Source organism: Leptonychotes weddellii, chromosome 4, assembly GCF_054177405.1.
Source record: "Leptonychotes weddellii isolate Sample4059 chromosome 4, ASM5417740v2, whole genome shotgun sequence".
NCBI lineage: Eukaryota > Metazoa > Chordata > Mammalia > Carnivora > Phocidae > Leptonychotes > Leptonychotes weddellii.
The window spans coordinates 22,857,996-22,924,314 of record NC_138372.1 but is presented as its reverse complement, the minus strand read 5'-3'; the positions used below and the strand labels follow the sequence as shown (position 1 = coordinate 22,924,314).

The window sequence follows — 66,319 nt, the reverse complement described above, 5'->3', positions numbered from 1 at the left end:
TTTTTTTTTTTTTTTTAAAGATTTTATTTATTTATTTGAGAGAGCGAGAATGAGAGAGAGAGAGAGCACATGAGAGGGGGAAGGTCAGAGGGAGAAGCAGACTCCCTGCTGAGCAGGGAGCCTGACGTGGGACTCGATCCCGGGACTCCAGGATCATGACCTGAGCTGAAGGCAGTCGCTTAACCAACTGAGCCACCCAGGCACCCAAGACAAGATTTCTTGTTTATGCCTGGGGCCCTCTCCGTTTTCTGGACTGATGTGGTGAGGCTTCGGGGGCAGTGGTCCTAGAATCGGCTCTGAGGCTGGCTTGCTATGGTGACCTTGGGCCAGGCACTTCTCTCTGGGTCTTGATTTGTCCATCTGTAAAGTGGGGACTGGGGGCAGGTTGAGCCCTTCCAGCTCTGACACAGTCCCTCTGGGACTGGAGGAATAGCGCCCTATCATGGTTTGAACCCACAGACCATGGCATCAGCTTTGAGTGTGAGTCCTGACTCCATCATTTACTGGGACCTTGGGCAAGTCATTTCACCTCTCTGAAGCTCCATTTCCTCATCTGTAAAACACGGGCCTGCGTTCCCATCCCTCTGGATTGTATGAGGATTAAAGGAGATCACGGACACAAAGCACGTGTCGCAGGGCCGAGCCCAGCAAATGGCAACCCCTGTCATTTTTTGTAGTGGCTGTGAAATGGAACGTGTTAACTCGGCTGACGGCTGCACAACACACCACCCTCAGGGTTTACCATCAGTGAGGTCTCTGCAAACAGCGTCAGAAGGGCCTCTGATGGGTGTTCAGGGAAACACCCAGGGCTGGGTAGCTTCCTTTTGGTGGGAACTCAGGAAAGCCCCCCATGCCAGGTAGGAGGTAGCTGCACTAAGTCTGCCAAACTTGTGGGTCCAAAGATGGTTCCCAGACTGAGCTGCCAAAGTGGGCCTGGGATGGAGCCTGGGTGGACTGAATTAGCTTGGGGTGAGAAAGGCAATGTCCCTTACCCTCAGCTGGTAACCAGGGCCAGGGCAGGCTAGCGCAGGACAGACAGAAGGAGGACCGAGTCTGCTCTCACCCATGACCGGCCCCTGAGGCTCTGGCCCTGCCCTACCATCACTCTGATTCCAACTATCTAGTGTCTACTCATCTTGTTGCTTACACGGTCCGACCGCTCTTTAAACAAGGAGGGGGGGTAGGACTGAGTCCCAGAAAGGGGCAAGGACTTGCCCAAGATCACATTGCAAGTCAGAACCAGAATCAAGGTCTCCGGGCATCAGTTCCAATCTCTGACAGCATCGGCAGCCTCCTTGACTCTTTCTAGTGAGTGAGGAGCTGGGTGTTGCTTGGCAACTGCAGCAGCCCCAGATGTTTCCCATCTCCACATTTCCACAGGAATCGGGCCACCCGGTGACAGTTGGGCTCAGACTTCAGAGCAAAAATGTCTCTGGCTTACAGGGCAATGGGGAGGAGGGCTTCTCGCGTTGAAGTACTGAGCCAGGCAAGGAGCAGTCATGTCCCCTCCCAGTGCCGGAGCTCCTCCCAGGCAGCCCGGGCCTGTCTATCTTTCTGGCTGAGGGACACACTCCGATGATTTCTTCCTTCTAGGCAGAGCTGAGCTGTGGGCTGTCTTCCCAGACAGTGCTGGAGGAGAAAATCCTGCCAGAGCAATGTGGAGAGAGAGCAATGGGGAGCTGCACGAGAGCTCGAACGCTGGCTCTGCCACTCATTGGCTGGGCGTCCTTAGTCAAGTCACTTCACCTCTCTGAGTTGGTTCTCTCATCTGCAAAAGAGGATTATTAATAACTACCTCTCAGGTCTGTATAAGGAGTGAATGAAATGATAAACGTAAAGTACCGGGCATAGAAGTAGGTACTCAGTATTGATGTCTTTACCAGTTAACGTGCTCAACTGTAAACAAGAGTCCACTCTAGAGTGTCTAGCAGGAAAGGGCCAGAGAATCAGTCTGGGAGGCTGTACAGCAAGGAAACATCTCCCCAGAATGCTACTCCAGTAGAGATGCTAGAGCCCCCCAGCTGCTAGCACACAGGCAGCCCGGATGCTCTGCAGGCACCCCTTGCCTTTCGCGGGTTCGTTCCTTTGGGGATCTGGCACGGGAGGAAAGGGGTTATAGGTCTGGCTCCCAGGGCTGGCCTGCATAGGGGAAAACACCAGCAGCCAACACATGTAAAAGCACTATCCACCTGGCATGACTTCAAATGCTTACAAGTCTCGGAGAGAGATACTATTACGATGCCAGTTTCCAGGTTTGGAAACTGAGGCACAGAGAGGTTCTTTTTCCTAACTTACCTGAGATCACACAGCTAGTAAGTAGTGAAACCTGGACCGGCCATGCAGTCTGGCCCCAGAGCCTACGTTCTTATCTACTACCTCTGTTCCTAATATTGTGAACTAGAACTCCGAATGAGGTGCCCTGAGGAATAGTGTTATACGTGATGGGGAGCTTCCATCATAAATATGACTAGATGGATGGAGGACTGGATTTAATTCATTGATTCAACTAGTATTAAGCGCTTCCTAGGTTCTCGGTGACGAGCACTGAACAAGACTAACACGACCTCCGCTTATGAGGAGCCTAGCGCTGTGAGGAAACAAACGAGAAATAGGCAAACACCCAAATAAATAAAACAATCACAAATATGAGAAGAGAGGTGAAGGACGCACAAACGTGGTATGAGAAAGCACGACTGGAGCGTTGTTGGGGTTATGAGGACTCTCTCCCAGGCTCCTTCTGTTCCAGCCATACTGGCCTTCGTGCTGCTCTCTGAACCCACCAGGCACACTGAGAGCTTTTGCCCTGGCTGTTGTTCCTTCTTGGAAAAGACTTCCTCCAGTTATCCACGTGGCTAACTCCCTCAATTCCTTGAGGCTTTACATAAATATCGCGTTCTCGGTGAGGCTTTCCCTGCCACCACTGTTTAACCTTGGACCCCCTCTCCACCCCTCCACACCTCAGCACTCCTTATCCTTACCCTGCTTAGCCTTTATACCTTCTAACAAAACCTACTGTGTTTTCAGTTCGTCTGCTTCCCCTTGTAGAATCTCAGCACTAGGAGAGCAGGGATCCTTGTTCTCTTCACAGAAAGGTGTGTGGCACATAGTGTGTGGTGAGTGTAGGTGCTCAAAAATATCTGTTGAGGGCGCCTGGGTGGCTCAGTTGGTTAAGCGACTGCCTTCGGCTCAGGTCATGATCCTGGAGTCCCTGGATCTAGTCCCACATCAGGCTCCCTGCTCGGCAGGGAGTCTGCTTCTCCCTCCGACCCTCCCCCCTTTCATGCTCTCTCTCTCTCAGTCTCTCTCTCTCAAATAAATAAATAAAATCTTTAAAAAAAAAATATTTGTTGAATGAATATAAATAACTTCCCCAAGGTCACACGGCTGGGCAGCAGCATGGTTGTGATTTGAATCCAATTTTTTTTTTTTTTTGGCTCCAAAGCTATAGAATCTTCTTTCTAGGGCTGTTATGAGGCTCAAATGAATTTGCGTGTATCAGCCACTTAGCAGAGTGCCTGGTACAAAGGTTAATGTGCCATAAATGTGAGCTATCATCATCATCACCATTATTATTATTATTATTATTGTTGTTGTTGTTGTTGAGCCTCCCCCCATCCTGGGCTCATTTTTCTAAATTCCATAATAGTTAAGTCAGCTTTTTGGGATGGAACTTCGGGCAGACTCTGGCGGACACACTCACATGACCCTCAGGAAAAACGGGGGCATCTCTTGCCAGCCCAGGCAGCAGGGAGCCCTGCCCCTGCAGGACCCGATCCTCTATGTGGCCCCACCCACTTAGTAACAGACCTGAAATTGTTCTCCCACAATTACAAACAACACAGACTTCCTGTGTTTTCTGAAAGGGGAAGTCCAGTCAGCAATTTACCTTGAGTCATTTGTTTCGAGAAGGAAGCCTCTGCAATTGGTAGAAGGTAGCAGAAGAAGGAGGACTGCCAGAAAAGGGAAAGGAGACCTGGATTCTAGGAGTGCCCCCACTTCTCAGCTGACTGCACTGAACAAGTCCCCTCTCTGGCCTTGATTTTCTCACATGGAAAACGGGGCAATGATTTCACCTCACCTGCTTCTCTGCACAGTACTAGTGCGGATGTGTGTGTGTGTGTGTGTGTGTGTGTGTGTGTGTGTGTGTGAAGAGCTGGGAATACAAAAGCTCTGTGCCACTGGGAGGGTTCTATAAAATGGATCCTTGGTTTCCTCAGCTGTGAAATATTAGCTTATCTCCTAATCTGGCTTTGAGGGTTAAATTAGATACACACATCAAGGTCTGGGAAGAAGCTAGGCTCTGGAACAGTGGCTCTTGTTTTTAATCCTCGATGACCTCTCACTTCCTCCCCTCTCCCTTCCGTGATGTCCTGTCCAGTCCCAGCTGTGCTCAGGGCAAAGCCCCTTGTGAGATTGCTTCTAATAGACCCCCTCCCACACCTGTGAGGCCACACATAATTGTTAAAATAGAGGATAATTTCATTTATATTTTTACTGATTACAAAAATAGCAAGTCCATGGTAAAAAATATTTTTTTAATATTTTATTTATTTATTTATTTATTTATTTATTTGAGAGAGTGCTAGCTGGGGGAGGAGCAGAGTGAGAGGGACAAGCAGACTGGGCTGAGCAGGACCCTGAGATCATGACCTGAGCTGAAATCAAGAGTGGGACACTCAACCAACTGAGCCACCCAGGTGCCCTGTAAACAAACAAACAAATAATAAAATAAATAAATAAAATAAGTAAAAAGAAGAAAATAGAGATTACATGTAACTTTACCCCAGAGATAATCACTATTGATGGTTGGGTGACTTTCCTTCCTGATTTTTTTTTGAGTAGGCTCCCCAGCATGGAGCCCAGCGTGGGGCTTGAACTCACGACCCCGAGATCAAGACCTGAGCTAAAATCAAGAGTTGGATGCTTAACCGACAGAGCCACCTAGGTGTCCCTTCCTGATTTCTTTTTAATGCATGTGTTCCAGGGTGTTAAATGCAAGTGTCCTGTCACTTTGCCTTTAGAGTAGAGGCAACAAACACCGAGGACCACCCAGGCAGGGCATGCCTAAGGCTGGAGAAACTGGTTGAACCCATCACCCACCTCTTGTCATCACGGAGTGTGTGTGTGTGTTAGGCAAACACAGACAGAGACACAGAGACAGAGGAGAGGCTGCTTGGGAGGGATTTCTTTTGGAGAGGATTGTTGATTATTGTCTGTTCCTACTGCAACAATCCCCTTCACCCAGAGAGGAGGGATGAAGGTGTGTCTCCTCCTCACTTTAGAGCAGGGGGCTTGGAGACAGCTTGGCAAGTTTGAGATGTGCGTCAGGGGTCCATGGGCCAAAGAGAAAGGCAAATCTAAGGCAACAGCCCCTCTTCTCTCCCCCTGGCAGAGAGCTTGTCATGCTGAACTGTGAGTGTCCACTGAGTTGTCTACCTCCCCAACTTGACCTGGAAACTTCTTTCAGACTGTCTGGGTCTTGTATCCCCTGCCCCTGCAGAAGGCCTAGCACTTGGTTGATGCTTGATAAATGTTCTGGCGAATGGAGGAAAGACTGACTAGAAAGCAGAAAGAACAAGGTTTGGGAGCCACCCAGGTCCAAGTTCAAATCCTGCCTCTGCCACTTTCCAGCTGTGTTCTCTTTGGGGAAGTCACATCATCTCTCTAACCTCATTTTCTCACTTGTAAAATGAAATTAATTGAGTATCTGTTCATATCGAAACAGAGCTTCTTCCCTGCCCTGAACCCTCATCTTATTCTGACACAGATCAGAGGTGCCCCCCCAACATGCTGCACAGCGAGCAGGACCCTCGTACCTTCCCTCAGCCATGGGCCCACTGGCAGGGGTGCAGGGGTGCTAGGCAGCCCAGTGGGCACGGGCTCTCAGTAGCCAGAGCCAGGGACCTGGGCCAGGCCTGTCACAGCTCCTTCTTGCAGGAACAGAACCCCAGCTGCTCCTCTGGGAAGGAGATCTACTCACTCAGGGAGTCGATGCTCTCCAGCTGCTGGAAGGAGTGAGCCAGGAGGCTGTCGGGGTCAGGCAGCCTGTATTCCAGGGCCCTCGAGGCCCGGCTGTGCGGTGGGGCCAGCACCAGCTGCAGCTTCTGCTCCAGCACATCCAGTCTTGACCGAAGCCTCCGCACTGTCCATTCCTGTCGTGGGGTTCGGGGCTACCATGGGAGGCCTTCACTTGGGCAGGCAGAGCACACCATCTGCAGATGGGCTGTGCCCTTCCCGGCACTGGCACGAGTACCTACCCACGGTGTTGACACAGTGCGGGGGACAGGTGCCCCCTGCATCACTGCATTCGTCCACGTTTGTCTGGCAGGTGTCGCCCTGCCATCCTGCAGGGTGGTGACAGCAGCCTGGCGGTACATCGCTCTGTCCATTCTGGCATGGTGGCTGACATATTGTTGCTCCACAGGCCCTGGGGAGCCTGCCGGTCCTCTTCCAGCCAGGGCAGCAGGCGGAGCGAAGCCCGGTGGAGGCCAGCCCAGGGCTGGGGCGGTAGGCAGTCCTGTAGATGGTGCGGTGGGTGCCGCAGGCTTGGTGCCGTCACAGATGGTGAGGGAGGGTTGGTACATCTGCTGCACGAAAGACTCAACTCGGGGCCCCTGGGAGCCCCGATTGCGCACACCCTGCGGCCAGGCCGGTAGACGTGCTCAGTGCCATCCACTGCCAGCGCCGGAACCACACCAGAAGTAGTTCCCGGGACTCACACATGGCCCGTGTGTGCGGGTGAGGATGGCCTTGTCCTCAGCACGGCCACCCGAGCTGGGAGCACACTGAGACAGGGTTTTTAATGAAATGAGATCAAGCACTGGCACATAGTAGGTGTTCCAGCAATGACGAACGAATGAAGACACAGTCGTCTTAGCAACTGGCAGGGCCTCCTGAGAATTTCGCGTCTGAGTTGATACAGGGCTCGTACTTCCAGATCCTGGTTTCCTTCCCTGCTCCTTCCTCTGTCCCCACCACCATCATCATCTTTAGCAGCAACAACAGCTGCTGGTCGTATGGCAAGTTACAGAAGTTCTATGACTTGGTCTCATGTAAATCCCACAATAGTCCTGAGGTCTGTATTATAATTCCCATTCCACAGATGGAACCTAGGCTTAGAGAGGGTGTATGACTTGCCCGAGGGCACAGAGATCTGAGACGTGAGGGCACTGCTTTTGGCCTTCCTTAGATGAATTGATTTAACATGTACTCAGCAGCCACCATGTGCATGGTTAAGTGCCGACACGATGACAATTTCTTTTGCGGGGAGCGATCGGCTGGAGAGCAGGTCCAGTCCACTTTTTCTATCTCTGTGACTTTGGGCAAGTCCCTTCACTTCTCTGGGCCTTAATTTCTTCATCTGTAAAATGGGCACTATGATGACAGTCTCGTAGGAGAGAGTATGACCCTCTCACGCAATCACTGCGGGGAAAACAGAGACAATGTATTTACGTAGCATAGTGGCTGGCACAAGCAAGCACTCAGTAAATTGTAGCTCGTTCTTCGTTGTCACCTAGATGTCAGCCAGGGGCCTCCTTGATACCTTCACAGGATGAGCTCAAGTAACCACTACAAAGCCCTCTCCAAGATTACTGCAAATTCCTGGGTGATCTGATTTCTCCAGATCCAGCTCTGGCTTCAGCCTATACTCTCTTTGGTCAACACTATACCAAAATAGATGTAAAACTTGGCCCCTTCTACTAGTTCCACAAACACCCCAGTCAAGGCAGCCTCAGTGAGTATTGGAGACTTTTTTTTTTTAAAGGTTTCCAGGTATGGGAGACAGAGAAGCGGATCACATCATAGCTACAAAAAAAACCTCATGGTGAACTAAGAGTAACCTGGTTCCCAAGATGGCCTCAGCCTGCTCTTCTGCTTCCCTCCCCATTGTCCTCAGACCCTCAGCCTTGGGACAGTTGCCATAGTTTGGCTATTGTTTCCAATTCTCTCTTCCTAAGGAGCTCTCCAATTTCCATTCCAGGCATTATCCCACTGTGTGAAGCCTTAGAGGTTGGGGGTGGGGGGCGGGGTGGTGGTGGTGTGCTTCCCCTCCTATCTCCCCCTCACCCACCCACCCCACCCCCACAAGTGAAACTCTGCAGAGTGCTTCTCAGGCCTTCAGGAAGTCCCCACAAGGATGAGAAGAAATGTTTGCTATCATTCACAGTAGTTGATGCTGGTGGGTGGGTGACCCTGCCTGGCTGCTGGCTGCCACAGGGCTCTCCCATACTCCCCACCCTTGGTTCCTGCCCATTTCCCAAACCCAGTCCTCCAGTTTCCGGTAGATTCTCTTGGGCGCTCGATAGCTTAAAACATCCCGTGTCGTTTTAGGAACAAATTCAAATCCTAGTCCACTTCCTTGTTGCCTCCACAGCAGCTGCCTCTCAGAGCTTCAAGAGCAAACCTTCACTCTCAACAGTTTTTCAAAGTATTTTTCCAACGAAAGCCATTCTCTTCCCTAGGACAGGAAGTCACGCGCTGAGGATCTACAAGCCGTATCTGGTCCACAGGGATTTTTTTTTTTAAATCAAATGAACATTTAAAAATTGAGAGATTACACATGAAAATCTGGATTTGTGCCTTTTCTTGTAAACTCATAATATCTGGCATCATAGGACTCACATTTCCCCCCAAGGAGCATGTTGGCCTGAATGGAGAGCAGGGTTCCTACCCTTTAGACAGGTTTTTCTTATGCTCTCACCCACTGGCCTTATTTCTCCTGCTTGATCCCTGTAGGCTTTCTTTGTGACCTTTGCTAAAGGGCATTTCGGGACCGGTTTCCGCCCTCCACTGCATTATTGCAATCAGATTGGGTCCACGAATTTGCTGGGTTCGCAAAGGGCACCGTAGGCAGAAGATACAGCAACAGTGGTCACTTAAGCACGCGAGCGGTGACTGTTCCTGGAAGGGCAAAGGGTCCGGAGGGACTGGGTCTCTGGTGCGAGGGGGCGGTGGGGCTGGAAAGGGTTAACCTGGGGCTTGGTTCTGAAGGGCCTTAACGCTCTCTTACAGGACACTGGGAGCCAGTGCGGGGTTGAAAGCAGGGCCACAGCATGAGGTGTGCGTATGACAAAAGAAGCTGGGAAGCTCGTGGGCAGGATGGATTGAAACCCCTCCATCCCCCCGCCCCCCGCCCCGCTATCCCCGCAGCAAGCCCAGCGAGAAGCTGAGGCAGTGGTCCAGGAGGGCCAGGGATGCTGCGGCCAGGCTCGTGGCAGCGGCGGTGGGAACGGTTCGGAGGATGGCAAGGGAGGGAGTCCAGAGACTGGGCTGCCCAGGAATGGATACGCTTGACCTTGACGGAAGACACTGCGGGCGCTGCGGCGGCAAAGCGCTCGCCTCCCCCCTTTCCCCACCCCCGCGCCGCAGCAGACTGCGGCGGAATCCCGGCCCTCGCCTCTGCGCCCTCCCGCGCCGCTGCGGTACGCGAGGGGCGGGGGCGGCAGGGTGGCGGGGATGCCCGTCTTCCCTGGAAGGCCGGAGAAGGGGGTGGGGAAGGAGGTGGGGGGGGGCGGGGAAGGAGGCCGGTCACGTGGCGCCGCCACCAGGCGCAGCCGGATTGGCGGTCCCGCAGCCGATCCTGCCCGGCTGCTCGGGTTTCCAGGCAAGCAGCAGCCCCTCCCGCGTTCCCGCTTGCAGGGGGTGCTCTGGCCCAGCGCAGAACAGGGTAGGGCGGGGGCCGCACTCTCCCTGCCCTGTTAAACGCTGCCAGGTCCCTGGCTTCGCGCCGGGATCCTCACTGCAGCTTGGGAGGTCTGATTATTGTCTCCGTGAACACATCCCTTCTCTGCTTCTCTTCTGCCTTCTCCCATCTGTCCCTCTTCCTACTGTGCTACCTGAAGGCCAGCTTTGTTAGGACTGGCTGAAGCAGGTTTCTGTTACTCGCCAAGATTTTGTAGCTTTGGGCAAATCAGTTAACCTGCGTGGAGGTGGGGAAGATTCAAATAGATATCTCACAGACACCTCAAGCACCACACATCCAAACCAACCACAGTTTCTCCCCAAACTGTTTCTTCTTTGTGTCCCCATCTCTGTTTTAAGCAAAAACCTGATAGCCATGTCCATCTTGCTGTCCCCCATCAAATCTATGACCGAAACCTATCAAATTCACCTCCAAAATAGTTCTTAAACCTCAATATCCAGTATTTTGCCTTAGCATTTACCCCAATTTGTACCTGTATGTTTATTTGTGATCTTTTCTGTACAGTAAGCTCCATGAGAACAAGGACCTTGTCTTTTTGCTCATCATTGTATCACCAACACAGTACTGTCACACAGTAGGTGTTTGATACAATTTTATTAAATGAATAGATGCATGGCTAGTCCTGTGCTAGGTACTAGGTGTGGAGGTGGACACGGATTTTAAGATGAGACACACAGTTCTATCCTCATGAAGTCATCTATGTAACAAACATGCACCGAGGCCTTCTAGGCTAGCCCCTCAGCAGGACCGGTGCACAAGATGAACAAGACACCTTTTCTCCCTTCCTCCTTCATCTGGAGGGACCACACATGACAATAAGACAATAAGACTCTGGCGTTGGAGGGGTCAGGTGTAGTGGTATATAATGACCTCTAGAGTCAGAAGAGTCCAGGGCTTAGAATCTAATGATCTGGCTTCCCAGGCCAGCTTTGCCTACTTCTGGCTGTGTGACCACAAGTCTCTTCTCTCTCTGAAGCTCCATCCTTCCATCTTAAAAAATGGGAAATAACAGTACTGTCTAAAAGGGCTGAGAGATACGAACAAGGTAAATGGAAACACTAAGTGCCAGGTTTTACAACAATGCGGGGTGTAGGTGGCTGACCATGCCTCCTCCTTAGCCTGGAAGAGACCGGCTGACACCCGCTGAACCAGGGCAATTAATCATAGCATTCCCTTTCATTCTCAGAAGCGTCCTGGGTTTGCACCATAAACTATGTGGTCATCCTAGCAATAAGTGTGACACTAGAGTTATCTCCCCTGTGCCCTGGAGACACAAAGGTGGGAGGGTGGCGGGGCTGACTGGAGGAAGAGATGCTGTGACCATGGAAATGAGTCTGGAAGTATGCATGTGATTACACCAAATGAAGAGAGATAGGAAAGGCATGACAGGCAGAGGGACCAGCATTTGCAAAGGAAACAAAACTTGGTAATTTGGGGCATGTTTAGATAACATCAAGAAGGCCCAATGGCACTCTCTTTGGCAGCACATACACTAAAAATGGAATGATACAGGGCCACCTGGGTGGCTCAGTTTGTTGAGCATCTGCCTTCGGCTCGGGTCATGATCCCGGGACCCTGGGATCGAGTCCCGCGTCAGGCTCCCTGCTCAGCGGGGAGCCTGCTTCTCCCTCTGCCTGCCTACTTGTGATCTCTCTCTCTGTCAAATAAATAAATAAATAAAATCTTAAAAAAATAAAAAAATAAAAATGGAATGATACAGAGAAGATTAGCATGCCCCCTATGCAAAGATGACATGCAAACCTGCGAAGTGTCCCATATTTTTAAGGGGCACCTGGCTGGCTCAGTTGGTAGAGCATGTGACTTTTGATCTCGGGGTCATGAATTCGAGCCCCACGTTGGGTGTAGAGATAACTTAAAAAAAAAAGGCCAAATGGGTCTATTCTAAGAGGCATGGAAGGAGATGGGGCTGGCAATGGGAACTGTAGAAGGGATTGACATGAGCTGGTGGCTTCACAAAAGAGACCAATTGAGGAATTGGGGCCAAAGTCCAGGCAAGAGAAATAATGAGGCCTGTAGCCAGGTCAGGTTCTCTAAGCACTTTAGAAGTAAACTGGACTTGGATGTGGGGGTTGGAGGACAGGTCAGGGCAGGAGAACTTCCAGGTGAATGGGGAGGTCATTCACTGAAGCAGGTGGGGAGAAGGGAGGGCCAAGAAACCTGGAGACAGGAGGCGACCCAGGTTGGACTTGTGGCATTCACCACTCTTGATCCAGAGACTGTCTCATCTCTCTGATGAGGAAGCTAGGAGCGTGAGCTGGGGATTGCTGTTGGGCACAGTTCCAGCCTGGAGAGGCAAGTGGTCTGAAAACATCAAAGTAGGGAGAAGATTGTTTCATAGGTACAGGGTTTCAATCTGAGAGATAAAAAAGTTCTGGAGATGGATGGTGGTGAAAGTTGCACAAACAATGTGAATATAATTAATGTCACTGAATCCTACACTTAAAATTGGTTACAGTGGTATTTCATGTAATGTACACTTTACCACAATTCAAAGAAGAGGGAGGAGGAGAAGGTGGAGGAAGAGTTGCCGGCAGACAAGCAAAGTTGAAAGCTAGAGGAGGGCAGGTAGCTCCCGGGTGTGATTGGTCCTTGGGCCCAGTTGCTGTAGTACTTGTCTCAAAGAGTTCCATGAGCCAAGAAACATACTCTTTTGGCATAGGTTAGTTCACGTTGGGCTTCTTTTCCTTGCATCTGATGGAGTCCTAACACAGGAACTTTCCATTCTCTCTTCTCTCTCACATCCTTTCAGACATTCTCTACTCCTGTCACACCCTGCTGCCCACATTTCCTCAGACCAAAACTGTGCCTCTCCTCCAGGCTCCCTCTGCCCTTTCCCCTACTTTCGAGTGTCAACTCCTACTCATCCTTGGAAACCCAGCTCAAAGGGCTCTTCCTCGGAAAAAGCCATTCCTGACCACAAGGCTTACCATGCCTTCCTCTATATATGCCTTCCTTTTTGTACATGTCTTTGTCACCTAGTATCCCAGTGACCTGCTTTCTTGTCTGTAACCCTCATCAGGCTACGTTGTTCATCTCCATGACCCTCGCGCCTGACAAACAGCCTAGCACAAAGTATCCTAAATGTTTACTGAACGGGTAAATAGATGAGTAAGAATCCTTCTTTCTCTCATTCCATCTCCCTGAGTCACTACTCAGTTTCTACCAAGTGGGGACATAGAAAAAAAAAAAAAAAAACGTGGGAGGAATTACTTTAGTCCCTCAATTCAAGGGTGAATGGATCCAGAAGGGAAGAAAACCCAGTAGAAATGGGGCCATTGCAAAGTTCAATGGCATTTATGAGAGGTCAGCTTTCTGCCAAAGTCATTGATGGTGGCAGCTTTGAGCTGAGGCAGTTTGTTTGGGTGCCAGTGCCAAGACAAGCGAACATTCAGTGTGCTGAGCTTTTCAGCAAGCTTGGATCCTGACAGCTGCCCCGGGAGAAGCACCTAAAAGCCATCTGGGTCTGCCGGGAATCAGGGGATCCCCATCTCCTTCAACACAATCTGACCCAAGGAACAAGGCAGCCCTCTCCCCCACCCTTTGTCTCCCCACCACAGGCACACACCTCCTCGAAGGGGGCCCTGCAGCTGATCAGGACATTTGGCACTAAGGACAGAATAAAAAATAACTACAGGGAACCGTGGCTTTGATAATACTGCATACTTACTAGTCCATGGCTCCCCCCTACAATTCCCAGCCTCCCTTGCACTTAGATTAGGCTCGTATGACAAGTTCCATTTCCAGGCTGGAGTATTTAATTGCCAGTGCACAACCCTCCAGCAATCTTTCCCTCATTGAGGCAATCCTGAAAGCCTTGTGTGCAGGTTGTGGAGGCGAGGATGGAAAAGCCTGGATCTCTGAGTTATCCAATGGAGTAGAGGATATGTAACTCGGAAAGTGCCTTGACCCATATCAGGCATTGCTTGAGTGAGAAAAAATAGACCATTGTTAGGTTAAGCCATTGAGCTATTTGGGTTGTTTGTTACCATAGCAAAGCCTAGCCTATTCTGACCAATATATAGAAATTGTTTTAGCCATCCAGTATCAAACCTCCTTATTTGAAGAGAACTTTCCCCCTCCTTATGGTTTTTGCCAAATCCAGTGGTCGCTTCTCTATTCTTTCCTGATTTCTCAGCAGCATTTGTCACAACTGACCACTCCCCGCTGGAAACATTTTACCATGGCTTCTGTGACATCACACCTGCCTGGTTTTTCTCCTCTGACAACCCCTGTTTCTCAGCTTCCTTTGCTGGCTCCTCTTCCATTGTTTTACCTCAAAAGTTTGAAGTTTCTCAGGGCTTATTCCTGGGGACCTTTCTCATGGCTTTACATGAGAAAGACACCTGGTACCTTCCATTATTCACTCTACCCCTCTCTATTAATGACAGAGCCCCTATTTTTAGCTGGGCACGCTGTGTCCAGTTAAAAGACTACATTTCTCAATATAGCCATGGGACTAGTTTTGGCCAATGAGATGTAAGCAAAAATGTGTGGGACTTCCAATGCAGTATCTTAAAAAGAAAGGATGCACTTTTCCCCCTTTCTCCTCTCTGCTTCCAAAGGTGGAACATAACGAGGTGAACTTAAGATTGAAAAGCCAGTGCTGAGTGTAGCAGAGCAGCCCTGGACTGCCTACCCCTGGACTTCTTTTTTTGAAGAGAGAAATAAATCACCGGGTGCCTGGGTGGCTCAGTCGGTTAAGTGTCTGCCTTCAGCCAGGGTCATGATCCCAGGGTCCTGGGATCGAGCCCTGCAACCGCTTACCCTGCTTGTGCTCTCCTCTCTCTCTCTGTCAAATAAATAAAATCTTTTAAAATAAATAAATAAATTTCTATTGTAAGTTATTTTTTTTCTCCTCTCTCTCTCTGTCAAATAAATAAAATCTTTTAAAATAAATAAATAAATTTCTATTGTAAGTTATTTTTTTTTCTTTTGTTATGTGCAACTGAACCTAACCCTAACGGACCATTTCTGTTGCTGTCGTAGTTGCGTGTTTCCTCCCATCAGGAAGGCTGCCGAGAGCACAAGAGAGACACTTACAGGGGAAAAAAAGGTGCTAGGCCTCCTTCCACAAACTGTAAATAACCAAGCTACCCGGAGGATAGAGTGGGAGGTGGGCAATACAGCAATACAGTTTATTAGCTCACAGAGAGCACTGAATGCTAGATTAAGGAATTCGGGCTTTATTCTGTAAATCCCTTGCAGATAGGGGACCCTGTCTGTCTTATCTAGTAATGCCTCCACTTTGTAGATGCGTAACGAATGACTATATTCTTTATTAATTAATGCTGTTAACAAAAGAAGTGTCGGAAGGTGGACCAGTTGGGAATCACCATGTGATCTATCCTTGCCCATGTTTTACAGATGAAGTAACCTCAGAATCATTTGCTGTAAGGGGCAATCATCCTATCCGTGAGCAAAGGCAAACCGAAAACTCCACCTTGGGGATGAAGGCGGTCGGGGTGACGGAATTGGGGGAAGAGGGCCAAGAAAAGCAGTTGGGTTAGTGCCTCCACAAGATGGCTGCCCTGGAACCCCATGACCGGGAGGAGGCGGAGCTCCGCCCCAGCACGCCCGGCCCCACCCCTCTCGGCCCCGCCCAGCACCCCCTCCGCGCGGGGGGGGCGGTGCGGGTTGTGAGGTGTCTCAGCGAAGCGCCTGCGCAGTGGGTAGCGGCGCGCGGGGCGGAGGCTTTATAACCACTTCGACGCGCCCGCTCGGCTTCTAGCTCGGGGAGGGCGGCTGAGGCGGCGGCGCTCGCCGCGCCGGTTGAGGGGGCGCTGAGGCGGGAGCTGTGGCGGCGCTGGGCGCCCCTCGCTCCTCGGCCTCTGGGGGCCATGGGCTCTGAGAAGGACTCCGAGTCGCCGCGCTCTACATCTCTACACGCGGCCGCGCCCGACCCCAAGTGCCGCAGCGGCGGCCGGCGCCGGCGCCTCACCTTCCACGGAGTCTTCTCCGCCTCGGCCCGCGGTCGCCGCGCCCGGGCCAAGCCACAGGCCGAGCCACCGCCCCCGGCCGCGCCGCCGCCGCCCGCCCCGGTCCCGGCCGCGGCCCAGGCCCCGCCGCCCGAGGCGCTGCCCACCGAGCCGGCCGCCGAGGCGGAGGCGGAGGCCGCGGCGGCGGCCGGGCCCGGGTTCGACGATGAGGAGGCGGCGGAGGGCGGCGGCCCCGGCCCGGAGGAGGTGGAGTGCCCGCTGTGCCTGGTTCGGCTGCCGCCCGAGCGGGCCCCGCGCCTCCTCAGCTGTCCGCACCGCTCGTGCCGGGACTGCCTCCGCCACTACCTGCGCCTGGAGATCAGCGAGAGTCGGGTGCCCATCAGCTGCCCCGAGTGCAGCGAGCGACTCAACCCGCACGACATCCGCCTTCTGCTCGCCGACCCGCCGCTCATGCACAAGTACGAGGAGTTCATGCTGCGCCGCTACCTGGCCTCGGACCCCGACTGCCGCTGGTGCCCGGCCCCGGACTGCGGGTGAGCGCGGGGGCGTGGCCGCCGGGGCAGGGGCTGCGGCGGAGGGGACCCGGGTCGGGGGACTGGACCCCCACCCCGCGTGTGGCCGGCCCGGAGAGGCGGTCCTCGGTGCGGCGTGTGCGTGTGTGTGACCCAGCACCGAGGGAGAGGTGAGGGCTGAGCAGCGGGAGGGAGGAGAAGGCGGCAACTGCGGCGCGTTGGTAACCGGTCACTGTCCGCAAGCCCAGACGAGCGGGGGAAGGCACCCGCCACCCGCCACCCGCCCTGCCCGAGGGCTTGAGGTGGGGGCTGAGCAGTCGGGGAGGAGAGGGGAGCTGTCCATCAAGTCAGGAGGCAGGGAGAGGCTTTTAGGTGGGGTGCACGCCCCTCTGTCCAGAGGTAGGGGCCATGTCTTAATGACGGCGGGGAGGGGATAACGGGCAAAGGAAGGGATGAGAATATTCTGAGGGCCTCACAGCATTCGGAGGGGTGTGTCCCTTTGGCCAGGGGCAGACTTCGCAGCATTACGGGAGAAGGTGTGTTCTCACAGCTGCTAAAGTTGGGATGGAGGTGATGGAAATGGCACTAGGGGGAAAGGACAGCTCACTGACAGCTCTGGGGCTCTCTGGGCAGTGTGTGCCTTCTGTGCCGAGCTGTTGGAAGGCCCCCTGTGGTTCTTACACTGCTGCCTTGGGCAGGGTGAGGAGTGGACGGACCTTTTCTTTGTCCAGAGAAGCAACGGGGCACTGAGAAGAAGGATGCCCAGAGGCTGACATGGTAGGAGAAAATGTGTTACCCAGCCCCTCTGATCTTGAGTTCTTGACGACAGTCTTTTTAAGGCACCATGTAGCCTGAATTTTTAAGGTCAGTGAGAATATATGCAATATGTGCGGAGACAGAATACCACCAGATTTTACTAGCTAAAGTATTCAATGGAGACCACCCTCCCACCACTTAAAAAAAAATCTGTTACTGTCAGTACATCCCATGAATAGTTGCATGCAGCAAAGAAGAGCTTATCTAAGTGATTAGGAGTCAGACTGTGCCATTTACCAGTTCTGTGACCTTGGGCAGATCATTTTATTCTTGTGTGTTATGTTTTGGGGACAAAAAGATGCTAGGGACTCCTTGCAGTGTGTGAATGTAATGGTAGTAAAAAAGCTGCATGGGTCTTTGCTTCAAAGGAGTTAAGAAGGGCTTTTAATTGTAGCCTGTATACCAAGGCTGTTTTAAGATTTCTATGATGCTGGGGCACCCTGGGTGGTTCAGTTGGTTAAGCAGCTGCCTTCGGCTCAGGTCATGATCCCAGGGTCCTGGGATCAAGCCCTGCGTCGGGCTCTCTGCTCAGCGGAGAGCCTGCTTCTCCCTCTCCCTCTGCCTGCCACTCTGCCTACTTGTGCTATCTCTCTGTCAAATAAATAAAATCTTAAAAAAAAAAAAAAGATTTCTATGATGCTACTATTTGTCCCCTTGAAAAGAAGCTGTCTTAAGAGTGTCTAGGACAGTAAGAAGAGTTAACTTCTGGGGCGCCTGGGTGGCTCAGCCGTTAAGCATCTGCCTTCGACTCAGGTCATGATCCCAGAGTCCTGGGATCGATGAGCCCCACATCGGGCTCCCTGCTCTGCGGGAAGCCTGCTTCTCCCTCTCTCGCTCCCCCTGCTTGTGTTGCCTCTCTCGCTGTGTCTCTCTCTGTCAAATAAATAAATAAAATCTTTAAAAAAAAAAAAAAAAAAAGAAGAGTTCTTTCTATTCTGCCAGACTTGTTTAGAGATGGGTGTGTTATTTAACCTCACTGAGATGGGGTTTCTAAATTACTTTGAAGTGTTGTGGTCAAAGGTATGGTGTTTGTCTATGGTAGATCACTTTCACTTTGAATTACTAAGTGTTGGAAACAACCTTGTAGGCTCTTATATCTGGTGGCCTGGTGATCTCACTGGCCTTAGGAGGCTAATGTATATGATAGGTTTTATAAATACTATTGATCTATTTTCCGAACCAAAGGAATATTTACTTAAGAGAACACTGCATGGTTAATTTTGACATAGTATATTAACTCCTTTTTGAGATGTGTTTCCTTGAATTTTAACTGAGAAATGTGGCGTTGCTGATTATCTTTCTGGAAAGCTCCCTTTTTGTTTTTATTTCTCTAAAGTCAATGACTCTCTTTGCTCACAACATTAAAAATGGACAGGAATTAATTTATAATCTTTATGGTGACAACTGTAAACCATTACTAAAAGTTAATAAAGAATTAAGGCCATTTCTTATTTTAGCCAAGTATTGGTTTAGTATCATCTAGAGGGTTTTTTTATTAGTTAAAAGCATTATAATAATTTTATATATTTTTTTTAATGTGTTATCTGTGGGTTTAAAGAAGGTGAAGTCTGCAGAAAGAAAGCAAGCTGGCATCCAAGTATCCCAGGTGCCAGGCGTACATAATTTAATTTGATCCTTACAACATTGTAAGATAGATTTGATTTAGTTTTACAGATGAGAAAACTGAAATTTAAATAAATTGAGTGTTCAGGGTCATGTAGCTAGTGGGTGGTGGAACCAGGCTTGAAACACTGGTCTTAACTCCAACCAAGGCTAGTATTCTTTCCTCTCAACCTTTTCTTTTTTTTTTTTTTTTTTTCTTTTTTTTTTTAAAGATTTTATTTATTTATTTGAGACAGAATGAGAGACAGAGAGCATGAGAGGGAGGAGGGTCAGAGGGAGAAGCAGACTCCCCGCCGAGCAGGGAGCCCGATGCGGGACTCGATCCCGGGACTCCAGGATCATGACCTGAGCCGAAGGCAGTCGCTTAACCAACTGAGCCACCCAGGCGCCCCTCAACCTTTTCTTTTTAAAAAGCATGCACTTGTTGGCATTATTGGGGATGCTACTGTTTGTATCATTTTATCAAATGTGGCCTAAGGACAACTTTGAGAGAGCCATGGATCTGAAATCGTTTCTTTTCTGATTCTTTTTGTGAACAGCCTCTTATCTACTTTATTTTTCTTATCTGAAATAGGCCTAATCCTTTCCTGACTTGAGAAGCTTAATTAATGTTTGCAAAGTGTTTTGAGGTCTGCAATTGGAGGTGTTAGATAAACAGGGAGTAACTTTAAAATTCTGTCATTTCCCAAACAGGTATCTGAGTTCCCTGGGGATGTGGCCAATGGTTTTGCCACCTCTTGAATGCCAGGAGAAAAACAGCTTGTTTTGTTTTGTTTCAAACTGTTCTATTCTTCTGTGTCTGGTAAAAATCATGGATGAGCAGTAAGTGTAATCCCTAGTTCTCTTCTTCTTGTACCTCACCATCTTTACTTTACTTACAGATCAAGTTCTTGCAGCCAAATTTATCAAGTCCTCCCTACGCTCTGTGTGTGTATGTGTATGTATTTAATAGAGTAGGGCTCCCTGCTCAGTGGGGAGTCTGCTTCTCCCTCTGCCCCTCCCCATGCTCATGCTCCCTCTCCCTCTTTTTCTCTCTCTCAAATAAATAAAATCTTAAAAAAAAAAAAAAAGAATTACATTTGGCAGGGTGCAGGGGGCATGTAAGTGGTCTTACAGAGTTCTGGTCATTAGTTTCACTGTGATTATGTTAATGAGAACACTATATATTAAAAGATTTTTTGTTTACAAAATAATTTTAGAGCAGAGTCTTGAATTTTTCTTTTCCCATACTTGAATATGATTTTATTCATAAATAAGAACCAATTTCAGTGGGGCAACATTTACATTATTGTTTAATATTATTAAGTACGATATTACCAAGTATATTTAAAACATACTTTCAAATGAGATAAAATTAACTCAAAACACAAATAACTGACATTTTTATAGTTCTTTATAATCTTCAGATTATAAGCTCATTCAGGAATAATTTTAGTTTCATACAGGTGGATGGTGATGGTAAACTTATTTTATAAAGGAGAAACCAGTTCAGAGAAGTTTAAGCGTGGGCTTCAATGTCTCACAGCTAATAAATGGTGCAGTTGATACCCCTTAGAGTCTCTGCTTAAGCATGAGTCTTCTCAGAAACCCCCACATCATGTAAATATATAATGTTTTCCTCTCAAGTACCCTGTTACCAATCTTTAAACCCTTTCAGAATCTCTAGAAGACTGAGGGATGAGCAAAGGAGGCAACAGAAAATTTCCTGGTGTGTAGGGGCAGATCTTCTGTACAGATGAATAGGAGATAAGGCTGTCTTGACCTAAATTCTTTGTGCAGGTCCACAACTCCAGCCTCTCATTGCTGGCTCTCTCTCCTGCAGAGTCCCCCCTCCTACCTGACCCTAACAGGTAGTATCAGCTGTTGGCCTTCCTGGACAACTGACCTAGACCATCCCATAAATAGGAAGCTTCTGTTCATCTCTAGCATATTTATGAAGGAAGAACAAACTCCTTGAGCAAGACAAATTTCTCAGTTAGTGGGAAGGGATTTTTTTTTCCCTCTCTGAAGCCTTCCTACATCTTTTATCTCTCTCTCTCTTTCTCTCTGGTATGACATTTTAAAAATTGAGATATAGCTGATCTGGACGTCTTCTCTTAATTTAGCTTTGTACCTTCTATTTTCACAACTCTTCACTCTATCCCCCACCCCTCACCTGCCCATCTACATCCAGCTCCATACATCTTTCCCATATTTGCCAGTGTATCATTCTAAAGTGGAACATTTTATATCACTCCCCTGCTTCAGGCTGTTCATACTTGACCTATAAAATGACTTCTTATGGTCTTTAAGAACTGATTATTTATATGATCTACCCTTATAATTTAAGCCCCTTTACAGTCTACTACCATCTTTTCATCTTGTTTTCTTTTTTTCACTTACATCAATATTTTCCAATGTATATTTTGGTATTACTGGAAAGGTAAACATTTTGTGACTAAGTAAGCTTGGGGGGAGTATTGGATTGAACAAAATTTATTTCTGAGTTTTTTGTACCCTTTAAACATGCTAATATACACTATAAATTTTGCTAATGCTAATATACAGTGTAAATCTTCAATCTGGTGTAATTTTCCCAAACTTAAATCAACAGGAAACATGTTTTTGTTTTTTCTATGGCATCTTAAACTGACATTTTCCCTGATTATTTGCAGTTTTCTAAACTCCTTTAACAGTTACTCTGTACAGTTATTCTGTCTTCTGTTCGTGTCCTTATTTAACAATGAATCTTGTGCTCTGAATAGATTGAGAGTTCCTCTAGCCTAGGTTATCCATATTCCAACTTTTTCTACAACTCTATGAATAAAAATTTTCATTAGATCCCAGAAGAATGGGATAGTTGAATTTTGATGAGGTAGATAAAGAAAATGAACAGCCCAGTTTTTGAAAGAGACACAGATAATGGGGGTGGAGGGCAAGAAGAGGACAGACAGATGATCATTCAGTAGACACTTTTGAGAATTATGTAGTGTTGAACTTTCCTTAGGTGAATATTGGGTATTACAAAAAGGACTTAGGCGTTGTCCTCTTGACAGGGAGTTTGGCCTGTTAGAAGAGATTAGATAGATAGATATAGATAACAGATTATAAATTCAGTGTAATACATACTAAAGAAAACACAAATGCTCTTAGAGGGTAGATGAAAGATTTTGCATGATGGTGTCAAGAAAGACTTCACAGAGGAGGTAATATTTGATCTGGGCCTTGAAGAATGTAAGTAGGAATTCATACCAGGCAAACAATGGTGCGAGTAGAGAAAAAAGCATCTTAAACCAGAGTGTTTTGAGCAAGTGAAGTGCATAGAAGTATAAAAATACAGTAGTAAGTCTGGAATCTAGTTTGGTCAGCCTCTGGATGCACAATATAGAGAGCATGATCTGGAAAGTAACTAGAGATCAATCTGAAAAGGTAGACTGGACTCCAGTTGATAGACTTATCTAAGCCATGCAAAGAAGTTTAGGTTTGAAGGACTTTTTTTTTCTTTTTTGTTGAAGGACTTTAAGTAAAAGAGTTACGTAATGATAGATAACCTTCTGGAATTGGAACTTGGATTGGAGTGGGGAATAAGGAGACCAGATATTAGTCTCTTGCAGTTGTCTGGCCAAGAGGTGACATAAATTTAAACTAGGGCAAAAAAAAAAGAGGAAGATGGGCGCCTGGGTGGCTCAGTTGGTTGGGCGACTGCTTTCGGCTCAGGTCATGATCCTGGAGTCCCTGGATCGAGTCCCGCATCGGGCTCCCTGCTCGGCAGGGAGCCTGCTTCTCCCTCTGACCCTCCCCCCTCTCATGTGCTCTCTCTCTCTCATTCTCTCTGTCTCAAATAAATAAATAAAATCTTTTAAAAAAAAAGAGGAAGAGAGTAAGAGTACAACTCATGACAACTTGGCGCATTTCTACTACCCTTACACATGCTCAGGGTCCATTTGTAAATGAAGTTATGTGGCCTGGAGCTAGAAAGTTCAAACATAATATAGGAACACATTTCTTTAACTACTAGGGTCTGTTAGAGCATAATCAAATTCATAATAATGGGATTTTTTTCTCCAGGGCCGAAGTTAGGTAGTGCTGTGGTGTAGACTGTCACATATTATGATATTTCTGAAGACTTAGGAAATTAGTAAATTTATATAAACATAAGGGGAGGGGGAAGGATACATCTGTTTTCTTAGCAGCATGTAATTTCCGTCACCCTCTATTTAGCTTCTTCTTTCTCCCCTCTTATTTAGCTTCTAATTAGCAAACCTGAATGCTTGGTTAAGCCAAGAGCAGGGTAGGAGATAGGCTCCAGGGTAGGACATGGAAGAGAAGGAACAAGATTGTCAAGGTGGCTTTGGTCTCAAGGATGAAGTTTTTTTTCAACTACCTGGGGAAGATTACCCTATTCAGAATTTAGGAGTTTGCTCCTAAAATGGGCTTAGACAAAACTTTAGGTCTAAGTTCTAGTACCTGGCATATAGTAAACCAATAGATACATGGATAAGGTTTAAAGATTGCTTTAGGGTAAAGTAATAGCCCAGGAGAAGAGTAAGAATGGCCTGGGGAAGGTGAAAAACTAAACAGGAAAGGGTCTCAAACATTCATTCAACACAAGTATTTTGAGCATGAACCAGTATGCTAGACCGTGAAGATTAAAACATGGATGATACTTTTCCTTGAGTCTAGTCTGGTTGGGGAAGCACACATATAAACAGATAATTAATGTGATAAGTAGTATAAAGTAATTGTACATAGGCATAAAGTAGGCAGCCAGCTGCCTGGAGAGGTTAAGTATTAAGTAGATTTTATAGGGAAGATGACATTTGAGCTAGTTCTTAAGTGGATAAGTATTTGCCAGGGCAAGAAGAAGGGAAAGAACATTCTAGGCAGAAGGAGTAGATTATGCGAAGGCCAGGAAGTAGGATAAAATGTGCTATATTTTTATACCATACCTTTTAGGGCAAGATCTCAAATGCAGTTCTAGAATATGTTTGGTTACACTTGAAGGTGGCAAGCACCTATATCTCCATTTCTGGGATAGAGGTTAAGGCTTGGGGATTTAAATTAGCTCAGTGTCATGCAGTATGAGTCAGGGACAAGGAGCCCAGGCCAGGCGCCCAAAAACAGGAATGCCAAGTCTCGTGCCCTGACTAATTCTGTGTCATGGTAATAGATTGTGTGGGCTCATGAGTATTTGGGATTATTTTACTTCCTTGGAACCAAATTCCACACCCAAAAGTGACATTATCAATCTTGTCAAGTGTTCATCTTAAAAGAAAAAAAAATCTGTTAATAAATATTTATTTCCACCAGGTGAGGTAGGAATAGATCAGGAAATGATCAAGGCTTCTTGACTGTCTATGTAATTTGTATCATCAGAAGTTGATTTAAGGTACTGAGGTCATCCAGTACCTTTCCCATTTAACACAAAATAGCAAGCAGGTCACTTTCTTTAGGAGAAACATTGTTTATCTGTAGTAGCTATTTTGCAGCTAGGTTGGGTAAATTTGCTCAGAACTCCTACAGGATATGAATCATTTGCATTCACACATTGACCTGTTCTCCCTTTGCTCTTTCTGAGAAGAGTTTTAGTACAGACTGTATTATATAACACAAATGATATGTCATTGATATTTTCAGTGTCATTCTCAAATCAACTTGCAGAATCTATAATAAACCTGAGAACTTGAGTTGCTGTTATGAACGTCTAATGTACATTCAAAAAAACAAACAGTAGAGTAAATCCCAGAAAAAGTTATTAGCCTTTTTTATAAGTTACTTGAGGTCTTCGGCTATTGGAGGAGAAAGTGGAATAGGGGACAACAAAGCCCAATGGCAACACCTAAGCCTGCACTTACTGACCTGTTTAAAAATTGTTTGAACTTTCACAACTGCTATGTTCCCTTCTTTGTTTCTTTAAATTACTTTTTAAATTTTTTTATCTTAAGTCTTCATTTGTTAGGGTAATCTGAACATTTGGTTGACATATTTTGAACTAGTCAGAAGGGCTAATGGTTGTAAATATATTGGATTGTTTGTGAGAGAGTAATTCTTGGAAAATAAGTGTGAATTATAAGAAACAATTGATGTTGGTGCAGATGGATTCTGAGTTGTGCATCTTTACTAAGAATATGTGTCAGAAGAGAAAAGGAAGGGGAGGGAGATAATAGCCTTATTATGTATTAATTAGTAAGGTAGATGAGTGGTATTCTTGGATTCTGGAGCCTGTCAAGGAAGTAGATATTTCAAGGTATAGATGTGAGCTAAAAAAAAAAAAAATTGAAAGATAAAATGAGCTTTCATTAGGAGAAGTTGATCATGAATCCATCTGTGGCTATTGTCTCAGGCTGTGTGTGCTCAGACCAGCTTCACTGTGGAACTTAAAAATGAAAAAGTATACTTTAGTTTCACTATATTTTCGTTTTACAAACATTCTGTCCTTTAATGTAAACAAATTCTAATCTCTCTAAATATAGCAAACCATCAAAACGATATAGTTTTGTACCCTGTTATTTGTGAAACTTGCTGTGGTAAACTCTTAAAGTAGCTTAAACTGTGACTGAATGCATGCTAGAATCCAGGCTAAATATTGTATTTTCCCCTATTTCTTCAGAAGGTAAATGATTTGTGTTTTTAGAATCTCAAGAAGAAATTTACTTTCTCACATAGAATATGTTTTACAGTTTGTTAGGCATGCTTGTGAATGTGTGTATGTTATGAGTTACACGTATACTCTTTTCTTTATATCATGTGTAGTGGTAACGAGTCAGTGTTACCCCACTGAAACTGGTGAATAATGTCTGTCTTTTTCCGATCGTTCTTACCTTACTGATACCTCTTCCTGTTTCCTTACCCAGTTATGCAGTTATTGCCTATGGCTGTGCCAGCTGCCCAAAGCTGACCTGTGAGAGGGAAGGCTGCCAAACGGAGTTCTGCTACCACTGCAAGCAAATATGGCATCCAAATCAGACATGTGATATGGCCCGTCAGCAGAGGGCACAGACTTTGCGAGTACGGACCAAGCACACTTCAGGTCTCAGTTATGGGCAAGAATCTGGACCAGGTATAAGTTGGCATTGTCTCATTTTTCTCTTTATTTGATATTTCATGATGTGAGCCTAAAGCTGGGAGAGATTATTTTGCTGTATAACCAAGTATTTCCTGGGATCAGAGAGCAGAAAATACTTGGTAATACTTTCAATATTATATTTGATATGTAGTTTCTCTCTCTGACAACTGTAGGTTTTCCAACCTATAAATTGGTAAAATTGGAATGCAACAAAATTGAATTGTTTAGTTTCTACCTTTTTAATAATATGTCTTATACTGGTGAGTATATAGGTCCTTTTGCGAGGGACTTTTTCAAAACTTTAATTGTGAGCAGAAAGATAATTAGTATTAAACCTCTACTGTCTTCCTACTAGCTTTAAGTGCATCACCGCTTTTGGAAGTAGGGTACAGACTGAAGGAAAGGAAATAATATTAGTATGGATTAATGATTAACCTTAAAAGGAGGAACCTTGGGAAGTCAGAGTAAACCTATTTAAAAATGTCAGTGGGTTTATTGCCTTTTATAAATGTATTTTATTTCATTGATGTCATTTGGGAGAGGCTGGTAGGAAAGATTTTACCATTCACTTTTTCCTGGCACAGCATAATCTCCTAAATTGTCATTTTAATAGGATAGTTCCTAGCCTGCTGTGAAAATTACTAGGTGTGTGCTACATAGCATACCCAATTATTTTTAGGTTTTGAATTTGAAAGTATCATGGGAGGGGTCTGTGGGTTGTGTTAACAGCACATCACAATGATACTTGCTGAGCCTGAGAAATGAATTTCCTGAGTTAAAGTTTTTCAAAACTTAAAGCCAGTTCCAAGCTGCAGACTATTATTCCTGCAGAACTCTGCTTTGAATTCTGCCAGCCTATTGGCTGGTGAAATTCCATTTTTCTTGGAACCATCTTTGTCTCTAGGGAAGTCTTCTTGTTCAGAGTGTGGCTTAAGTGCTATGTAAGATGCCAGTTTTGGGGATAGGCAGCTCAGTATGAGACAGGATCCATTTTATGAAAATTCCTGAGGTCTAGACATAGCCAGCCTTCCAGTGAAGTGGGTTGCACAATTTAGAATTCTCAGCCAAGAGTTGACTGCCTCCTCACTTTTTATATATATTCCTAGGAATAATAAATCAAATTAGGTTTAACTGGGGGTATTTTTCTGCCCAATCTTCCTTCCCCCCTTAGCAGATGACATCAAGCCATGCCCACGATGCAGTGCTTACATTATCAAGATGAATGATGGAAGCTGTAATCATATGACCTGTGCAGTGTGCGGCTGTGAATTCTGTTGGCTTTGTATGAAAGAGATCTCAGATTTGCATTACCTCAGGTGAGATGGGAAATGTGTCCATTGCTTTATAGTCTTGTTCTTTTACTGATTTAGGGAAAAGGATGTCAAAGAGACACGGTTGTCTGTCCTCTCATTGCAGGATAAGGAAGCTATAAAAAGTTCTTCTCAAACACTCCTGTGACCATGTTTTTCTTCAGTTCAGCAACTTCCAGGGACTATTTTCATTACCTTCCAGATAGAGTTCAATTTCCCTAGCATGGCTTTGCCACAGTCTGGCCCTAATCTCCTTTTCTAGCTTTTTCCATGTTGTTTTTATACATGCTATATTCCGGTAACCTGGGCTTGCTATTCCCTGTGTCTCCTCTGGCTACCTTTCTTGTTCATGTTCTTTCTTTTTTTTTTTTTTTTTTTTAAGATTTTTTATTTATTTATCTGAGAGAGAGAATGAGAGACAGCGAGCACGAGAGGGAAGAGGGCAGAGGGAGAAGCAGACCCCCAGCTGAGCAGGGAGCCCGATGTGGGACTTGATCCCGGGACTCCAGGATCATGACCTGAGCCGAAGGCAGTCGCTTAACCAACTGAGCCACCCAGGCGCCCGTTCATGTTCTTTCATAATTGTTCATGTTCTTCCCTTTGCCCAGAATACTTTCTGATCACGTCACCCTCCCAGCAAGCCCCTCTTCTCTCAACCTGTTCAGTTCTTATTTCCCCTTCAGGGTCCACTTAAATGCCATTTCATCTATGATACCTTCCCCAGCTTTTTCTGCCTCATTCTTCTGTATTGGCATTCCTTAAATGTTTCATTATAAACATCACTACTTTTACTTCATATACATATCAATTTTGCTAAACTGCATACATTTATTAAGGCCAGAGTTATCTTTTTACAGTTCCTTGCATGTAATGACTTTACAAAGAATTCAGAGTGAATATTAAAATATTGTCCTGAAGGAGTTAATATTTACAAACTTAACATTCATTGTGTGGATGAAACATTACATTTCCAATATAGCAAACTTTGACTTACTTACACTGTACTGATTATCGGGAAACAGAGGTGTGTAAGACATGATCCCTACTTTCAAAATTGCTTATCCTGTCTAGTAAGAGAAGACAAGACAAAGGGAGTGAGCAAAAATGGTTGAACACAGAAGGACTGAGTATAAAAGTAGCCAAACTCAAGAGTATGAAACTTTATGTACATAAAGGGTATGACAAAGTCTTTTTATATCCTTCCCCAGAAACATAGTTTACACTATCTATTGGGATATGGGTAGGACACATGCCAAGAAAACTATTCAAGTCAATGTTCATTAGCTGCAGGGCACAGCACTTTTGAATGAGATGTCAAGTGTGTAGGTTGTGCAGGATCCCAAGTAGTATATCAATCAAGGAAGCTGGATCAGTGTTGGGTTAGGGAGGACAGAGTTCAGCAGCAAAGAAAGGAAAAGAGGTTTCAAGTCTGTAAGCCTGTCTTTACAAACGAAAGTAAAGGGCCCAGAGCTCTAATCTGACCTTGTCTTTTGCTCCCCCTCATGTAATATATTCATTTCCTAAAACCTCTTGTAACTGTTAATCATCTTATTGAAAAAGAAGGCTCTTGCTCTTATCAAGCCCTCTGTTGACAACAGCTGCATTTGTAATATTGATATTAACTTTAGCATGTTTCCTCTGCAGCCCCTCTGGCTGCACATTCTGGGGCAAGAAGCCGTGGAGCCGTAAGAAGAAAATTCTTTGGCAGCTGGGAACACTGATTGGTGCGCCAGTGGGGATTTCCCTCATTGCTGGCATTGCCATTCCTGCCATGGTCATTGGCATTCCTGTTTATGTTGGCAGGAAGGTAAGACATGCTGAGTTCTCTGTGTGTTCTATCCCCAGGTTTGTTGGTAAAGTTTTGAAGGAAATAGGGAGGAGCTTATATTTCAGAGCTTCCTGAAAACCAGCTGGTTCTTAGATAAAAATAACCTTAATTTCTTAAATGGATTTTCATAAACCCCAAGAGATCTGAAAGTTCTTATTAGCATCCTGGGCCTGGTTTGTCTCAGTGACTTAAAGGTGAAATACTTTCCTCACAACCCTGAGTTATTTTGTCTCTTCTTGGATTAACTTTTTCTGTATTAGTGTATGTCACCCTGGTCTGAGTTAGGTTAAAATTTGAGAACGATGGCCTCTTGGTTGGTATGGGATATATTTTAATATAGATGGAATATTCACTTGTCTTTTTCCACCCCAGCAAAAAGATTGATATCCTAACCTACTGACCTGGATTTTCTTTCTTATTCTTAGATTCACAGCAGGTATGAGGGAAGGAAAACCTCCAAACATAAGAGGAATTTGGCTATCACAGGAGGAGTGACTTTGTCAGTCATTGCATCCCCAGTTATCGCTGCAGTTAGTGTGGGTAAGCTAGCCCAGACCGTGACTCTTCTCCTTCCTTCCCTCTCTTTTCTTCCACCACACCCCCCTACCCAGCTTTCTGACAAGAGCAGTTTAGCCAGCTGGCCAGATGTTTCACCTTGGAGGCTCCTACATTTTATGCTGAACCCACCTTGGGAGTTAACTCTATTAGGCACTGTTGTTATGATTATCAGCCACACTAAGTTGTCAGAGTTTGGGATCTTTCATTCCTAAATTAGTGCTTAGAACTCTGTCTGGCTCAGAGAAAAGGTTAAATTAAAGAATATTACTTTAAGGCCTAGTTTTTCACCTTTTATCTTCCTTCTCCACTTGCTAGGGAACCCACAAAATAAAATTACTTTTATTTTGATTTGCTTAATGCCTCACAGTATTTTGGGAGGCATGAGTGTTTGTTTTAGAATAAGAATATTATAACTAACATTTATTAAGGCTCTCCATGTACCAGGAGCAGTTCTGAGGGTTTTGCATGTATTAATTCATTTAATCCTCACAGCATTACAGTCGTGATAGTGAGGTGCTGTAATTTGCCCAAGGTCACTTAGGTGGAACATGAATCAAGGCAATCTGACTTGAGAGCCTGTGCTCTTAATGGCTAAGCACATTCTGCCTTCACAGCAGTCAGATTTTGGAATTAACATCCTGGGGTGATCCTAAGCCCCAGGAGTCACTTATTTAATGTTTGAGTATTGATTGGTTCTTGGATTAGCATGTCAGTAGTGAGTAGAAGAGGGAAAATGAAATCAAGATATACTTACTGTGCTGGGGGCACCTGGGTGGCTCAGTTGGTTAAGCGGCTGCCTTCGGCTCAGGTTATGATCCCAGGGTCCTAGGATCGAGTCCCACATCGGGCTCCTGGCTCAGCGGGGAGCCTGCTTCTCCCTCTGACCCTCTCCCCTCTCACACTGTTTCTCTCTCGCTTGCTCTCTAATAAATAAATAAAATCTTAAAAAAAAAAAAAAGATATACTTACTGTGCTGGGCACTGTACATACCTTCTCTTTTTTTTTAAAGATTTTATTTATTTATTTGAGAGAGAGAGAATGAGAGACAGAGAGCATGAGAGGGAGGAGGGTCAGAGGGAGAAGCAGACTCCCTGCCGAGCAGGGAGCCCGATGCGGGACTCGATCCCGGGACTCCAGGATCACGACCTGAGCCGAGGGCAGTCGCTTAACCAACTGAGCCACCCAGGCACCCCATACCTTCTCTTTTGATCGTTGACAACCCTGGGAAGATATGTGAGATTATACAGCTAGTAAATTGGAGCCAAGATTCTAATCCAGGCCTTTCTAATTCCCAAGTCCAGTCATCGTTCTGTTAGACCCAGCTACCCCTTTAGGATAGCCATCTTCTGTCTTTCTTTGGCCCTTTATAAAGTGGTTTGTCTGTGCTCAGGCTGGGAAGGAGAAATTTAGGGCAGTTGCAACCTGATGGCCTGCTGACTTGTTTCCTTCTCCTCCCCCAGGTATTGGCGTCCCCATTATGCTGGCTTATGTCTATGGGGTTGTGCCCATTTCTCTCTGTCGTGGAGGTGGCTGTGGAGTTAGCACGGCAAACGGAAAGGGGGTGAAAATTGAGTTTGATGAAGATGATGGTCCAATCACAGGTAAAGGGAGGATTTTAATTTCCCTTTGAATTTATGGTGCAGAACATAAAAATCAGTAGAATTCAGCACATTTTACAGAGAGATTGTCATTGGATTACTTTGGATAATGAGCTTTGTAGGGGGTAAAGTATTTTTAGCTTTTCATTTCTTTGTTCCAGAATTATTAGGTTAATTCCTCTGGTACTTGGCTCTGTGTGGCAGGTACAAACTGGTAGGATTCCAAGTAACTCCAAGTATGCTGGTAATAGTAGTGATTATAATAAAGTCTTATATCTGCACAGTACTTTATAATTTTCAGAGGACTTTACACAGTTATTATCTCACCTGGTTTTTAGAATAGCTTTCTGAATAGAGAGGGCAGGGGCTATTATTATCCCCATTTAATGGGAACTTCTTTAAGCTTTTGTCTCAACATCTGTTAAATGGGTTTAAGAGCTTCTGCAGAGCTAGGACTAGAGCAAGTCTTCCAGCTTCTTTTTTTGTTCCCCTGACTTCTACTTTGATGTTTTCACTTTACCATATTAACTAAGCTAGGGCACAGAGAGTCCCACAATTTTTGAAGCTTCAACTAGAATCAACACCTAACATGACCTAAACATGTTTTGAAATCTTCATGTTTGATTAGATGGCATCTATGGTATAATGGACGGAATAGTGGACTTGGAATCAGAAGTGTAGTTTTTTTGTTTTTTTTTTTAAAGATTTTTATTTATTTATTTGACAGAGAGAGAGACAGTGAGAGCAGGAACACAAGCAGGGGGAGTGGGAGAGGGAGAAGCAGGCCTCCTGCCGAGCAGGGAGCCCGATGTGGGACTCGATCCCAGGACCCCGGGATCATGACCTGAGCCGAAGGCAGACGCTTAACGACTGAGCCACCCAGGCGCCCAGAAGTGTAGTTTTGTGTGACCAGCCATGACTTGGACATGTCATTTAGTTCTAGACTTTCGTTTTCTCCTCTAAAATTCAGTCTGTTATTGCATAGTTATTGGGAAGATTAAATATTAACAATATGTTAAAACACCTAATGTGTGGTGGCTGCATATAGTAGCTGTTCGTTAATTGAGTAAATGAGGATTTTTCTACATGAATATTCTCCACTCTGAAGAATCATTACAGGAAAATAACAGACTCTATTTTGATGCTGTGTTATCTTGAATTGAAATGTTTGGTTCCATCCCCAGTGGCCGATGCCTGGCGAGCCCTCAAGAATCCCAGCATTGGGGAAAGCAGCATTGAAGGTCTGACTAGCGTATTGAGTACCAGCGGAAGCCCTACAGATGGACTCAGTGTTATGCAGGGTCCATACAGCGAGACAGCCAGCTTTGCAGCTCTCTCAGGGGGCACTCTGAGTGGTGGCATTCTTTCCAGTGGCAAGGGAAAATACAGCAGGTAAGCAAATGGATAATTTCTTTTTTTTTTTTTTTTTAAAGATTTTATTTATTTATTCATGAGAGACAGAGAGAGGGAGAGAGGCAGAGGGAGAAGCAGGCTCCCAAGGAACAGAGAGCCCGATGCGGGACTCGATCCTAGGACCCTGGGATCATGACCTGAGCTGAAGGCAGACGCTTAACCATCTGAGCCACCCAGGCACCCCGCAAATGGATAATTTCTGACAGAACCAGTTGGAATGATAAGTAACATACCTGTATTGAGCCATGTCTCTGTGCTAAGCACATCTCATATATCATCTCATTTTGATGTAATCATCAGTGGTTTGTGGGGTTTTTTGTTGTCTTTTTTTTTTTTTTTTTTTTAATTTTATAATGAGAAAACAGGCTCTGAAACGTTAAATGACTTAACAGAAAGTTCAGTGTTCTTTCCACTGCACCATAGTGGCTCCATATAAAGAGCAATCCTGACTTCAGATTTTCCCTCTAAAACATTAGGCTGCCTGCTTCTAGAAGGGAAAGCATGCATTTTTATAGAATTCCCAAGGCTGTGCTCACCATTAGGCTTGTCATTGACTTTCAATTGAATAGCATTTATACTGTGTGTTGTTGGCTTACTGGTGCTGTGATCCTTATTACTTTCTTATTCTTATTCCCATTTGATAGATAAGGAAAATCAATTCTATGAATTTGTGTTGAGAAGCTGTAAAGCTTTATGACTAAAAATGTTATGACTTGCTTAGTCATTTAGTTAGATAGATAAACCAGAACGTATTCAGAGGAGCATAGCAGGTATTATATGAGAAGCAGTTAGTTGAATGCACTGGAGAAGAAAGACCTGCAGATGGGGCAAAACAAGGTAGGCAAGTAGGAGAAATGGTTGCCTTCAGATAACTGAAGGACTTTGAACAGGAAGAAAGGATTCTGACTCATGCCAAGAGGTAGATTAAGACAACTTGGCGGAAGCTAGAAGGAAACTTAATTTTGTTTCATTATAGAGAATATTGGAAAAATCTATATAAAAGTTCAAAGAAGGATTGGATTCCTTTAGAAGATACTGAGCTGCCTATCCCTGGAAGTGTTTAAAGTAAGACCAGATGGCCATTTGGCTATTAGAAGGAGTCAAGCAACAGATGACAGATGGACTGGATCCCACACCTGAGTGCCTGTCAGTCACCTGGGAGCCTCTTAAAAATAGATTTCAGGGCCTTATCCCAAAATTAATAAATTGAATCCCCTGGAGTAGGACCTAGGGATCTGTGTTTTGAAAAGGTTCCCCAGGTGATTGCACAAGCTAGCATCTGGGAAGCACCTAAGTGATGACATTTGTGAAAGGCCTCTTCCAATTCTCAGATTCTATGGAAAAGTTGAAACTAGAATGTAGGTCTCTGATTCGACACACTTTCCATTGCACTGCCTCATTTTCCTGGGCCATGGCACATTCTTGAAGGGTATCTGAGGCTGGAGCTGCAGAGTGAAGGTGTGGGCAGTAGGATGGGGGTTGCTCGAATGTGCAGCTGAAGGCTGCTGCTGACCTGTCTGTGCCTCATGACTCTGGTTGTCTCTTGTTAGGGGATCCCGCCCCCACATGCCAGAGAACTCACTGCTGGGCTTTCTTAAAACCATCACCCTTGTAAATAAGCAGACAGACATAATTGGAGACTGACTTGCTGAAATTGCAGCTTAGCCAGTCCAGCTGTTCCAGTTCTGTGAAAGCCTTTTATAGGAAGTGGATGAGTCAGATGGGTTTGACTGTGAAACCTATTAAGAGGAAATACTTAGGTGTGTAGCAAACCGGTGTTAGAGCCAAGGAGGGAAATAGTTCTGGGTTCTCAGCTTTGAGACACCATCGGGAAAGTTTGCTGCTCCTGTGGGAGGTCAGATCCTCGATGTCCTTTAATCTTATAGCCTGGGGGTAATTTGATTGCTAAGTGTTTTGAGTTCCTATGTGCAAGACACAGAGGGTAAAGTGTGAATGAGATGTGGTCTCTCCTTTTTTTGGAACTCACAGATGAGTGAGGGAGAGATGCATAAATTAATTTAATAAATAGGTAGATGCTGTGGGAGCATTTAATAGGGAATGACTGGTTTGCTGGGAGAGTGAGGGGGATGATACTTCCTCTGTTGTTAAGGACTGAATATGAGTTTGTCACATAGAGAAAGGAAACTTCCAGAGAGAGGGAATAGCATGTGCAAAGTCATGGAGGTAAACAACATATATAGGTGTGTAAGGAAAGAAAGAATTCAGAGTGATTATGATTTGGAACCTATGGTGAGAGATGGAACTGGAGAGAGAGCTTGGAGGCAGATCAGAAAACCAGGAGAGGACTGTTGGCAGTAGAGAGCCAAGAGAGGACTGTTAGAGTCATCAGGACTTTGTCCACACTGGCACTGATGTGGAAGGTGTTGGACTTGAACTTCAGGCTGCTGGAGAGAGAACCCAATTGCAATTTTCCAGGCAGGAGATGTTCAACGCCTAAAGTTAAGTAGTAGCAATGGGGATAGAAAGGAGGGGACGATTTCAGTAGATATTCGAGAGAGAAACTGTGTGAGCATCTATTTGAGCTATTTGACAATTGGAGAAGATCAGATCAACTCAATTAGCAAGAGAATAATAGAGATGTGTGCCAGGAAGCAGACTGTCTCGGAATACCCAGGTCTCGTATTAACTTGATCGTCCCCTCTTTACACAGGTTAGAAGTCCAAGCCGATGTCCAAAAGGAAATTTTCCCCAAAGACACAGCCAGTCTTGGTGCAATTAGTGACAACGCAAGTACTCGTGCTATGGCCGGTTCCATAATCAGTTCCTACAACCCACAGGACAGGTATGTGAACAGTCAGAGATGCCCAGGAGAGGTTACAGTTTGTGGTCGGGTCCTAGGCCTTCAGAAGCTCAATGCCTCATGTTAGGGCTGTGAGTACCATCAGATGGGATATAGAGTGTGTGCCCTGAGTGCACTGGGTAGGTTCTTGTTATAAGAGTGTTTGGGATCTCTTGATTGATTCTTCTTCTTAGCATTTGATTTTTAGGGGTTTCTTTCTTCCTTTTCTTTCCTTCCCCCATTTTTGGGGGTCTTTTTTGGCTATTGTATAATTATTCTCATGAAACTTAAGGAGCTAGATTGCTGTTCACTGATGTCTGTGGGTCTGTGGCTTTTGCTCTCATGTCACCCTTTGCCTGATGTGACTCCTGTCACCTAGTTCTCTTTATTTTTGAGAAGCTAGTATAACTGATACGGTGTGATTGCAGCACTCCCTACTGGAGAGGTTCTGGTTTCTTCTAATTGTGCCACAGTAGTAAAACTACGAATCTTCTTTCACTTTCGTATTTGAGTAGGATAGTGTGAGGGTCTGACCCTTAGTTGAATTTTGAAAGCTCTTTTTTAGTTGTGTAAAGAAATTGGCAGAGGTGCGTGTGTGTTCTTAATCATCAAAAGGGATCTAGTTCTTCTTCATCTTATTGGAGAGTTAGGTTAAATTTTTATTTTTGCTAAAAGTGAGCTTTCATCTACAGTTGACCTATGTTTTGGACTTCCTAATCCTGAATCCACAAACTGCTTGTACCAACAGGTATAGCATGAGCCATACATGACTCAGCAAAGTGGATTTTGTCTCCACAGAGAATGCAACAATATGGAAATCCAAGTGGACATTGAAGCCAAACCAAGCCACTATCAGCTGGTGAGTGGAAGCAGCACGGAGGACTCGCTCCATGTTCATGCTCAGACGGCAGAGAATGAAGAAGAAGGTAGTGGTCGTGGTGCCAGCGGCGGCAATGAAGAGGATCCCTCCTGCAGACACCAAAGCTGTGAACAGAAGGACTGTTTGGCCAGCAAAGCTTGGGACATCAGCCTGGCCCAGCCCGAGAGCATCCGAAGTGACCTGGAGAGCTCTGATACGCAGTCAGACGATGTGCCAGACATCACCTCAGATGAGTGTGGCTCCCCTCGCTCCCATACGGCAGCCTGCCCCGCGACTCCCAGAGCCCAAGGTGCACCGAGCCCAAGTGCCCATACGAACCTCTCTGCCCCAGCCGAGGGGAAGACTGTCTTGAAGCCAGAAGGTGCAGAAGCCAGAGTATGAAGTGGAATGAATGCTCCTGTTCTGAGAAGCACACTTGTTGTAACTGCATCTTTTGGAATATTTTTCTGGGGAGGCGGGGATTTATGTATTTAATTTCAAAGATTCTCTGGTCACAGGTTTTCCCCAGGGAAATTCTGAGAAATTTGCAGTTTCTTACCAGAAAAAAACATGGAGATTTTTGCCCTTAGTCCTACCCCCACCCCCTCCCTCCTTTTTTTAGTTTTAATTTATTGGTTAAACTGATGGTGGCGATTCGTGAGGTGTGTCAAAGAGTGTACAGATGTATGTGTGTATATTGTATGTATGCTAACATATTACTGAAGGACACATTTTAATAAAGATTTCTGTCGTAATTCAACTCAATCTCATTTTCCTTGGCTTGGATAGTTCTACAGAGCCAAGTGTTTGAATAGACCACTCACGTCTTTAACAGTCTCTAGATCGGAGTTTTCCCAATCCCAGGAAAGGATTGTATTCTAATTAGACTGCAGTGGAGTCCTCTATAAACCAATGACTCCTAGCCTGACAGGAAGCAAAGGTAGCTTGCTTTGGACTGCGTAGTCAGACTGAATGAAGCCTTAGCTGAGTCAGCCATGTGAAGAAGCTGTAGATTAAAATGAACCTTGTTTGCCCTCTTGAGGCAGCTGTGTAGTTTTGCTGTTAAAGCTTTACTTCGCATTGTAGTCACCAGTAGAAATGTACTTCAGAGGAGGGAAGGGGCGGTGGCTGTTGCAGTGCCTCTTCGGAGAGAGCCCAGTGAATGGTGCAGGGTTAAAACTTGGGGACAAAGTATTCTTACTGGAGAAGGAAAGGTCCTGATTTTGCCTAATCACCAAGCAGTAACCCAGGTGTTTGTTGTATTCTCTGGTATGCACTCCCTGTTCCAAAACGCTGTCTCTGTTTTGCCAATGTAGTTTAAGTAAGAGGGCCTAAGGAATCTGACTAAGATTCGTAATGAAAGGAGACAGGAGACATGCCATCAGAATCTCAACATTTAATTTTATCTGCTCTTATAAAGTCATCAGAATTGCGCTAAGTTGGTATTACTCAGGGTTCTGGCTCTGTCTAGAATAATGACCTTAGCAAGAAAGCTCATACATAGTGTAGCAGAAAACCTAAAAGATTCATGAAACCTGATGTAAGATTCTAAATCTGGCAGTAACTTTGTGACTGTGAATCAGTTTCTCTCTCATGCCCCTAATTTCCCCAACTCTTAAACAATATTTAAGGAGCTTCCAGTGCCAAACTTCTCTAGCCCCTTAGCCCTGGGCCCAGAGAAAGAGTTGAAAACATCCTTTCCCTGAGGACCAGATGGCTTTCTGTTTACTTTCACAGATGCACCTGCTCCTTGTCTTCCTGGCCTGTGCTTTACCACAATGAGGAGGATGAATCTGGACGACAACTTGGAAGATCCTTATCTCTTGGGCACTGCAGCTAGACTGAGCACATTTCCCTGCACCTAGGACAGGAAGTGCTCTTAGAGGGCTTCGGGTCTCTGGAAGACAATGCCCTAGTGTTCTTGTGTGAAAAGGGGACTTGTTGGAAAAAGGGGCAGACAGTCTGGAAATCTCTGAAATGCAAATAATCAACTCAAGATTGCAATTCTCTTGAAGCCTCACCAGGACAGCCGTTAACTTGGATAAAATCAAAGAAGTCTTTTGGAGGGGCAAGAGTTGGCAGCCAAACCTGTGTTGTTATCTAGGCTCCGCTTCTTCCTGCTGTGAGACTTGGGCAGTGGCCTCTGAGTCTGTTTTCACTTAGCCTACACGGGGAAAACAATCCTTAACTATGGGGTCGTAAAGATTAAGTGAGATGGTGACTGAAATGCTTTTGGTGAAGACCCATGTTTTTTTCCTCCTGCAGGAATAAGAAGAAATAAGTTAAGGGAGATTATGGGTGCCATCTAAGAAAAGCCCGGAACTCTACACCAGAAGCTATGAAAAACTAAACTTATTCTAATCCTTTGCAACACTCCTGTTGTAGATCCTAGACATTAGTTGATGAAAAGGCCCTTCAGCGCCGCCTGGAGGAGAACATGAGTAATGCATTGGAAAAGTTCTCCCTTTAGAAAATGGGGAAAGTTTAACTTCCTCTTTGTACAGCATTCATTCATTTTGAAATGCCTACCACATTTCAAGTGTAGAATACAGCAATGAAGAAAACACAAAATTATTGTCCCCGTGGAACTTACACTCTAGTGGGGAAAGACCATCAGGTCTATAATCTGGATGAGGATTAGTGCACTGAAGAAAACAAAGCAGGGAGAGGGAAGAGAGAATGGTAGATGGTGTTACTTCAGATGGTAGTATAGGCCTCTTTGATAAAAGTAATTTTATCAGAGTCCTAAGGGGAGTGAGGAAGAACCAAGTGAATATCTAGAGGAAGAACGTAACAGGCATTAGGAACAGAGTACAAAGACTCTTTGGTGGAACATCCTTAGTCTGATTAAAACACATGCACACACACACAGCTTAGAGACCTATATGGCTGGGGATGAGAGTGTGTAGATTAGCAAAACAGCTCTGAAGACAAGGAAATTTTAAGTTTCTCTGAGGCCAGGAAGAGAGGTAATCTTCAAACCAGAGAGATGGGATGCTTGCAGTCAACTTTCAAAGGGGCTAAACCTGGGAGAGGGTGTGTCTGGTCACCAGTCTGACTTGGATGGGCTAATGTGAAGAAACTCGTGGATATGGTACTTATTCATTCTGACCCTTTCTAATACACTTTCTTGTACTCCAGAGCCTGGAAAGCTAAAAACTACATGTCTTAAACTTCCTTAAACCAAGGTTCTGAATATAATTTAAGTTTTGCCAATTAAATGTGCAAACAAGATGTGGAAGGAAGAAGTGACTGAGGGGTAATCTTCAGCTATTTTGACTAGTTGCTACTGCAAGGATATAGAGACCTTGGGTTTCTCTTCAACAGTATTCCAATATCCGTCCATAGTTTTGTGAGTGAAGGGCTTCCTGATCCATAAATAACAGTGATAAGTGTTCTTATAGTCAGCCTGTGGTGGCCTCCTGATGCCTCATCTTGATGGTCACAGAGGTCTACCAGGGTAGACCAGTCAGTTTTTCCTGGAGATCCAGCCTAGAGCCCACTTGCTCAGGCTTTCCAATTCTGGCAAGCACCTAATTTATTTGTATTGAATCCTTTTCTACTTAAAATAGGTAGAAGGGTTTTGTTTCTTACAACTACTAATTGCTGGTAATGGTATTTGGTTCCAAAAATGGTTATAGGCAATAGGCCCTCAAACATGGGACTCTTAGATTAGTTGTGACTCTGTTGGACTTGAAGGAAATGAGGATAAAATTGCCATTGGAAAGCAGTAGACAAAGATTACTTATATTTGTGGTCACTTGAAATGTCTTTTGGAGGACTTCGGCAGATCAAATGGCTGCCACTACAGACCATCATGTAAGAAATGAGGGCCTAGATGGTGGTGGCTATGCTAAAGAAGTAAAGAAAAGAGGGGTGCCTGGATGGCTCAGTCGCTTAAGCATCTGACTCTTGGTTTCAGCTGGGGCCATGATCTCAGGATCTTGGGATTGAGCCCCACATTGGGCTCCATGCTCAGCTGCAGAGTCTGCTCGGGATTCTCTCTCCCTATCCCTCTGCCCCTCATCCCCTCCCCCCAACACATGGGTGCACTTGTGCACGTGCGCCCTTTCTCTCAAATAAATAAATAAATACAGTTTTTTTTTAAAAAGAAGTAAAGGAGGGGGCGCCTGGGTGGCTCAGTCGTTAAGCGTCTGCCTTCGGCTCAGGTCATGATCCCAGGGTTCTGGGATCGAGTCCCCACATCGGGCTCCCTGCTCGGCGGGAGGCCCGCTTCTCCCTCTCCCACTCCCCCTGCTTGTGTTCCTGCTCTCGCTATCTCTCTGTCAAATAAATAAATAAAATCTTTAAAAAAAAAAAAGAAAAAAGACACCACAAAAAAAAAAAAAAAAGAAGTAAAGGAAATAAAACCAAAGGCTCAAGAACTTTATGTTTTCAGCTCAAGGCATGTATAGGAGTGCCCCAGAAGAATTTCATCTCTTGCAACTGCAAGGCTGATACACATGAAAATCAGAAGGAGATTCTGGGTTATAGAATTACAACATAAGTTGAATTCATAGCCTTACCATGTCTCTTTTTTTTTTTTTTTTAAGATTTTTTTTATTTATTTGACAGAGAGATGGAGAGCGAACACAAGCAGGGGGCAGTGGGAGAGGGAGAAGCAGGCCCCTGACTGAGCACGGAGCCTGATGCGGGGCTCCATCCCAGGACCCTGGGATCAAGACCTGAGCCGAAGGCAGATGCTTAATGACTGAGCCACCCCCTTATCATGTCTCTTATGTGAAAATTATAGCATTGTTTGGGAGAGAGTGGGACCCTGAAATGAGAAATTGGGGACATTTGAGTAGATTTGGATAAACTCCAGTGTTCTGAATCCAGAGTCCACTTACCTTCTCTTACCAGCAGAAACAGCCTTTCTTCCCCTCACTGATAACGGCTGGTCCTGTCTTACTTGGAGACCCTCGGGTACTTGCCTTGAAAGGGAATGCCAATACTTATGTCCCACCCCCTACCCCGTATTGCCACCAGATCTGTAACTAGAGTCCCATCCCAGTATGCTTTTGGAAGCAAACACAAAGTGTGATCTAAGGGAAGTCTTACAGAATTGTAAGATTTTGTTAATTTGAATCAGCAGAAGCCTGGATTTTAAAAGTTTAGGCCAGGAAGAAAAGAACATTATTTTCACTTGGGTTGAATTTATTAATATGAAAATTCTAGAGATACTGGATTCAATATATTGACTTGAGCAGCTAAGAGTCCTTCTTAGCTGGTTGGTTAGATGAAGCCTGGACTGAAGAGTGGTCTACACTCAAATTGAAATGCCAAACATTCCTTAGTATAGCATTAAAAGATGAATCCAAAAACATGAAGATAGAAATGTTGATGCAGATTTATCATATGTGTGACTTATTCATCTAATTTTGCCCTCCAGAATTGCTCAGAGGATATTCCTTTCACCAAGGAATTGGAAAGTACACAGATAAGGGGAACACCTTATCTGGAAAAATGCTATAGTTTATATCCTCCATAGGCTGGGATTGAAGCTCAGAGATGCTGCTGTTGAAATGGAATCCCTGATATCAGTGAGGATGATGGGATCCTGGAGTGGCAGGCGCCAAGGGGCAGTACAAAGGCAGCGGAGCCGGTGTTGATAGTCCTATTTGGTTTGTATAACCCAAAGCAAGACTCCAGATCTGGCAAAAAGAGGCCTATTTTGAGTCACCAAAATGGAGTTACAAACTCTCACTGAATTCTCAGACCCAACGCCCTTGAATAAAGGGGTGCTTAGTGCCCTGGAGGGAGCACCCAACAATATCACCATAACTGTAATTGTAAATCTTTTAGTCTTCCCCAAAGGAACCTTAAGCCATTTATCTATGTTCCTGTGGTTAGGGAAATGGAAATACCCAGGCCTTTCGGGAATACTTAGAAACTAGGACTATGCTAGCAGTAATCCTAAGGGATCTAAAAGGTCTTTGTGGTCCACTAGTTAGAATAGAGGTTTATGGGGTGTTACGGGTTGAATCATGTCCTCCAAAAATGTATGTGTTGGAGTCCTAACCCCTAATACCTCAGAATGTGACCTTATTTGGAAATAAGGCTGTTGCAGAGGTAATTGCATTAAAATAGGTCATATAGGAGTAGGGTAGGCCCCTACTCCAATGATTGGTGTCATATGTAAAAGGAAAAATTTTAACACAGAGACACAAAAACGGAGAACGCCATGTGAAGATGAAGCCAGAGATCCGGATGATGCAGCAGAAGCCAAGGGATTACGGAGATTGCCAGCAAACCACCAGAAGAGGGAGAAGCCTAGAACAGAGTCTCCCTCACAGCCCCTCAGAAGGAACCAAACCTGCCAACACCTTGATCTCAGATTTCTAGCCCAATCAGTTTGTGGTACTTGTAGTAGCATATCTTGCAGACTAATACATGGGGATCAAATAGTTTAAAAGGAATTTTGGCCCAGATCTATCTCACATATTCATCCTGTGGTTATTTCTCAGTTCCGGTAGGCACAGTTGTAACAGACATACTTGGCAACTGGCAGAATCTTCGCATTGACCTCTAGAGTTAAAGCTATTGTGGTAAGAAGAGCAAAAGAAAGCCCTTGGAACTGTCCTTCCCCAGCAGAATCATAATTCAAAAGCAGGAAGTGCATCCCTGAGGGCATGCTAGATATCACTGCAACCCTCAAAGACTGAGAAGGTCAGGAGTGCTGATCTCTATCTTATCCACATTTAAAGTACAGCTTTGCCCTGTACAGGACTTGACTCGCAGCTGTTATTTCAGATATAATCTCTTCATGAAGCAGGTCAGCACCTGCCCCAGCACGTGGGGCAGTGACCTGGAAGATGCTTTCTTCTCTAGCCCTATGAGCAGAAAACATCACAAGCAGATGACTTTCACTTGCCAAGGTCAACAGTCCATCTGACTGTCCTACATCTGGGTTGTATCACCTCTCCAGCTCTGTTGAAATCCCATTGGTAGGCACTTAAATCATCTCATTTCCCAGCACACCACTCTACATGTGATAACATCATGTTTTTGGACCTAATCGGAAGTAGCAGGTGTCTAAATGTCTTGGTAAAACACACGTGTTCTAGAGGCTAGGAGATAATCCCTGTGCAGATTATGAGCCTGCCACCTCCAGGAGGTTTTTAGGAATCCAGAGCAGTAGCCTGGAGCATGGTAGGTTATCTACAGTGAAAGATAAACTATTGCACTGTACACCTGCCACCACTGAGAAAAATCCTGAGAATTTAATCTTTTTTGATATTGGAGGTAACCTACCACATTTGGTTATGCTGTGCTGACCTGCTTACCAAGTAACTAATCCGGCTACTGACTTTGATGGGCCAAGGAAAAGAGAATGGTCACCAGTTGGAATAGGCTGCAATGTAACCGTTTTGGATTTTATGACCCAGCAGATCCAGTGGTGTTCAAAGTCCCTTGGCAAATGAGGATACTGTGTACATACACACCAGCAAACTTCTATAAAAGAACCACAGCACCGGGCCTTAAAATTTTGGAGTCAAGTCGTGCTAATTTTGGCAATGCCTATTCTTTTGAGAAGCTGATGTTGGCTTACTACTGAGCCCTGCTCCATGCTCTGGGGGGACTAACTACACACTTACTAGCAGATCAGATCCCTTCCATCACCAAGAACACAGGGACTTTCCTCGCTGGAATAGACACACATTCAAGATATGGATTGTTTCCATGAATGTCAAACCTAAAATATTCACAAAGAAACGTTAAATAAAATTTCAATTATTATGAAACTAAAGACATTTCCCCCCCCTTCCCATTATTCTAAATTTGATTGTAAATTTGATTGTACGTTCACTTTGAGAAGCACAGTGGTTAAGATGATAAACTCCAGAGCCAGAATGCCTGGATAGGAATTTCTTTTTTTTTTTTTTTTTTTAAAGATTTTATTTATTTATTTGTGTGAGAGAGAATGAGAGAGAGCACATGAGAGGGGGGAGGGTCAGAGGGAGAAGCAGACTCCCTGCCAAGCAGGGAGCCTGATGTGGGACTCGATCCAGGGACTCCAGGATCATGACCTGAGCCGAAGGCAGTCGCTTAACCAACTGAGCCACCCAGGTGCCCTGGATAGGAATTTCTAACTCCACCATTTAAGTAGCTTATGACCTTGGGCAAATTATTTAACCTCTCTATCTCATTTTCATCATTTGGGACTGTGAGAATTAAGTGAATACATATAACAGAGCCTAGCCTGTAGTTAGTACTACATGTATTAGCTAATATCATTTTCATTTATCATCATCCATGAACTTACTGAACCATATTCATCGTGTAGTATTCCACACATTGCCCACCTAGGTGAGCTAAGTAAGCTAGGGCCAATGGGGCTAAGACCTGTGGCCCCAGAGAACAGTCAAATGGCTTACTGAAGACTACTGGAAAACAACATCTTGTGAGGTTGAAGTTCTGTCCCACAGGATGAGGTACATGTTCTGAAACAGTGACCAATATATCTTCTGCTGCTTGTCCCTGTGAATTTGGTCTTTGTTAGTTTAGAAGTCTCAATACCCAGGGGCGCTTGGGTGGCTCAGTTGTTTGAGCATCTGACTCTTGATTTCAGCTCACATCATGATCAATCTCAGGGTCGTGGGAATGAGCACCCTGAGTTGGGCTCCGCACTGGGCGTGGAGCCTGCTTAAGATTCTCTCTCTCTCCCTCTGCCCCTCCCCTGCTCGTTCTCTCTCTCTCTCAAACAAACAAACAAAAGCCTCAATACCCAGAGGAGAAATACTTCCACCAGAGCACACAACAATGAGTCCATCGGACCAAAAGCTTTCTGACCAATTTGGTCTCCTCATCCCCTGAACCAATAGCCAAAAGGGGGCCATCGTGTTAGGTAGATTGATCTTGATTACTGAGGGAGATAGGTCTGCTGTTGCTCAGTGGGAGCAAGAAGGGGTATGTCTGGAACCTAAAGGACCCTCTAGGGCTACTTCCAATCCTTCCATATTCAGGACTCAAAGTTCTAAAAGAAATGTACGAGGGCGCCTGAGTGGCACAGTTGGTTAAGTGTCTGACTCTTGATTTCGGCTCAGGTCATGATCCCAGGGTCCTGGGATGGAGCCCTGCATCAGGCTCCCTGCTCAGCTGGGAGCCTGCTTCTCCCTCTCCCTCTGCCCTTCCCTCTGCCCCCCTCTCCCGCTCATGCTCGATCTGTCTCTCAAATAAATCAATCTTTAAAAAAATTTTTAAAATGTATGAATATAGGGCGCCTGGGTGGCTCAGTTGGTTGGGCGACTGCCTTCGGCTCAGGTCATGATCCTGGAGTCCCGGGATCGAGTCCCACATCGGGCTCCCTGCTCGGCAGGGAGCCTGCTTCTCCCCCTGACCCTCCCCCCTCTCATGTGCTCTCTCTCTCTCATTCTCTCTCTCAAATAAATAAATAAAATCTTTAAAAAAAATGTATGAATATAACTAATTCATGAAAAGTTGAGAAATGAGGGCTATGTTGGCATTTCATATGTTTTCCTTGCTCTATTGTGTATACATTTATAAGTATCAACCCATTTCTTCCTTACCTCCCACATTTTCCCTAGTATTATAAGGTGTGTTATTGTTGCTAACTTGATCATGTAATCCTTAGGTTGTTGAGGTAGAATTCCTACTGAACTAGGATGAACATCACCCAGAGGTGGATACACGACTAATGGGACTTTGGGTATCTCCTTTTAGGGAGCATGTTTCGATCCCTAAAGGATCAAAGGGTAAACTAGCGTAGATATGGCGAATGGGCCATCAGGATCTGTTCCAATCTCTTCCTCATACTGCCAAGTCTGAAAAGTTAAACACATAGTGTATTTCCCAGAATCCCTTGTGGTCGACATTCTACACGCAAATTAGGGTCTATAAATTGCATCCATTTATATAAGAGTTGGGAGGAGAAAGTAAGGCCAAGGTCACCTCCCAGCTGTATGGTTATTGCTTTGTGTTCCTGGCAACCTTGGGTTACTGTTCAGCAGCATTCCAGGGTCTAATCACTAGCTTCATGAGGTTGAAAGCAGCAGTGGCAACAGTGGGGGTGGGGGGTGGCCTTCTGAGCCTGAGACTGCAGCCACAAGGGGGTGTGTGTGTGTGTTTAATCATCCTTTCACCATCTTAAACTGTACAACTCAGCAAAAAATAAACTGTCCAACTCAGTAGTTTTTAAATATATTCATAAAGCTGTGCAACTATCACCACTATCTAATTCCAAAACATTTCCATCACCCTCAAAGAAACCTGTTAGTGGTCAGTCCCAATTCCCTCGTTCCCCCCAGCCCTGGCAACCACTAATCCCTACTTTCCGTCTCTATGACCTTGCCTGCTCTGGACATTCTGTATCAATGGAATCATACAATAGGTAACCTTTTGTGTCTGGCTTCTTTCCCTTGCACAAGGTTTTCAAGGTCCATCCATGTTGTAGCATGTATCTGAACTTCATTCCTTTATATGGCTCAATAATATTCCATTGTATATTGTACAGATATACCGCATCTTGTTCACCCATTCATCAACTGATGGACATGTAAGTTCTTTCTACTTTTTGGCTAATGTGACCAATGCCGTTATGAATATTGGTGTACGAAAATCTGTTCAAGTCCCTGCTTTCAACTCTTTTGGGTCTACACCCAGACATGGAATTGCTGGATCATATGGAAATTCTATGTTTAATTTTTTGAGGAACCACCATCCTGTTTCCACAGAGGCTATACCATTTTACCCACCAGCAATACACAAGGGTTCCAATTTTTCCACATCGCTGCCAATCCTTGATACGATCTTTTTCCTTGTAGCCATCTTAGTGGGCATGAAGTTGTATGTGGTTACGATTTGCGTTTCTCTAATGACTAATGATGTTGAGCATCTTTTCACTCACTCCTTGGCTCTTTGTATGTCTTATTTGAAGAAATACCTATTCAGATCCTTTGCTTATTTTTAAATTGGGTCATTTGGTTATTGTTGAGTCGGAAGACCTTTTTATATATTCTAGTTAAAATTCCCTTAACCGACATGCGATTCACAAAATCCTTCTTCCATTCTGTGGGTTGTCTTTTCCCTCGGTACATTCTTCAGGGCAAGAATTCTAGTAGTGGCCTCACATGCGATTCACAAAATCCTTCTTCCATTCTGTGGGTTGTCTTTTCCCTCGGTACGTTCTTCAGTGCAAGAATTCTAGTAGTGGCCTCCTGACTCATCACCTTCATCCTTGTGCCAGAGTTATAGCAGCTACTCCGGGATCTTGTTCTAGGAGTCATTCCTGGAGGTTTATCCCAGAACCCACTCCTCCAGCCCTTCCAACTATTTCTTTGAGCATAGGATTCCCTGTATGAAGTCCTTTTCTGCTTGGAATAATTAGAACAGTTTTTCTTTCCTGAGACTGAGCCCTGACTGATAAATAGCACAACTTGAGACCTGCCAGCAAGGATATGACATAGCATTTTGCTAGAGCTGATGGGCAACCATGCTATAATAATAATAAATTCCTGGAAAGTCAGATTTGGAAGCACCTTTGAAGATCAACTGGTCCAACCCTTTCATTTGTCAAACGGAGAAACAAATTGAGACACAATGTGAAAGACACACAACCCATGAAGCTGAGTGCCCACAGTTCCCATAGCATTCTCCCAAGGCCAGTGGACCTGAGCTGATCTTGCTCCCCGGAATCTGTGATCTAGGTCACGTAAATCCAATGAGGCCAGCCCTGCCAACCTTCCTGCAGCTGATTGGACACAGGATTTGTGTCCAAGCCAAATGCTGCCATGAACAACCTAGATGTGACAGAAGCCAACCGCCTGTGTGAGACTGCCCAGTATGGGAGACATAAGGGCTAAAGGACACCCAGAGCACATCACAACGTAATCGTTCCTGTTCTCCAGGGACCTAGTGGGCTGCTGACATGGCTTCCTCCCTGTCCTTTCCCTAGCCCCCATTACTGAAATTCAGCGGAGCTTGGCTCTTCCTTGCCCACCTGAAGAAGCTCATGGATATACACAAACATGGCCACTGGTTTTCTGGGGATCACAGCTAGATTTAAAAAAAAGGGGCACCTGGGTGGCTCAGTTGTTAAGCATCTGCCTTTGGCTCAGGTCATGATCCCAGGGTCCTGGGATCGAGCCCCGCATTGGGCTCCCTGCTCAGTGGGGAGCCTGCTTCTCCCTCTCCCACTCCCCCTGCTTGTGTTCCCTCTCTCGCTGCGTCTCTGTCTGTCAAATAAATAAAATGTTAAAAAAAAAGAAAAAGAAAAAGCAGGCCACAAACGCAGGTCTGGAATTCCAGACCTTATGCTCTTTCCACTTGGACAAGACTGTGCAGCATGAGAGCGGGGGGTGTCCTGAGTGCAGGGAGACTAGAGGAGGCTGCTAGCTCTGTGGGGTTGAATTCTGAGGCCCAAGTTGTCATCAGAGGGATCCAGCAAGAGCAGGATTACAGCCCCTCGTCTTAGCCTGCACTGGAGATGCTGCTTCACTTTTCTTCGGTGGGTCTGCCTTTGCGAGTGGCTTGGGATAGAGTTCTAGATGCACATACTGCTTGGCCATTCCTGAGGCCCCTGCCTTTGAGGAAGTCCATTTGTTGCTCACTCTATGTGGACAGGGCCTCTGCTCAGACTTGATGCTTGGACATAGAAACTGACACCCAGAGACAGACCCAGGCCACGGGGATGGGAAATCACCAAGGAAAAAATGGCACCGGAAACCATAGATGTGAATGAGAGGAGGACTGGCTTTCTCTTCCCAGAAACCTTTCACTGATGAGAGCAGCGAAAGGAGCAACCAGAGAAAGGGGAAGGGGAGCCAGGAGGGAACAAAACACGGGAAGCCAAGTGGGGGGAGAAGTCCAGGAAGGCAAGCACGGTGAGCTGACACGTGGGGCCGGTCTAGCTGGCCGGGACCTGGGTTTGTCACATGGGAAGTAATTGCTAACTTCAGAGAGAGCCATTTCAGAAGACAGCAGCGGTAGAGAACGGATTTCATTTAGTTGAGGTGTGTGTGAGTGGCCGGGGAGGAGGGAGAGATGGTAGACAATTCTCTCCTAAGAAGGGGAGATTTTTTTAGTAGGAGAGACTCATGCATGTTTGGAGGCTCAGGAGAAAATAGGGAGAGAGAGGAAGCAATTTCATGGCGCTCTGCCTCTAGAAGCCAGAGGGACAAAAATCAGGCGCAGGCAGAGGGGTTGGCTGTGGACACGAAGGGGCACCTCCCCCCCTCAGCTTGGAGGGACATGAAGACGACCATGAGATTGAGTGTCCTTCCTGAAGGGGCTAATCTTCCCTCTGAGAAGATATACAGTGCCTCCAACAGAACAGATAGCTGATAAAGAAATACCAGTGCTTCCTGCCCTCCCTCACTGCACGGCTCCAGTCCTCTGAAGCCACATGGGACGTCACTCGGGGCTGTTACAAGGCTAAAGAACTCAGCCAGAGCTGGGGAAATTCAAGGCAATCGCGGACTTTTCTGGAATTTCAGAGGAGTAGAGGCTGCTTTCTCCCAAGGCTCCTAAGCTGGGAAGACGTAAGAGAGTGTGGATCTTCCCCCATGGGGACAGACTTCCAGACAACTGAAACCACACAGAGGAAGGCAGAGCTGAGGAACGGAAGGCAAGAGACAGGGACACCATGTGAAGAAACACCGAATGACATCGTTTTAGGGCCAGGATCAAACCATGCCTGAAGCCCCTGTACTTTACCGTATCCTGATGCGACAAATTCTTTCCCCCTATCTGAAGCCCATTTCTGTTAGGTGTCTGTCACCTGTAACTGAAGGAAGTGGGGTGTTGCTGGTGATGATCCTTGACCCACGGACGTGGCAGGGTTGAGGTGGGGTCTGGACAGTGAGGTTTTCCTCACCCCAGGCCGGGAGGTCAGCATGCCCTGCAATGTAGCTGCTCCAGAAACTCAGACCACGTACCTAACACAGGTGGGAGCTCAGGGACTTGGTAGAAATCTGTCAGGAGGTTGTATGTGTCGGCTGTTTTCCCAAACCTTTAGTTTGTAGTCAAAGATACAAATTTTGCAGACAGAATAATGAATAATAAAAGCTAATATTTCTGAGGCAGCCATCCTTGCCAGGCTCTAAGAGCTTTACACATAGGAATTCACTGAATCTTCACAGTAACACAGCGAAGTAGATACCACTGTTATTCCCCCATTTTACATTTGAGGAACTGAGGCACAGAACCATTTGCCCAAGGTCACAAAGCTAGACAGGCGAGAGCTACCACTTGAATCCAGGCAGCCTGGCCCCTGATCTTGCGTGCCTACAGCTTTGCCAAGACAGACTGCCTGCAGCCAACACCGTCTGATGGTCACGTGCTTTGCAGGATTGAAAAAGCCTATCCATGTCAAAGCTAAAGTGATGGGAACAAAGGCAGGAAGGCAGGAAACACAGCCACACCCAAGCCCTTCCTGCCTGTCCCCACTAACAGGACAGTTACCCGATGTAAAGAGCCTTCCACTGGGATGCAGCCTCGTGGTCAGAGTTGCTCCAAGGCAGAGGTGAAGAGGGAGGCCCTGGGCTGAGGACTGGGAGGTCCCGTTGCTGACAGACTCCCCCGGTCTAGATTCAGAGACCATAGTTCACAGTTCTTCTGACTTAGTTTTTAACTCATAGAGTTATCCAAATATGAATAGTCAGAAACCTCCCGCATCTTCTAAGGGAGTGGTTTTGCCAGAGAAACCCAAATCCTGGCCCAAGGAAGCCTGCAGTGATCCACCCCCAGGGCAATGTCTTGGTTCCCAACAATACTAACAGGACATCTTCAAAATCCTTCTAAGATGTGGCCACAAAGTTACAACGAATAGGGGAGACCACCCCCAACATGGCAGAGCAGACAGACTGGCTTCATTCTACCAAGTCAGGGAATCCTTGCTGTTCTCCCCCTCCAAGATGCAACACACACCACCGACCATTGGGTGCTGTTTTGTCTCCTCTCCTTTTCCAAAAAAGGGGTGTTTATTTAGAATTACCTTGTGTTCCTCCAGCAGTGCACCAAGGTATTACGTATGCAGCTGATTCACATTATTGTTTACATATAGTAATGTTTCCCAAACTTTTTGGTCTCAAGATTCCTTTACACTCTGAAAAATTGAAGACCTGAAAATTCTTTTGTTTATATGTGTTACATTACTGATATTGGCCATATTCCAATTAAAATTAAGAGTTTTAGGGACACCTGGGGGGCTCAGTCGGTTAAGTGTCTGCCTTCGGCTCGGGTAATGATCCCAGAATCCTGGGATCGAGCCCCACATCTGGCTTCTTACTCCGTGGGGAGCCTGCTTCGCCCTCTGCCTGCCACTCCCCCTGCTTGTGCTCTCCCTCACTCTCTGACAAATAAATAAATAAAATCTTTTTAAAAACCCCATAAAAATAAAAAATAAAATTAAGAGTTTAAAAAATACATTTATTTATTTAAAAATAAAAATAATAAACCCACTAGTGTTAACATAAACAATACCCTTTTCAGTGAAAAATAACTACATTTTCCAAATCAAAAAAATTAGTGGAAAGAATGACATTGTCTGACAATTTTGCAAATCTCTTTAAATGTCTGGCTTCACAAAAGGCAGCTAGATTCCCATATCTGCTTCTTTATTCAATCTGTTGAGATATGTTGTTTTAGTTGAAGTATATGAACAAAATTCAGCCTCATACAGATATAAAAATGGAAAAAGGAGGATTATTTTTAAAAGCCTTTTCAGATAACTGTGGATATTCCTCTTTCTTTTTTTAAGGGAAGAAAGTGCACACAGTCCCCCACTACCATAAATTATGCAACCAAGTCTCCCACATTTGGGGAAATCAAAAATGTCAGCACACCCAGAGTGCAACAATGGATGGGTCTCACCCTGGAAAATCACCTTCATGATCATGGTTTTCCCCTGCCGGGTAAGTCTGGATATTTCTCTTTGATATTATACCAAAACTTAACAAATGATAGTTGTGTAAAATTTAGTTTCAGTGTGGAATCTGAAACCAGTCAATTTTTCATTAAACTAAAATACATTGGTCTGTCTTGCACTTTGAATGCATCTTTTATCCATGAATGATTTTGTAACACTTGGAACATAGGGTTTAGTGAGTTATACTACACAGATCTTCCAAATGTCGACATGTTATTATACAATATAAAAAAATCATACTCGTTAATGTCACCATTGATCTTATCAGAAAGTCTTTAAGTGTTGGGAAGCTACTAAGCTTACAGGGGTGGATACAAATATTCCCAAAGGCTAATTTTCACTCAAAAACTGAAATCTTATTATTAGCAGCAAATACTGTCCATTTTCCCCTTGCATCGATCGGCTCACTTATTTTTTTATTTTTTATTTTTTAAGATTTTATTTTTATTTATTTGACAGAGAGACAGCGAGAGAGAGGTGGGAGAGGGAGAAGCAGGCTTCCCGAAGAGCAGGGAGCCCGATATGGGGCTCGATCCCAGGACCCTGGGATCATGACCCTAGCGGAAGGCTGACGCTTAACGACTGAGCCACCCAGGCACCCCATCAGCTCACTTCTTTTAGAGAAAATGTCTGCAAAAAAAAAAAAATATATATATATATATATTTGCATAATCATGGTGTGTCTTTTGATCCTTCTTTCGAGTAGAAATGGTATTGAACTTGCAACTAGCAGCTAGTTCAGCTTGCAACTCAAACAATACAAGTGCTTTTCCTGAGACAACCATGGTTACTTAGGCATCTAGCAGAATTCTTCCCATTCTGTCAAAATATTTAAAAGAAGTATACTCAAGGGTAGAGATTTAATACAGTTAATAGTTTTTACTGTTTTATCAAGTCATTCTCTTTTTATGATTTTATTTGTTTATTTGAGAGAGAGTGAGCACAAGCAGGGGCAGAGGGAGAGGAGGAAGCAGGCTCCCCAAGTGAGCAGGGAGCCCTTGGAGGGGGGGCTCCATCCCAGGACCCCGGGATCATGACTTGTGCCGAAGGCAGATGCTTAACTGACTGAGCCACCCAGGCGCCCCTTATCAAGTCATTCTTAAGCAAAACTGCTTTATTTATTTCCTTTGCTGTGTGGACAGGGCAGGGAGGGATACACTGATTCAAGCGTAGCTGGAGCTGGGCCTCACTTTACCCTAAGGGGCCAGCTGCTCTACCCGCCATCGCTTTCCCACCACCAAAAAAGGCAAAATAACATCTTAGTAGTATTATGAAAATAGTTTTGACTTCACAGAGCCTCTGAAAAGCTCTTGGGGATGCTCAGGGGTTTATAGCCCACACTTTGAGAAGCACTGATTTTTTTTTTTTAATTAGGCTCCATACCCAGCATGGAGCCCAATGCGGGGCTTGAATTCACGACCCTGAGATCAAGACCCTGAGATCAAGACCTGAGCTGAGATCAAGAGTCAGGTGCTTAACCAACCAAGCCACCCAAGTGCCCCACTCTTTCTTTAAATCACCTTGGTACCCTTGTCAAAAACCAATTGACCATGCACAGATTTTTATTTCTGGTTTCTTTATATGTTTTTACTCTCACATCTGTCCCATTGACCTATATGTCTATCTTTATGCCCAGTCTCATGTTGTCTTGATTACTGTAGTTTTGTAGTATATTTTGAAACTGGAAAGTATGAATCTTCCAACTTATTTTTTTTTTTTCAAGATTGTTTTGGCTATTTTGGATCTTTTGCATTTCCATATGAATTTTAGGATCCTCTTGTCAATTTCTGCAAAACAAGGGTGGGGAAAGCTTGGATTGTGATAGGGATTGCAATGAATCTGTAGATCGGCTGGGAAGAAATGCTATCCTAACAATATTAAGTCTTACAATCCATGAAATCAGGATGGCTTTCCATTTATTTGTATCTTTTAAATTTTCTTTATGTTACTGATTTTAAGCAGAAGAGTGACATAATCTGATTTATACTTTAGGAAGATTACTCAGTAGTGTGTGGAAAAACAAATGGGGGCTAAGAGATGCTACATGAGCAAGGGTAACAATAGCAGGAACAAAGAGGAAAGCACTTGTTACAGAATCATTTATGATGTAACTCAGCAGAACTCAATGATTGTGTAGAAAGAGCAAAGTGTAAAGAATGACTCCCAGGCAGCGCGCCTGGGTGGCTCAGTCGTTAAGCGTCTGCCTTTGGCTCAGGTCATGGTCCCAGGGTCCTGGGATCGAGCCCCGCATCGAGCCCGCATCGGGCTCCCTGCTCGGCGGGAAGCCTGCTTCTCCCTCTCCCACTCCCCCTGCTTGTGTTCCCTCTCTCGCTGTGTCTCTCTCTGTGTCAAATAAATAAAATCTTTAAAAAAAAAAAAAAAAGAAAGACTCCCAGGTTTCTGGCTTGGGGACACTGTGATGTCACCAACTGAGACAGAAAACACACAAGAAGCAGTTTGGGAGAAAAGAGGAAATGATCAATCAGTTGGTACATGTTGAGCTTGAGATGACTGGGACACCCAGCAGAAAGGTCAAGCGACTGGATATTTGAGTCTAATGCTCAGGGGAGCATAGTCTGGTGGTGGTGATTTGAGAATCATCATATAAAAGGAGAGCCAAGAGATGACATGAACCGGGGTGCCTGGGTGGCTCAGTTGGTTAAGCGACTGCCTTCGGCTCAGGTCATGATCCTGGAGTCCCTGGATCGAGTCCCGCATCGGGCTCCCTGCTCGGTGAGGAGCCTGCTTCTCCCGCTAACCCTCTCCCCTCTCATGTACTCTCTCTCTCTCATTCTCGCTCTCTCAAATAAATAAATAAATCTTAAAAAAAAAAAAAAAAGAGATGACATGAACCAACCAATGGGAACAATAAAGGAAGCAGAAACAGGGCGCCTGGGTGGCTCAGTTGTTAAGTGGCTGCCTTTGGCTCAGGTAGTGATCCCAGGGTGCTGGGATCAAGCCCCGCATCTGGCTCCCTGCTGCTCGGCGGGAAGCCTGCTTCTCCCTCTCCCATTCCCCCCGCTTGTGTTCCTTCTCTTGCTGTGTCTGTCAAATAAATAAATAAATCTTTAAAAAATAAAAAATACAGGAAGCAGAAAGGATGCAAAAGATTACCAATACGTAAAAGATAGAGCACAGGGCACCTGGGTGGCTCAGTAGGTTAAGCAACCGACTCTTGATTTCAGCTCAGGTCATGATCTCGGGGGTCCTGAGATCAATCCCTGCATCTGGCTCTGTGCTCAGCGGGAAGTCTATTTGGGATTCTTTTCCTCTCCCTCTGCCCCTCCCCCTGAGCACGTGCTCTCTCTCTCTCTCTCAAATAAATAAATAAATGTTAAAAAAAAAAAATAGGGGCGCCTGGGTGGCTCAGTTGATTGAACGTCTAACTTTGGCTCAGGTCATGATCCCAAGATCCTGGGATCGAGCCCCGCATCGGGCTCCCTGCTCCACAGGAAGCCTGCTTCTCCCTCTCCCTCTGCCCCTCCCTCTGCTGCTCCCCCTGCTTGTGCTCTCTCATTCTTACTCTCTCTCAAATAATAAATAAATAAAATCTTTAAAAAAAATAATAAATAGGGGCGCCTGGGTGGCTCAGTCGTTAAGTGCCTGCCTTCGGCTCAGGTCATGATTCCAGGGTCCTGGGATCGAGCCCCGCATCGGGCTCCCTGCTCGGCCAGGAGCCTGCTTCTCCCTCTCCCACTCCCCCTGCTTGTGTTCCCCTCTCTCGTTGTGTCTCTCTCTGTCAAATAAATAAAATCTTAAAAAAAAATAATAATAATAAATAAATAAATAAATAAATAAATAAATGTAGAGCAGATCACAAATAGTCCACAAAGGACCATTTGCAACAACATGCATGGATCTAGAGAGTATAATGCTAAGCTAAATAAGCCAGTCAGAGAAAGACAAATACTGTGTGATTTCATTCATATGTGGAATTTAAGAAACAAAACAAAGAACAAAGGAAAAAAAAAAGACAAACCAAAACATAGACTCTTTTTTTCTTTTTTAAAGATTTTATTTATTTATTTATTTATTTATTTATTTGTTGGAGGGAGAGAGAGAGAGAGAGAGAAAACAAGCAGGGGGAGTGGCAGGCAGAGGGAGAAGCAGACTCCCCGCTGAGCAAGGAGCCCTTGGAATCATGACCTGAGCCCAAGGGAGACTCTTAACAGACTGAGCCACCCATACGTCCCCAAACCACAGACTCTTAACTGCAGGGAACAAACTAGTGGTTGCCAGAGGGGAGGTGGGGTGGGGCATAGGGGAAGTAGGGGATGGAAGCCCTGAGTAACGTATAGAATTGGTGAATCACTATATTGTACATCTGAAACTAATAGAACACTGTATGTTAACTATACTGGAATTAAAGTTAAAAAAAAAAAAAAGTGCCCAAAGGAGACTGAGAAGGAACAAGCAGGAAGAACCAGGGTGCTGAGTGCCGGGGCAGCGGCTAATAACAAGCAGCCACACGCTGAACCGCTTCCGTTGGATTCACCGAGTTAGCAGGCGCTGGTGGCCTACGCAGGGATATTCCAGCAGGGGGCTCAGCCATGTTGCTGTGGAGGAGGACGAGGGGGTAGCTGAGAAGATGGAGGCAGCACAGAAGGATAATTCATTCCAGAAGTTTGGAGGGGAACGGAAAGGAAACAAAAAAGAAGTGACTAGAAATGTAAAGGGAGTCGGGGGGAGGGGGTGTGGTCTTAGGACAGAAGAGACTTGGGTGTGTTTACGGGCTGGTGGGGAGCACTAGCCAAAAGGGGGAGGATGAGGGCGGCAGTGGGGTCCATGAGGAGCTGGGGGCGAGCCTGGGAGGAGGAGAAAGCAGGTGAGGGGGTTTGGAATAGTGCTTTTTAAATATGAATGGGTGCACCCATCACACACCTCAAATCTCCCCTCTCCTCCCCAAGTCCAAGTCCCGCCTTCGCATTCCTCACCCAGACCATGGCACTGGCCTTCAGATGCTCAGCCTTGTGGTGCAGGCTCACTGGACAAACGGGAACTGAACCGAAGGAAAGAGCATGAGCCAGGAGCCTCTGTGAAGTCAGGGGATGAGGCACTGGGAGGCAGAAGACAGGCATGCTGCAGGAGGGGCCCTGGTGGGACCCTTGAGACCGGGGTTCCAGAGGGGCCCATTCAAGCTGTGGCCCCGGACAGCACAATGGGGTCCCGATGAAGGTCACTGAGGAGGTCGAGGAAGGGTGTCATTTGCATGGATGAGCAGGACATTAGGACAGATCACCTGACAGAAATTCTGAAACCCAAGTCCTTGCTGGGTGGAAGGGGGTGACCGGGAGGGCACTAGGTCAGCGTGACGAGAGGGATGGCAGAGTAGAGCCAGGAGGCAGGAGTCTCAGAGAGGGAGAAAATGACATACATGCACAGGAGAAAACCCTCCAAAGTGTGAGTGGGGGTCGTCCGTGAGGGCAGGGAGGACGGTGGGTCGTTCCAATTTCTTCTTTACTCTTTCCTGTTATTTCCTCCAAGTTTCCTACAATGATTTTTTTTTTGTAGAAACGTAAAAGATAGGGGAAAAAAATACAAATAACAAACGCCCCCGTTCACAGCATCTAGAATCTGCCATCGTAAACATGCCCAAGTCCCCTGTGAGTCCCTCCTCCCCTCAGACGAGCATGATCAGTAGGTTTTTTTTTTACGCACATGTACACACACACCCATAGTAGGTTTGTGTACGTGTATATACACACGTAAAACAGAAGACAGTAGGTGTGTGCCTCATTGTTTCTTTTCCATGGGGGGAGTGTTTGAATAATCAGGGGAAAGGAGCTTTTTGAAGGTGAGGAGGACACACAGGGACAGGGACAGAGGGGCCTGAACCCCCTCTCCCGCAGAGGAAGCCCCAGCCTTCAGTGCTGGGCCGCACCTGGCTGTTAAATGTTCTAGGAGGAGGGGGATTACTACTTTTATTTCTCTGGCTAGGATTCTACCCATTCTCATGTCTCCCAAGTCATTTACACCTCAGAGGTCTGGGAGGCAGGGATGGCACCCATTATCCCCATTTGACAGATGGGGAAACTGAGGCCCAGGGAATGGCAGGGAGCTGCCAGGATGTCACAGTGAGTTGGTAGAGGACAAGGGACCAGAGCTTGGCCTAGGTTTCTTTTCAGAAGCCCAGGCCGGTGCGCAGAAGGGCAGGGTAGAGGCAAGGAACATTGGGTGGGTTGGACTTTGGCCACTTGGCAATAAGGAAGAAAAATGGAAATAACTTCAGGCAGCTAAGGCTGGGCCATGGCTGGGAAACTGGGGAGAAACAGATGGGCAATTCACCTCCTCAGAGGTGAGAGCAGGCCCATCCCTGGAGGCTGGGGCTCCCCTCCCCACTGCCCCACTCCCACGGTCCCTTCCCCCACTCAGGAGTTTTCTTCACAGGTACAAAGGCTCAGCCCTACCACTGATACATGCTGTGTGATCTTTTTTTTTTTTTTTTAAGATTTTATTTACTTATTTGTCAGAGAGAGAGAGCGCACAAGCAGGGGGAGGGGGCAGAGAGAGAGGGAAAAGCAGACTCCCCGCTGAGCAAGGAGACTGACGTGGGCACTGGATCCCAGGACCCTGGGATCTTGGCCTGAGCCGAAGGCAGACGCTTAACCGACTGAGCCACCCAGGCGTCCCTGCTGTGTGATCTTTGAAAAGCCTTTTATCTGTCAGGGCCTCAATTTTCTCATCTTTAAAACGGGGTAATAACCTTGAACTTAGTATTGTTCCAAGGATGGAGAGAGAGAACCCTCATCTATGAATCTGAAAGTAGAGACACGTAAGAGATCTGGGTCCCCAGCCTAATTCCCAGAAGGCCCAGATGGACTCAGTGTCAAGGGAACTGCCTGACAGAGTGGACAGGCCACACGCGCTCACACACGGGACATTTGGCATCGGCTTTGCAGGGACCACATGGGCTCTCCAGGGCAGCCCGTGGGAGGCAGCCTCTGTCAGCAGAAAGTTTTTAGTGGAGCGGGGCAGGGGGTAGTGATGAGGGGGCCGTTTCTTTCTCTCTTTGTAACAGAAGCAAGACATGAATCAATGTGCATTGTATGACTCCTACAATATAGCCCCATGTAAAACAAAAAGCAAAATCCTTCCCTCCCTCTCCTTGGGGCCACGCCTCTCTCGGTTGTCACTTTGGTTTATTGCTTGCTATTCGGAACAGCTCGTCCATAACCATCATTAAATGCATACCCGTTTTTGCACTTTTTGGTGTGTCTGATAAAGACCTAGAAATTGAATTGCTGGGTCACAAATACAAGTGTTTGACCACTACAATGCGGGTAAGTACTGCCCACCTGCCCTGCTGAAAGGCTGTCTCTAAGGACATAAAAATTCAAATGCCAGCCTGGGAGGGGATCAGCCCAAGGGCTTCCTGACCTGCCCGCGTCTTGCCTTCCACCCTGAGAGTCTTCCTCCCCACTCTGCCCCTGCTGGGCACGGTCCCCCCTCAGACAGCAGGTAACGGTGAAGCATGTCTGCTGAGGGGTTGGCAGACCAGCCTGCGGACTCTGGCCATCTGCCAACACCCCAGGGGCTCCCCAGCCCCAGTGTCAGATGACTCCGCTCCCTCCTTTGGCTCTGTGTGCTGACCGGGATGTCTGACACACAGGGGATATGGTTGGCACGACTACGGGTGTGCAGGAAGGGCACATCCAGTGGACATCGGTGCTCCATGCAGCAAGCCCCCCCTGCCCTCAAGGCCACTGCCCAGTGGGCTGGGGGTGCAGACCATGAACTCGTGCTACCCAGATACCACGGAGGTGCCTCCCAGAGCCCTGCTCCGAGGGCCAAGAAAGCCCAGGGAGGCAGCCACAGCACGGCCACACTGGGGAAGACGGGCGCCGAGACCTGAATGGGAATCTGGGTGCCCCCTTACTGCAGCATTTCCGGCTGGGTGCTCTTGGGTGAGTCCCCTTCTAGGTGCTGAGGAGGAAACGGGAGGGCAGGGGTTCATCCTGACACATTAAAGCGGCTCAGTAACCAGGAGCCAGGATAAGCAAAGCAAAGCTCCCAGTATGGGTTCCTGCGAGGTTTACACTTGGTCTTTGAAGGTAGAGAACTTCCCAAGTGTTTTCCTATCTCATTTTTTCTATCTCCTTTTGTCTCACCGCGGCCTTAAAGGACAGCAATTGTTATCCCCGATTTTTCAATGAAAGAACAGAGACCCCCCCTCGGCCCGCCCCCAAGACAGAGAAATAGAGCGCCTTGCTCAGCGTGGCGGACCGAAGCCTCCCAGGACAGGTAAAACTAAGGTCCAGAGAGGGAAAGTGATTTGCCTGAGGTCACACAGTAAGTCAGGGACAGACTCTGGTTCCCCAAGCAGTGCTCTTGTACCACCACGGCTGCCCCTCCCCGTCTTCTAGAAAGAAGTAGATTCTCAACCTTCACCCTGGGGGCTGCCCGGTGCAGGCGCCCCCCGGGTCACGGTAGCCACAGCCCACGCGCGCACGGCCGCCATCCGGAGGACGGTGGCTCCTCGGAGCCTCAGTGTTCATCTGTGCAATGGAACCCCCGCCGAGGGGTGGGCTAAGGGGGGCGGGGGGAGACGCCGAGGCAGGCGGCCCGGCGGGCGGGGCCAGCGCCGTGACTCAGCCGGGCGGGCCAGGAAGGGCTGCCCAGCCGGTCCGACCGGCCCGGGATGCAAACGAGCCGCCAGGGCCCTCCCGGGGCTGGGCCGCCCGGGGGGTGACGGGAAGGGAGGCCGGGCCGGGCGCCGGCGAGCCCGCGGCTCGGGGCTGGTCGGAGGCGTGGCGCGGGCAGCGCGGGCAGGCGCGGGCGGCGGGCCGGCGCAGAGGCTGCGGCCCGGGATGCGAGCGGGACCCCGCCGGCCGCGGCACCCGGAGCCCCGCTGAAGCGGCCGCGGAGAGCCCGCGCGGGAGCCGAGATGTGTCTGCGCCTGGGTGAGCCGCGGCGGGACGGCCCGCGAGGCCCCCCGCCGCCCCAGATCCTCCCGCGGGGGCGGAGCGCTGTGGCCGGAGCCCGGAACCCCGGGGTCCGCGCCGCTTCCTCGGCGGGTCACTTGCCGCTCTCGGCCTCAGTTTCCCCAGCAGGGAGCTGGAGGGAGGAGGGCTGCTAGTATCTTCTCGAGGTGGGGTAGCGCCTCCGCCCCTCGCCCCCACTTTCCTTTCTTGCGGAGGAGGGACCCCCAGGCGGGAGGAGGAGAGTTGCTGGAGAGAGCAGCAAGGGAGAGCAGAGGGAGAGAGATCCGGGACCCAGAGAGTTCTGAGGCTCCCTGCTCTTTCACCTCCTCAGCCTTGCCAAAGGCTCCCACTTCCAACCCTCCGCTCCTCCAACCAGGAGGGGATGGAAGGGCCTTTAGCAAACAGGATCCAGACAGAGTGGGACCGATGTGTCCTCTCCCCTGACTCCCTCGGCACAGTGATACTGCTCTTGGGCAGCACACGGACCTGGGGACTCCCCACTCTCTAGCCAAGAGACCTTACGAACCTCAGTTTTCTCATCTGTAAAATGGGGATGGTAGCACCACCTCCTAGGACTACTGTGAGAAGGAAGTGAGCTCCTAAGAGTGAAGTGCTTACCACTGTGCCAACCACATTGATAAGTGCTCTAAGAATGGTCACTTAGAGATGCCAGGACTGCCCTGAGACTCAGTCCAGGGCTCTGGGCACAGCCCCATACTGGCACGGGATCTCTGGTTTGACCGAGTCTTGGTCCTAGGATGTTGTTGTTGTTCATGAGCCCAACCCTGAGCCAGGTGGTGTCTGGGCTGCCGGGTAGGTGGGTGGATGGTGTGAGGTGGGTCAGGTCCCTGGGACGAAGCTTCCTGTTTGGCTGGCAGTTAATCTTCACAATGTCATTCCAGTCCCACAGTGCCCGTCAAGCCCATCATCGGCCCTCTGCTCCTAGACCTGGTCTAGCTCCAGAGGGCCCTGCAGGCTCCAGGGGTCTCAGACAGCTAGACCAGCCCCTCCCCGTTTTATATATGGCAAGGTCGCACAGGAGGGCTGTGACCATGGCCCTATCCTCCCTGCTCCCTAGGGACTGCCTCTTGGCACAGGGCCCCCAAGTTATGATCCCTTCTTCCCCCCTTCCTTCCTTCTTTCCTTCCTTTCTCTCTCTCTCTCTCTCTCTCTTTTTTTTTTTTTCATCTCTTTTAGCTACAGGGCTCCCATAATATGAAATATGACCCAACCCTCTCTGACACAGATGGGGAGACTGAGGTCTGAGAAGGGACTCACGGGTTCCATGGGGAAGAGCTAAACAAAGAAGAGGGGTTGCTTAATTCAGGGGTTGCCAGTCTCCCAGTCTCTCAGAGCTGGCTGGAATAAGGAAGCTGACAGGGCCAGGGGGCTAGCATGGTGTGTGTCCTCGGGGGCAGAGCCAGAACCCATAGGGGACATTCCAGAGGGCAGATATGGAACAGCCTGAGCTGCTCAAGGAAGAGGGTTCCCTATTCCTGGGGTGCGCACATAGGGACTGGGTAGCCACTTGGCCACTCAGAAGGAATTTGCATATGTGTCTCTGGTATTCTTTTGACCCCAGCCTCCCCCACTTGGCCTGTCCCTGTCCAGTGCCCCTGCACCTAGAGCTTGCTTTTCCCAGCACCTGCACGGTATGCCCCACCCACCTTCCCTCCTTTCCCCACTTCCTTCCCACCTTCCCTCCTTCTCCCACTATCTCCTCATGGGACCCTCCTTCTCCACTGGGAGGCAGGGGTTATTCTTCCCATTTTAAAGATGAGGAAATGGGTACTCAGAGGCTTGAGTTTCTTGCCCCAAGTCAGTTCAGCAATTGTGAGTTGATTATCTACTGTGTGCCCGGCTCTATACCCCAAAGTGAATCCTGAGCAGGACCTGGTCCCTGGTCCATGAACTAGGGGCTCCTTGGGGCCTGGACAGTGACTGTCCAACTCACCGTGGTGCTTTAGGGCCTGGCACGGAGCAGGTACTCGGGGAACATCTGTGTAACAAATTCCTGAATGAATAAATCAGTGAATGGGGAGCTTAGCGGAAAGACCATGGATCCGGAGCTAGAGACCCAGGTTCAAGTTGTGGCCCTGCCCCTTGGGGACTTGAGCACTCACGTGGACTGTGACCCTTCATTAAGTACCACCCGTGTGCTTTTCTAGCCTTAGAGTTCCAGAGACTCTCATGAAGCCATTGTGAACCCCTTTTCCAAATGAGGAAACTGAGGCTCAAGACAAATTACCAAGAGTCATCCAGACTGAGGCTCAAGACAAGTTACCCGAGTCATCCAGAAACAGACTTAGAGCCTAGTGTCCATTACTCCTGCTGGGGCCTCAGTCTTCTCCTCTGCCAGAGGCTGTGCCGCAGCCCACCCCCCCCGCCCCCATGGCCCTGACATGGCTGTCCCATGTGGTCCACAGGTGGCCTGAGTATGGAGGACTTCCGGAGGGTGCTGATGAAGACAGGGCTGGTGCTGGTGGTGCTGGGCCACGTGAGCTTCATCGCAGCCACTCTCCTCCACGGCACCGTGCTGCGCTACGTGGCTGGCCCGCACGACGCTGTGGCCCTGCAATACTGCGTGGTCAACATCCTGTCTGTCACGTCTGCCATTGTGGTATGGCCAGGCGGGGAGGGGGACCGGTGAGGGGAGTGGCGGGGGCTTGAAAGGCCTTTGATGAGTCCCCGCCCCGAGCCTGGGGTGGGCAAGTAGAGCCCCTCACGCCCTCTGCTCTGCCCCTTACCCACTGGACAAGGCTCTCAGCCTCTCTCTGTGCCTCAGCTGCCTTGTCTATAACATGGGGAAGGTAACAGTGTCCACCTCAGAGGGTCCCCGTGAGTATTAAGATCATCCCCATAGGGGCACCTGGGTGGCTTAGTCGTTAAGCGTCTGCCTTCGGCTCAGGTCATGATCCCAGGGTCCTGGGATCGAGCCCCACGTCGGGCTCCCTGCTCCGCGGGAAGCCTGCTTCTCCCTCTCCCACTCCCCCTGCTTCTGTTCCCTCTCTCGCTGTGTCTCTCTCTGTCAAATAAATAAATAAAATCTTTGAAAAAAAAAAAATCATCCCCATAAAGTGCTTGTCCCAGTATCTGATGCCTGGGCAGTGCTCACTACTGCGAGCTTGGATTATGATGACAAGAGGGAACTAGTCAAGGCAGTGCTGGACAGAAGGAAGGAGCATCAGCTCAGGTGGGGAGGGTCCAGGAGGGTTCACAGACGTGGAGGCCCCTGAGCTGGGTATTGATGGCTGAGTAGGAGTTCAAAGATAGGCTGTAATTACCATAACCCAGATAGGAGGCATGCTGGAGCCGGCAAGTAGGAGAGGAAGCTGGGATGACATTCCAAATACAGAGAATGGCAGAGGCAAAGGTGTGGAGGTGGGAATGGTTAAGATCTATTCTGGAGACACTGAAAAAACCAACTTGGCAGGAACTCAGCATTAGGCCTGGTCTATGGTAGGTGCTCAATTAATGGCGGCCATGGTTTGGCCTGGATGCCAGTACCTGTCTGAGGAATGCAGGAATGAAGGGGCCTGGTATTCTCAAGGTCAGAAAGGTCTTTCCCACCTGTTAGCGGTGTTGGCGGCAGCCTTGGGGCAAGATTCGTGCATCAAAGTCTGGAGTTCCATCTCTGCCACCTCCTGGCTGAGGGCCTTGTTTCTGTCTCTACAAAGGGAAGCTCCAACCGCCTGCTGGCCCCAAGGCTTGGGTGAGTGAAGATCGCGGGGCCCCAGCAAGCAGGAGAGCCTCAGTCAAGGGGACGGGGCTGGGCCGCAGAGATGTGTGTGGCATCCCCTAGCGTTGTTGTTACTGTGGTTCGTCCCTCTCACCAGCCTTGTCAGGAAGTCAGGGAAAGCAGAGAGGTGAGCTCAGCTGAGCTCGTGAGCTCGGGGTTAGGAGATCACCAGGGATGGGCCACAGGCCACACCCCTTCAGCTTTGCCCTCATTCCCTCAGCTAATCCTCCCTGCTTCCGGCAACACGGGGCCACGACTATCCCCATTTTCCAGACGGGGAGGCCACACTGAGGATTCACCGCTGCCCTGCTGATACAAAGAAACCAAGCTGGATTTGAAACTATTTGTGTCTGACGCCAAAGCTCGTGTCCTTTCTGTGAGCTCATCCTGCCGCATGGGGCTTGGCCCGAACAGGTTAAGGCACTTACTTGTGTCCGCTTGGTGAATTAAAGACATGGCCGTCCCATCAGACAGCCTGCCTCCCATGGGCCCAGCGCATAGAATTCCACTCCATAACGTTTTCTCTCTCTCTCTCTCTCTCTTTTTTTTCTTCTTTAAGTAGGCTCCACGCCTGACATGGAGCCCAACTCGGGGCTTGAACTCAGGACCTTGAGATCAAGACCTGAGCTGAGACCAAGAGTTGGATGCTTAACCGACTGAGCCACCCAGGCGCCCCTACTCCACAAAGTTTTCTGACTTTTTAAAAGAACAATTTTGTTTTTAGTTCCTTGCCAGTTGAGTTACTTAGTGTCTTCCAAAATCTTTTCCACTCCAGGGAGACGTGTCATATATATCCTGTGACATGCCCCTGCAGCCCTGGGCTACACGGGTGCCTGTTTGAGATACACAACTAGAGGCAGTGGGGAGGCACGGAAGGTTGTAGGCAGGGAGTTACCGGGTACTAGAAACGTCTCTTCAGGGCTGGACCGTGAGGAGGCAGTGCCTCTGTGCAGATGGAGATGGTGAGGCCAAAGCAGAGCCGGGTGAGGGGCTGGGGGCTGGGAGGGCCAGAGTTGGCGCCAGCGGAGTCTTTGTCCGAGAGTGGCCCTGACCCCCTGCCTACTCTCCTTCCCCGCAGGTCATCGTCTCAGGCATTGCAGCCATCGTGCTGTCCCGCTACCTGCCCAGTGTCCCCCTGGTATGTGGCTCCTCCTGGGAGGGGCTGTAGGGGCAGCGGCCACCCCCAAGGGCCTGGCCTGCCTGGAGGAGGCAAGGCTGACCCCATGGGGGCCAAGCCTGACATCCATTGACCAGTGGCCTCCCCCATCCAGCGCTGGACAGTGTTTAGCTCGAGCATGGCCTGTGCCCTTCTGTCTCTGACCTGTACTCTGGGCCTCTTGGCCTCGATCGCCGTGACCTTTGCCACCCAGGGCCGGGCACTGCTGGCCACCTGCACTTTTGGAAGCCCCGAAGTGCTAGTACTGGTGCCCGACTGTCCCTTCGACCCCACACGCATTTACGTGAGTGCTTAGGCCCGGGATGGCAGGGGTGGGGGGCAGGGGGAAGGGTGGAGGGGGTGACACCCAGGTGCTCATCAGAGGTGGGAGGGGTTCTTGGAGACCCCCTCCTGTCCATCCTGCCCCTTGTGCCCCTGCAGAGCTCCAGCCTGTGCCTCTGGGGCATCTCGCTAGTGTTCTGCGTGACCGAGAGTGTGTTTGCCGTGCGCTGCGCCCAGCTCACCCACCAGCTGCTGGAACTGAGGCCCTGGTGGGGGAAAAGCAGTCACCACGTGGTAAGGCCTGCCACCCCCT

The 66,319-nt window shown here is 47.1% G+C and overlaps 2 protein-coding genes, 2 non-coding genes and 1 pseudogene across 7 annotated transcripts in view; 3 read left to right on the top strand and 2 right to left on the bottom strand.

The window, feature by feature from the left end:
- Nucleotides 1–5,604: 5,604 nt before the first annotated feature.
- Nucleotides 5,605–7,530, bottom strand: LOC102728346 (epidermal growth factor-like protein 7 pseudogene; annotated as a pseudogene).
- Nucleotides 7,531–11,383: 3,853 nt separating this feature from the next.
- On the top strand, nucleotides 11,384–11,486 carry LOC115944223 (U6 spliceosomal RNA). The gene has a single exon (XR_004078786.1). It is a non-coding gene; the product is annotated as a U6 spliceosomal RNA (small nuclear RNA).
- Nucleotides 11,487–15,443: 3,957 nt separating this feature from the next.
- Nucleotides 15,444–36,782, top strand: RNF19B (ring finger protein 19B). 3 transcript variants are annotated; one of them, XM_081818017.1, is made up of 9 exons: nucleotides 15,447–16,193; nucleotides 25,445–25,650; nucleotides 26,831–26,972; nucleotides 28,611–28,773; nucleotides 29,220–29,334; nucleotides 30,813–30,953; nucleotides 32,135–32,342; nucleotides 35,035–35,166; nucleotides 35,962–36,782. In XM_081818017.1, exons 1-9 carry the CDS (start codon nucleotides 15,562–15,564, stop codon nucleotides 36,422–36,424), a joined length of 2,202 nt encoding a protein of 733 aa, XP_081674143.1. In that variant the 5' UTR covers nucleotides 15,447–15,561; the 3' UTR covers nucleotides 36,425–36,782. The 3 variants fall into 3 exon arrangements, with proteins under 3 accessions (XP_081674144.1, XP_081674143.1, XP_081674145.1); XM_081818019.1 differs by having other exon boundaries at nucleotides 15,448–16,193; nucleotides 26,828–26,972; XM_081818018.1 differs by lacking the exon at nucleotides 35,035–35,166 and having other exon boundaries at nucleotides 15,444–16,193; nucleotides 26,828–26,972.
- Nucleotides 36,783–51,739: 14,957 nt separating this feature from the next.
- LOC115944220 (U1 spliceosomal RNA) lies at nucleotides 51,740–51,902 on the bottom strand. Its single transcript, XR_004078783.1, has one exon. It is a non-coding gene; the product is annotated as a U1 spliceosomal RNA (small nuclear RNA).
- Nucleotides 51,903–60,650: 8,748 nt separating this feature from the next.
- The window catches only part of TMEM54 (transmembrane protein 54), a 6,331-nt gene continuing 662 nt past the window's right edge, over nucleotides 60,651–66,319 (top strand). Inside the window, exons 1-5 of one of the 2 annotated variants that reach the window (XM_081818015.1) lie at nucleotides 60,652–60,808; nucleotides 63,256–63,449; nucleotides 65,647–65,706; nucleotides 65,840–66,028; nucleotides 66,166–66,300. In XM_081818015.1, coding sequence (XP_081674141.1) covers nucleotides 60,793–60,808; nucleotides 63,256–63,449; nucleotides 65,647–65,706; nucleotides 65,840–66,028; nucleotides 66,166–66,300 — 594 coding nt within the window. In that variant the 5' untranslated portion in view covers nucleotides 60,652–60,792. Of the gene's footprint in view, nucleotides 60,809–63,255; nucleotides 63,450–65,646; nucleotides 65,707–65,839; nucleotides 66,029–66,165; nucleotides 66,301–66,319 lie in introns of both variants that reach the window. The other variant, XM_081818016.1, reaches the window with a different exon arrangement.

Excerpts from the sequence above, each read along its gene's own strand:
- RNF19B (XM_081818019.1), top strand. The coding sequence starts at position 15,562 with ATGGGCTCTGAGAAGGACTCCGAGTCGCCGCGCTCTACATCTCTACAC. Across the intron at positions 16,194-25,444 it reads TGCCCGGCCCCGGACTGCGG|TTATGCAGTTATTGCCTATG; the intron begins GTGAGCGCGGGG and ends TTCCTTACCCAG. Across the intron at positions 25,651-26,827 it reads TGGGCAAGAATCTGGACCAG|CAGATGACATCAAGCCATGC; the intron begins GTATAAGTTGGC and ends TTCCCCCCTTAG.